Here is a 60826-nt window from a genome sequence, read left to right on the forward strand (position 1 = left end):
TTTAGAAAATGACCATGTTATTGATATTCATGTCAACACCAGTGTTGCAATCTTGTAGATCGATGAAGAAAAGACAAATCAAGGTAAAAAAACATAATATAAATGAATTCCATGAATTCGAAAAAAGAGCGGGACCATGCTCATCGACATTTAAACCGTCTCCCGACATGCAAAAATGACGCACCCTATGAATAAACTCATCATAGATACCAGGACTAAATTTTGTATAAACGCCAGACGCGCGTTTCGTCTACAAAAGACTCATCAGTGACGCTCGAATCCAAAAAAGTTAAAAAAAGCCAAATAAAGTACGAAGTTGAAGAGCAATAAGGACCAAAATTCCTAAAAGTTATGCCAAATAAAGCTAAGGTAACCTATGCCTGAGGACGAAAAGCCTTAGTTTTTCAAAAATTCAAAATTTTGTAAACAGTTAATTTATAAATATAACCATATCAATGATAATTCATGTCAGAACAAAAAGTGCTTACTACTGGGCTTGTTTAATCAATAAAAATGTCACAATTGGAAAAGCCACAGTTGGTAGATAACAGATTATAGGGTTTTCTGGTATCTAAAAAGTAAACTACACAAAAAAACCGAACTTCGAGGAAATTCAAATCGAGAAGTCACTTACAAAATGGCAAAACCAAAAGCTCAAACAATCAAATGAATGCAAAACAACTGTCATATAGCTGACACGGGACAGGCATTTCCTTATGTAGAAAACAGTGGATATAATTGGTTTTCATAGATAGCTCACTTGTATGACAGCTGCATGAAATTCCTGATCTAAGATTCTGACAACATATCACGACTTAGGTGAGACACAGATATATCGTATAGATCAACCCATTTGTTTTTGTTCATGCAATGTCAATTTCACACGTTCTTTTGACTCGAGTTATCATTGATATTTTCATAATTATAAGTTAACTGTTAACAAAACATTGAAATTTAAAAAAAAACTAATGTTTCTACCTCAGGAATATATTACCTTAGCTGTATTTGGCAAAACTTTTAGGAATTTTTTATCCTCAATGCTCTTCAACTTTGTACTTTATTTGGTCCAATAAACATTTTTTGATTCGAACGTCACTGATGAGTCTTTTGGAGACGAAACGCGCGTCTGGCGTAAATATAAAATTTTAATCCTGGTATCTATGATGAGTTTATTATTATAGACAAAGCATAACCCTGACAAATTTTTTCGATTTTTATGTACTGAGGACTTAAATTGCCAGTTTAAAGATATTTTCAAGTTTAATCTTTTGTATGTAACGAAGACCAAAAGTATAAACTAAGGTTGACATTCATATTCATAGTAAACTAAATAATAGCTTCGGTCGTCAATAAGTTAAGACTTGCTTGTATTAAAGAAAACCACTAACCAACAAAAACGTGTTTTCATGTTTATTTGTGATAATTAACACTCAACAGCAAGACACGGATTTTTCTTCAATATTTCATCATAATAAGTTTTCTTAGGAATACAGTTGACATCACTTTTAGTACCATATCTTTTGATTGCGACCTTAGTCTTTCCATTGACATCGACTGCATCAATTCGCACTGCATTTCCCACCGACATGCCAGGACTCTCATCAAAGTAATTAAACGGTATTAAGAATGTACTGTGCGATTGCCCAGGTGTATGTGTGACAGGTAAGTCCTCTTTCTGTACAACATGATGCATACCCATTGTAACCCACGCAACAAGATCCTGTAAAATAGACATTTAGGTTTTTATTAGAAACATTTGAGGAAAATACTGACGAGTGAAAGATTTTAGCTTTATCAATAAAATTAAGGCGAAGATACCACGCTAATATTCCCAAATCAAAAATTGACAACGCCTCAGAAAAAGAAAAACAACGAACACGACGAAAAACTTCCACAAAACACTAAACAGAAAAATCAAGATTTGACAATAAGTGATCACACAGGTTATATATAAGACAACATTTCAGTGGTTCTCTTTTTATGATGTCTCTTTGGTACCTCATAAAATAAACTACAAATTATATATTTGTTTTTAACATTGTCTCGGACATGTACATGAACGTTAAAAACCAAATATTTGAAAGCGATGAATGTATATAAACATTGAAATAGTGAAGCGCTGAATGAGTAAAAAGAACCACAGTATTTTAAACTTATTTACCTTGTCTACAATATTCTCATTGTCATCAATAAATTCTTGAAAAGAAAATACAGGATTATCTGAGTGGGTATATACTGAGCTGGAATATGGCTCACTGTCCTTATATTTTGTGACTGCTAGTTGGTACTGGGACCAGCTCACAGCTGGGTTATTTCCGTCTTTTGGTGGTCTCATAAACTTAGTCATCCCTTTATTTATCAATTTGTAACCAGGGGAGTTTCCAAATTTATCTTTTTTGTTATTGTTTACAAAAGTCAGTACTTTCGGATAATCGAAGTTGAACTTATAGGCCGCCTCAAGTTCCGTCTGTTTCAATCTTTTTATGAATCTATTTTGAACAATTGTAGAACCTGGTTTTTTGTGACATACGTTTTCCACAATATCCGGTTCTATGTCGACAGTTTGAAATCTGTTGCTTGTACCTTTGATATCAAGGTCAATTTTGAAATTAAACAAATGCTGGTGTAATGGCGACATCAGATTTTTATCAACTTGAAAACTGTACGGGTTGTCATGTGTATTCCATGAACTTGTCACTATTCCAGTTGGTGTTATTTTAACTTCTATGGCGCCATTTTGATAAAATATAAAATCAATGATATAGTCATAAATGTCAATCGTAGGAATGGTTCTGACGATCAAAACTACATTTGCAACTCCTTCATAAAATCGATGGATATATCGAAAGTAACCGTTATGGCGACGGAGTGGCATTCCAGTATTGTGCTCAAATATACAGAATGCACGCTCATTAGTCAAAGGTTCATCTTGTGTGTCAACCTTAAAAGATGAACTTATAAAAGTGGCATCATTTGGACAATCAACACAAGGATGTAAATATTTTGCCCTCGAACCAATCTTATACATAGAGTCTAAGTAATTAAGTACATGTTCCTGTGGCTTATCTCCGGAATAAAAATTGGCTAGTTCTTGCAGGCTTATTTCATAAGCAATACGGTCACCTTTGTAGCGAATATCATATAGCCGTGGTCCGTAGAATACAGACATCCCGATATTAAATTCCCAGTACGAATATGACACGTGTCTGTCGTTGATATTGTAACGTACACCATCTGGAGATACTTGTGATGGGTCTTTTAGAGGTATTTTAAACGATGGTTCGCCTCTAGAACTGATAGTCTTGTTGTTTTTCTCAGCGTTTGTTGGAAAGGGAATTTTATTGATATATTCCTTGTATGTATTATAGTATGGAACTATTTCCTCCAGGCTATTAAACAATAATCCATTAAACCAAATCTTGATTATAGTATTATTACCGTTATTATCTACTTCTCGGAGTACTGCAAAATCTATGGGCCGTAATAAGAAATATTCTGTGAATTGATACAACCAACTAAACCACAAACGTTTCCTGACACCAGACAATGGAGTCGTCAATTGGCTGTTGAGATTAAAAACCAAACAGCGATCACCACAGTTGACCAAACGACCACCATATAATTCATTTAGTATTTTTCCTACAACTTTATCAATTTGTTCTAGCAATGGCGTGAGATTGTAATCAAAAACGTCAATAGGACGATCAATAAATGGAATAGATTTTGGTAGGTAAGGAACATGCCGATAACCAGTCGGGTTTGGTAAAGGACTCACAATAATCTCTATAACATCTGGAGTGGAGATACCGCCTCGAAGAATCATTACACGGGCTTCACGTTTAGGCTGAACACAATGTGTATCTAAATGTTTCAATACGTCTCTTTTTGGTGGCAAAAATATTTCAGAACTGAAAATATAGTTTGAATTAATTGCTGCTTTATCTGCGGTTGTAAGGTTTAAATCTGAACGGTTATAAAGGTAATCAAGAATTCCCGCAATTTCCTTTTTCGTTAAATCACGAAATACAGATGGTTTACTACTTTCCCTCAAGTTAACATTACCATACAATCTTGATTTCCGAGTACACACTAGAATGTTTTTCTTTGCTGTTAAAAAAGAGAAAACTATGATAAAGATCAGAAACATTTACAATTTGGGGTCAAATAGTAACAGAAATGTATTTCAAAATTTCCGATTCATATGAGTTATAACCATGGAATATGTAACAACTAAGACATTTTTTCTCATATGCATTTCAATTCCATTTGCATGGAGTTTCATTCCACAAATGAAAAAAATTTGTTATATGAAAAACGATGATTGATCATGGAGTCGAGATCATAAAACATTTTTTTAATATATCGATAAGTTCAAATTGTTGTTTGAGTCCTAATCATTAGTGTTAAGGAGGATCAGATGTATCTTTCCTTTAACAAATAGCAGAACACAATCGGTTTTGATCTTTAATAAAATATACAAGTTTTGAGACAGGAGCGAAATTCATTTGCAAGTCGTTTCTTTAAGATGACGAAAATCATATATTATGTCCCATTTTTTCGACTTTTAAACAAAAAATACCTAACATTATTTTTATTCATTTTATTTTTCAACTTTGCCGTTTAGAAATGTGTTCTAGGTAATTTTCTTTTTTTTCTGTATTTACATCATAAAAATTATCTTTTCATTCAGTTTTCTGTTAATCAAATACTATTCGTTTTTCCATGTATAATATTAACAAAATTTTACACACAACCTGCAGCTAACAAAACCTCCATGATTGTTGCTATTTATCATATTTTTGAAAAAAGCAAAAATGGGTTTGAACATTAATAGCTAAATAAACTTAAGACCAGCTTTGCCTGTGAAAGTTGGAATTCAAGCTTCTTTTTTTTTTTTTTTTATACTAAAAGGCTTATGCAACAAGCGTATACTCCTTACTGAAATACTAAGTTTAAATTTAAAATTTCCATCCTAAAATGTTTGATGAGTTGTTTTTCATCTTCTTGTTATTTTTAATAAAAATTGAACTAAATTTTACTCTTCTACGTCTAAAAGTGCTCTAAATCAATTTTGGCACACTTAATAATTACGATGCAAAAGAAGATACTATAATGTTTCACAATTGTTGTGACAGAGGGTAATTTGTTGTTATTGTATTCTGTATACCATTGTATTCACAAAGGTTATCGGAATAAACTTATTTTATCTATCACTTGACGTTCGCAGGTAGGTGCATACATTTATTTGCTCTTCAAAAGTAAAGTACATTTGTACTTGCCTGACTTGGACATCCATTTGTAAAATAGATGGTTACATTTCCTTCCATTTCCCTGAAAAAAATATTTGAATCATTTATTTTATATAAATGTTTTCATTGATCATCCGAATGCTTTATCCATTTACTTAATTAATCCTCGCTTTCACTTTTGTTCTATGATCAGTGTTATAAAACAGCAGAAAAAGGATTAAAACACCAAGCATTTTGTTGTTTATGTTGTCTGATATCACACGAATAATGGTGACTTGTTTGTACTTGTTTTTAATAGAATTAAAGTGGTACCTTGCAGGTCATGGATAATTTTCGATTATTAATTTTAACAAAAATGTTAGTGGGTGTATATTGTTATCAAATGTACCAGGATTATAATTTAATACGTCAAACGCGCGTTTCGTCTACATAAGACCCATCAGTGACGCTTAGATCAAAATAGTTATAAATCCAAACAAGTACAAAGTTGAAGAGCATTGAGGACCCAAAATTCCAAAAGAAATTGTGCAAATACAGCTAAGATAATCTTTGCCTGAGATAAGACAATCCTTACTTTTTTTCGAATAATTTAAAGTTTTGTAAAAGGAAATTCATGAATTTGACCTACCGAATTAGACTATTTACCGGATTTGTAATCACATAAGCAACACGACGGGTGCCGCATGTGGAGCAGGATCTGCTTACCCTTCCGGAGCACCTGAGATCACCCCTAGTTTTTGGTGGGGTTCGTGTTGTTTATTCTTTAGTTTTCTATGTTGTGTCATGTGTACTATTGTTTTTCTGTTTGTCTTTTTCATTTTTAGCCATGGCGTTGTCAGTTTGTTTTAGATTTATGAGTTTGACTGTCCCTTTGGTATCTTTCGTCCCTCTTTTATAAAAATGACCATACAATTGATATATATGTCAACAACGAAGTGCTGACTACTGTGCTGGTGTTACCCTCGGGGATGAAACCACGAGCATCACTGAAGAGACATGTATTGTCGAAATGCGCATCTGGTGCAAGAAAATTAGTACCGTTAATTTTATTACTACCACTGGGTCGATGCCTCTGCTGGTGGACTATTAGTCCCCGAGGGTATCACCACCCCAGTAGTCAGTACTTCGGTACTGGCATGAAAATACGGATTTTTTGTGCTATTAAAATTTACTGTTACAAAATGATAGAAATTATTATAAATTAAGGAATGTATCTCCCTCATGCAAAGCTCTGATTCCTTTCACGGATTTGGCTATACTTTTTGGACCTTTTGAATTATAGCTCATCATCTTTTATATAAGCTTTGGATTTCAAATATTTTGGCCACGAGCATCACTGAAGAGACATGTATTGTCGAAATGCGCATCTGGTGCAAGAAAATTAGTACCGTTAATTTTATTACTACCACTGGGTCGATGCCTCTGCTGGTGGACTATTAGTCCCCGAGGGTATCACCACCCCAGTAGCCAGTACTTCGGTACTGGCATGAAAATACGGATTTTTTGTGCTATTAAAATTTACTGTTACAAAATGATAGAAATTATTATAAATTAAGGAATGTATCTCCCTCATGCAAAGCTCTGATTCCTTTCACGGATTTGGCTATACTTTTTGGACCTTTTGAATTATAGCTCATCATCTTTTATATAAGCTTTGGATTTCAAATATTTTGGCCACGAGCATCACTGAAGAGACATGTATTGTCGAAATGCGCATCTGGTGCAAGAAAATTAGTACCGTTAATTTCATTCCACCAGCAGTGGCATCAACCCAATGGTGTGAATAGTTATCAAAGGTACAATGATTATAATTTAATACATAAATTAACGATAAACGTAAAAGAGCGAAATTCAAATAGAAATAAAGATACAAAAAGATAGTGTTCGTGATTTGTCCGCATAGGGTAACACCTCGTATGTTGAATTTTAAGGTTTGATGACGCTCTCTCAAGTTTTTGGCAACATTTTTAAAAAGACATGCTGATTTCATCCTTTCCATATCGTTGAAAGTAAAATTTAAGCATTCTTCCTTATAATTAAACAACTTTTTTGTGAATATCCACAAAATGATGATTTATAAGACGCCTATGTTTTAGATCCAAGACTGGATTATTCGCAAGATTGATATACTTTATATTTTCCTACTTCAAATAAGGGAAGTAATTTTGTCAAAAGGGTCAAAGTCATGTGGTGCAAATCATATGAATGAAGTACCTTGGATATTTTGCCATATGTGTAACTACATGTACCTACATATTTAGTTATGTCCTTCTTACCAAAAGAAAATTAACGAAACTTCCAATCAAGAAACTTCTAATCCTGGCCAGACTAATAAATTGATTACTTTTAAGAATACGTTTATTTTAATTATCATCAGGTTCACCAGGATAATATTTAAGTTAATAGGCTCTATAAACAACATCAATATTCTAATAAAAATGATATTCCATATAAATTTTCCCTGCAATATATTTAAGCAAATCGAAGAATCTTGGAAAAGTTTTTGGTCTCATTGAACGGTTTCGATTTATTAGCGCGTTGAAAATGACATCTAATTTGCCGTATGTTCCTTTCAATTTTACGTTCATTGATATGAGTTATCTCAGGTATCTTACCATGGCGTTCTTGCAGGAGTAATAAAATTTGTGAATAAAATTTGTATTGCAAACACACAATTTATAATTAACTTACATAGTACGAATTTGAATGGTAGCTCAATATGCCATCAATCCACAATAACAACAATATTATCTTTAACATTTTTAGCAGCAAGAGGAATTTATACCAGCATTTGAAAACTATTTTCGCTATTTGTCAGAAATCTCCGTCCAGGTTAAGCGTTTGAAGGAACAACAGAATATTTGATTTTGTGACAATTAGTTTTGATTTTTATACTTATAGCCTTTATATAATTAAATAAAATATGCATAACTTATGTGAACTTTGTACAGAATTCGTGTTATTTATAGATTTGACAAGTCTGTTTGGTTCATAATATTTACAGGTATTCACAAATACACGGCTAACCGAGAGATTGGTCGGTTAATCTATATTGAGTACGCGGCTTTATGGGAGGTTGGTTTGTTAGTCATGTTTGCTAAAGTCTGTTAATCAGGTGTCATCGAGAATATCATTGCAAGATCAATCTGTTTCATTGTATAACTTTTTTTAATATATTTTTATCATAAAAACTAGTCATGTCTGGCAAAACAATTCAGTGTACTGAATCCAGCGGTTGATTTTTTTTTTCTAGCGTCGATAAACGGTCTGAAAAATGAAAAACACGGGTTACTCTTCAATAAATTTATATACAAATTACACACACAAAATGTACACGAAATGAAAGGTTGGTTGAATTAAGTTGTATGCAATATTTTAAACATCGAAAAAAGACAGGCAATATTTTTGTGACCCATATTAATATCATTATGTGAAAATTCTACAAGAAAATCTGTATTTTAGTGACATAAATCAGTTTTTATTAAAAACCTGGTCTGTTAAAAGTTTTGAAGGGCTATAAAAGTATAAATTGATTGCTGTATGGGGTGTTATCGGAACAAATGGATAGGCTCAAGGCGAGTGGCTAAAATATACAGAAACAACACACGAACAATGAAACATAAATTAAGACAATAGCAATTGAAAATTGATGAAAATGGTTTCAAAAAGTGTAATATTAACAGTAACATTAATTTCATCCAAGAATGATCGCATGTGTTTTGAACAGACACAAAAATAAGGCTGAATGAAAACGTCAATAAAAATCATTATAGCGGCCAATCCATATCACGCTACATTAAAGTGACACACCCTTCAAAAAAATGTAAAGAAAGTTAGAATAAATAAGATCTTACTAGAAGAATACTGTTGCGCCACATTGTCATCTTTACATCGTGATGAACTTTAGGGCAATCTGATGTATTATTGCAAGAGAGATTTTCATTACGCTACTTCGTGTTTGACTGGTAACCGATCTATAATCTATAAATAGGCAAAATAGTGCAAAATAACATTTTTTATCACTAAAATATTTTTTTCAGAACATGAATCAATATATGAAAATATTTTATTATTATATAAATAAGTAAAAATTCTTTATATCAATGCACACGTACAGAAAAAAAATTGTGGTAACGCATGCGGAAGAACGTTTGCAATCTCTCAAAGACCGATAACTCTGCATGTGAGATTGAACGTTTTGCGGAAACATATGAATGCCTACTCAAATAAAATCTATTAGAAAAATCGAATTATTACAGAAAATTATTATATGACGACCTATTATCGTCAACCAGTATAATCACAATATATCTACCTTTAGCGCAGTAATACAAAAAAAAAAAAAAAAAAAAAAAAAAGGCTGTTCCGCGTAACGACCAACTTTTGTATACTACCAGATATTCTCAATTTTCGACATCAAAACCCCAAGTTTACGTAGGCCAAGATTCAGATATAATATTGTAACGAAATGGGGCTCCCTTGAAATGGAACTTGTTTTCCCTCAAATTGTGCGATGATGTTGTTAAAACCTTACCGTTTATTGACTGTTTTTATCATATATTTCTTGCATAACTATGTTTGTTAACTTTTTATTATTCTTGTCTATGTTTTTACAATCGGAACAGCTGTGAATTGTTTACTTTAAATTACGTACAACACGATGACGTCGGCTTTGGATATGGTAATTTAAGTGAATGGTAAGCCGAAATGGTAAATGGTAAGCCGAAATGGTAAATGGTAAACCGAAATGGTAAATGGTAAACCAAAGCGGTAGATTGGTTTACCTAAGTATAAATTCGGCGGAGAAAACGGATAAGAGTTCAGTACGACTTTACCCTGGGCAAGTTACACACGCTAATTTCAAGCGATTTAAATGTATACATATACCGAAACCATTTACCAGACTAAGTAGTAACCAGACTACTTCCGTATAATGTGGGCTTGTTAATTCCTAAACAAGTTGCATTTAGAGAATAACTTCTCGAGAGAAACATTATCTTTTGACATTGAATTTGATTTACCATTTGCAGATAACCAAACTAAACTTTCGAGGTATTTATATTTCCGCTATCCATTTTCTTTACGATATTTTAATTAAGTAAGGTATTTATTTGTTAGACTAGAATACAGTTAAGTTACATACTATTTGTATGAATTGTAGATAGTTAACGCATCTTAAAGTTAATACAAGTTGATTTTTATTTAACGAGTCTGTTATTCTTACAAAAAACTAAACAGAACCAAACTAAGATCTACCAGAATACCACTAAGTACCACAAAACCTATACAGAACCAACCTTAGATCTACCGGAATACCGCAAAGTACCACGATACAAGAGTACCACGCTACCAAAGAAGGGTCACCAGTTATAACTTTAGTTCATATATGCTTATATAAACACATTTCTATAGCAACACACTAAGGGTTAAACATTTATAGTTAAACATCAAAGCCTGACCGCTCGGTTTTCGTTACAATATATTTGTCTCTATTTTACAGCCAAAAAAGAAAAACCAAAGTCCATTTCAATGTTTTTCATGGTAAAATTCAAAAACAAAATTCCGCGAAAAGATGTTATTGTCTTAGCATGGGAAAGAAACAAGGTGTCGTCACAAGTATGATTCAGTAAACAAAAAATCAAATGTTAATACGGGGCGTCTAAAAGCTTCTTGTACGCCTCAGAACGAATAAAATTACATGGGAAGAAAATATATAAGTGAAAAATGTAATGTAAAAAAATGATCATTGATATATATATATATTATAATAGTACAAAATTTACAAATTTTACAAAATATATAAAATTTAGTCCTGGTATCTATGATGAGTTTATATATTATCAAAATTGAGTAAAACCGCACAGCCAAACCAGTATCGTATGTACAGGGCTTTCACGGTTAACAAAGTTACCGATTTTTGTCCTATTTTAATCGGAATAATTCATGGTAGCCGTAGATTTATTTTCATTTAACCATGGGGTGGGCATTTATAACTCGTATTTTATGCCTCGCTAACGCTCAGGGCAAAATAATCGAATATAAATGCCTAACCCTGCCATGAATTAATTCTTTAGTATCCACTATGCAATTGCACTGCACTATTTATATAGTTGAATAGAATGATATTCAAATGGATGAAAATCATATATGCATGTAACTTATGTATATACAAATATTACAGCTTTTACATTAATGCTAGCAAGACAAATCTTTGTTTGGCTTGCTTGCTTTGTTTGTATCAATGTTTGCTGAAGCATGGTAGTTAAGGTAGAAGGGGCTTCAGCTTATATACATCAAACTTAAATTTTATTGGACGTTATGTTGGAGGTTAAGGACACTAAATTTTAAAACATCACATGATACATATTCTCACATGTTTCCTTAGTACCTGTAAATATACAATACAGACAGGATTCTACTTCGTCGAAATTATCTTCCTATTACGCCCGTTCATTTTCACAATCGCAGAAACGGAAGACAATTTTTTTTTCAGAGATCCAACTTAAAGACTGTCTTAAGCACTTTTAGTAAAATAGCTATTCGAACACACCTACTCTGATTTTGTGATCCATTGGATAGGTATTTCACTATTATACCCCTATATTTCATCTTTTAGTACGGTGATTTTTTTTATGTTATAAAGTCAACCTGTAGCTTTGCTATATAAAATGATAGAGTCTGAAGCGAGATGATGTATCAAATACTCTTGTTTTGTACATTTTCAAGACAAAATATTCATCTCAAACACACCCTAACATAAAAAAGGTGCAGTCGATTTTCTCTTTTCGATACAATTGTTTCCCATTTTTTGGAATATTTTCTTGAGTTGCATAATCGAAGGACAGAACTAATAGATTGATATGTTATAAAAACAATATTAGGTCAATTAATGTTGAAGGCCAGTTTCTCAGCCTCATACAAGAAAAAAGTTTATATTTTTCTTTCATTGACAAATTATTGTATTTTTACAGGTGAGAAAACATGTGAGAATATTTGTCATGTGATGTTTTAAAATTAAGTGTCCTTAACCTTAGACATAACGTCCAATACAATCTAAGTATGATGTATACAAGCTGAAGCCCCGCCTATCTTAATTACCATGCTTGAGCAAACACTGATACAAATAACGCAAGCAAGCCAAACAAAGATTTGTCTTGCTAGCATTAATGTAAAAGCTGTAAAATATAATATAACTATAATAATAAACCCTCAGATCAAACTAGACTGAGAGTATACTGCACTGTATCACTACAATATTATAGTTATTACAGTGACAGTCATTTATTTATCATCCACGCACGGACATGTCTCAGATCTTTTTTTATATTTGTACTTTAGTCTCATTTTCTGGTATAGATATGCGATTTATTTTTCTGAGACAAGTGTGCTCGAACATTCACAAGAACTTTCGGTCAATCGATTTTCAGTTCCTCATTATACTTTGATTCCTCCCAAGTAAATCTTTTTCTTAACTTTTTCAATGGGAGATAATAAAGGTAGCAAAACTATTGTCAAGGCTATGTAACTCTTAACTGACCCAATTTAAATTGTCCAACGCGTTAACAGACTTTATTCCCCCAATATTCACTAAAATGTGGTATTACTCACGTTATATTACAATTATGAAATATTTCATGATGTCAATTTATTTTTTAGAAGCAAAGTACTATTTTGTGTCCTTTAAATGACATTATAAATGTTTTTTTTTCGCCTTTTATCTAAACATTTGCTATGCGTATAAGCACAAAATACACATACTTGCGCGACGTTTTTTTAGTTTTACTGACAACTTGGCAGACTATGAAAAGATTTTACAACTGGAAACTGTTCTATGATAGATATCATTTTGCCAGATACTTTTCTTTGGTTGATTTGGTTCTTATAATATGCCAATAAAACAGAGTTTAACAGACTTTAACATTGCATTGTGCGTTTTACACTCAACAAACGTATAACCGACCCAATTAACAGACCAACCGCCCATATAGCTGCATACTCAATATAGATTAACAGACCAAAGTCTCGGTTAGCCTAGTGACGGCCTTGAAATGTCAACGACTGGGAAACTGAACACGAGGGAAGATAATTAACATATTACATCTAAATATCAATAATACATATAAAAATATAAAGAATATGCAACATATGTTTAAAATAATGACCAAATACTTATGTTTTGGAAAAGGACATTTAAGAAATGTACTGTAAATTTGAATGTGAAGGCGTTCGAATGTACTTCTGCAATCACGAGATATAGAAAGTATATTAAAAGTATAGCTTAGCTTCCCAATGTAGAGATCCGTCATTGGCATTCGTCTAAAAACAACACATACCAAAGGAAAACATTTGTAATTTGAAAATAACATGATTATAATATTTAGTAATAAGACTTTATTTCGATTATCGCATGAGTCCTTCTTGGAATGGTGTACTAGGTTTTGGATATACCGTATTAGTGACATATCATTATGTGACGTATTGCAGGCTTTCCTCATAATTTAAGACAAAGGGCTGTACAAATTGTAAATCATGTATAATCCTTATGTAACATTTAACCAGATATTTAATGACAGCACATGGCAAGCACATCCGTTTAAAAGTGTTGTTTCTGTTTTTTTTAAATGTATTTGCCCTTAAAGTTGAGTTAGATTTGTTTTCTTTTAAGTTAATTGAAATAATATTAAATTAGCATTGTCTACGATATATGAAAAATAGTTGAATATGATTTTATTTATTTTTACCTTAAGAATAATAAAATAATTAACTAGGATCGTCCTAAAACTCTACAGTTATCACAATTATATATTAATCTTACTAAAATGCCAGGTTATTTTGTATTTTCATTTATTAATATGAAATTGAAATTTTCACCTAACAAGTAAAAATAGTTCGAATCTCATGTCATGAAAAACTTTTGATAGTCAACTTTAATAATGTTTGTAACTTTTTCAAATCAACTAGGATTGTCATAAAACTCTACAGTTATCACAATTATATATTAATCTTACTAAAATGCCAGGTTATTTTGTTTTCATTTTTTTTTTTCAAAATAACAAAGAAACTTAGCTGATGAATTATTCACTTGCTAGTGAAGGATTCAACTTCATTGAATATGATCATCTCGATAGTAAATTAAATGGCGACTAGACTAAAAAACACAGAAAACGAAGACATATTTTTTCGAATATCTAAAACCTAGTACACGAATCCAATATTGACTACTGGAATTCAAGTCTCAACACTTAATATTTTTATCATGTTACTCTCAAATTACAAATGTTTCCTGATTGTATGCCTTGTTTGTAGACGAAAGGCAATGCCAGATCCATACATTGGGATTGCAGAAGTAAATACAAACGCATTTACATTCAAATTAACAGTACATTTCTTAAATGTCCTTTTTAAAAAATAATAAGTATTTGGCCATTGATTTTATGTTGCATATTCTTGATATTTTACTATATGTATTAAAACATTTCCTTTTGATACTTAGATATGATAGGTTTTCAACTTCCCAGTCGTTGACATTTGTGAATACATGAAAATATTATGAAGTAAGCATACTTGTCTTTTGACTTGAGTTATCATTGATATGTTCATAATTATAAGTTAACTGTTAACAAAACATTGAAATTTTGAAAAACACTAAGGTTTCTACCTCAGGAATAGATTACATTAGCTGTATTTGGCAAACTTTTCAGAATTTTTGATTCAACTTCATAATTTATTTGGCCCAATAAACATTTTTTGATTCGAGCATCACTGATGAGACTTTTGGAAACGAAACGCGCGTCTGGTGTAAATATAAAATTTTAATCCTGGTATCTATGATAAGTTTATTATTATAGACACTCTGATATGAAGCATAACCCTGGAATGAAATTACACGAGCATAACAAATTATTTGAGATATGTAAAAGCTATAAGACAAAGCAAGACAAAGCAGATGTTATGTTACTAATGAACCTTTTGTCCCTTATAAGTCACCATGTTTGTCAGACTCTAGTTTAAAGTTGTCCATCCGCCTTTTAAACATATCTTTTCGATTTTTTATGTACTGAGGACTTGAATTGCCAGTTTAAAGATATTTTCAAATTTTAATTTTTTGTATGTACTGAAGACCAAAAGTATAAACTAAGGTTGACATTCAAAATCATAGAAAACTAATTAATAGCTTCGGTCGTCAATAAGTTAAGACTTGCTTGTATTAAAGAATACCACTAACCAACAAAAACGTGTTTTCATGTTTATTTGTGATAATTAACACTCAACAGCAAGACATGGATTTTTCTTCAATATTTCATCATAATAAGTTTTCTTAGGAATACAGTTGACATCACTTTTAGTACCATATCGTTTGATTTCGACCTTAGTCTTTCCATTGACATCGACTGCATCAATTCGCACTGCATTTCCCACCGACATGCCAGGACTCTCATCAAAGTAATTAAACGGTACTAAGAATGTACTGTGCGATTGCCCAGGTGTATGTGTGACAGGTAAGTCCTCTTTCTGTACAACATGATGCATACCCATTGTAACCCATGCAACAAGATCCTGTAAAATAGACATTTAGGTTTTTATTAGAAACATTTGAGGAAAATACTGACGAGCGAAAGATTTTAGCTTAATTAATAAAATTAAGGCGAAGATACCACGCTGATATTCCCAAATCAGAAATTGACAATGCCTTAGCAAAAGAAAAACAACGAACACGACGAAAAAAACTTCCACAAAACACTAAATAAAAAAATCAAGATTTGACAATAAGTGACCACACAGGTTATATATAAGAAAACATTTCAGTGGTTCTTATTTTATGATGTCTCTTTGGTACCTCATAAAATAAACTACAAATTGTATATTTGTTTTAACATTGTCTCGGACGTGTACATGAACGTTGAAAGCCAAATATTTGAAAGCGATGAATGTATATAAACATTGAAATAGTGAAGCGCTAAATGACCAAAAATGACCACAGTATTTCAAACTTATTTACCTTGTCTACAATATTCTCATTGTCATCAATAAATTCTTGAAAAGAAAATACAGGATTATCTGAGTGGGTATATACTGAGCTGGAATATGGCTCACTGTCCTTATATTTTGTGACTGCTAGTTGGTACTGGGACCAGCTCACAGCTGGGTTATTTCCGTCTTTTGGTGGTCTCATAAACTTAGTCATTCCTTTATTTACCAATTTGTAACCAGGGGAGTTTCCAAATTTATCTTTTTTGTTATTGTTGACCAAAGTCAGTACTTTCGGATAATCGAAGTTGAACTTATAAGCCGCCTCAAGTTCCGTCTGTTTTAATCTTTTTATGAATCTGTTCTGAACAATTGTAGAACCTGGTTTTTTGTGACATACGTTTTTCACAACATCCGGTTCTATGTCGACAGTTTGAAATCTATTGCTTGTACCTTTGATATCAAGGTCAATTTTGAAATGAAACAAATGCTGGTGTAATGGCGACATCAGATTTTTATCAACTTGAAAACTGTACGGGTTATCATGTGTATACCATGAACTTGTCACTATTCCAGTTGGTGTTATTTTAACTTCTATGGCGCCATTTTGATAAAATATAAAATCAATGATATAGTCATAAATGCCAATCGTAGGAATGGTTCTGACAATCAAAACTACATTTGCAACTCCTTCATAAAATCGATGGATATATCGAAAGTAACCGTTATGGCGACGGAGTGGCATTCCAGTATTGTGTTCAAATATACAGAATGCACGCTCATTAGTCATAGGTTCATCTTGTGTGTCAACCTTAAAAGAAGAACTTATAAAAGTGGCATCATTTGGACAATCAACACCAGGATGTAAATATTTTGCCAACGCACCAATCTTAAACATAGAGTCTAAGAAATTCAGTACATGTTCCTGTGGCTTATCTCCGGAATAAAAATTGGCTAGTTCTTGCAGGCTTATTTCATAAGCAATACGTTCGCTTTTGTAGCGAATATCATATAGCCGTGGTCCGTAAAATACCGACATCCCAATATCAAATTCCCAGTACGAATATGACACGTGTCTGTCGTCGATATTGTAACGTACACCATCTGGAGATACGTGTGATGGGTCTTTTAGAGGTATTTTAAACGATGGTTCGCCTCTAGAACTGATAGTCTTGTCGTTTTTCTCAGCGTTTGTTGGAAAGGGAATTTTATTGATATATTCCTTGTATGTATTATAGTATGGAACAATTTCCTCCAGGCTATTAAACAATAATCCATTAAACCAAATCTTGATTATAGCATTATTACCGTTATTATCTACCTCTCGGAGTACTGCAAAATCGATGGGCCGTAATAAGAAATATTCTGTGAATTGATACAACCAACTAAACCACAAACGTTTCCTGACACCAGACAATGGAGTCGTCAATTGGCTATTGAGATTAAAAACCAAACAGCGATCACCACAGTTAACCAAACGACCACCATATAAGTCATTTAGTATTTTTCCTACAACTTTATCAATTTGTTCTAGCAATGGGGTGAGATTGAAATCAAAAACGTCAATAGGACGATCAATAAATGGAATAGATTTTGGTAGGTAAGGAACATGCCGATAACCAGTCGGGTTTGGTAAAGGACTCACAATAATCTCTATAACATCTGGAGTGGAGATACCGCCTCGAAGAATCATTACACGGGCTTCACGTTTAGGCTGAACACAATGTGTATCTAAATGTTTCAATACGTCTCTTTTTGGTGGCAAAAATATTTCAGAACTGAATATATAGTTTGAATTAATTGCTGCTTTATCTGCGGTGGTAAGGTTTAAATCTGAACGGTTATAAAGGTAATCAAGAAGTCCTGCAATTTCCTTTTTCGTTAAATCACGAAATACAGATGGTTTACTACTTTCCCTCAAGTTCACATTACCATACAATCTTGATTTCCGAGTACACACTAGAATGTTTTTCTTTGCTGTTAAAAGAGAGAAAACTATGATAAAGATCAGAAACATTTACAATTTCGGGTCAAATAGTAACAGAAATGTATTTCAAAATTTCTCCCAGTTTTAGGATTCAAACTGTCGAACCTTTTTTTTTTTTAAATAATAATATTTCCAATTCATATGAGTTATAGCCATGATATGTAACTACTAAGACATTTTTTCTCACATGCATTTCAATTCCATTTGCATGGAGTTTCATTCCGCAAATAAATAAATTTTGTAATATAAAAAACGATGATTGGTCATGGAGTCGAGATCATAATTTTTTTTTTAATATATCAATAAGTTCAAATTGTTGTTTGAGTCCTAATCATTAGTGTTAAGGTAGATTAGGTGTACATCTACTTTAACAAATAGCAGAACACAATCGGTCTTATTCTTTAATAAAATATACAAGTTTTGAGATAGGAGCGAAATTCATTTGCAAGTCTTTTCTTTAAGATGACGAAAATCATATATTATGTACTATTTTTTTCGACTTTAAAAAAAAAAGCTAACACTATTATTATTCATTTTATTTTTCAACTTTGCCGTATAGGAATGTGTTCTAGGTAATTTTCTTTTTTTCTGTATTCACATCATAAAAATTATCTTTTCATTCAGTTTTCTGTTAATCAAATACTATTCGTTTTTCCATGTATAATATTAACAAAATTTTACACACAACCTGCAGCTAACAAAACCTCCATGATCGTCGTTATTTATCATATTTTTGAAAAAAAGCAAAAAAGGGTTTGAACAATAATAGCTAAATAAACTTAAGGCCAGCTTTGCCTGTGATAGTTGGAATTCAAGCCTTTTTTTTTTATACTAAAAGGCTTATGCAACAAACATATACTCCTTACTGCAATACTAAGCTTAATTTTAAAATTTCCATCCTAAAATATTTGATGAGTTGATTTTCATTTTCTTGTTATCTTTAATAAAACTTAAACTAAATTTTCTTCTTCTACGTCTTATAGTGATCTTAATTAATACGGCCACACTTAATCTCATTGCGATGCTAAAGAAGATACTATCATGTTTCACAATTGTTGTGACAGAGAGTAACTTTGTTGTTATTTTTTTCTGTATACCATTCTATTCACAAAGGTTATCGGAATAAACTTATCTTATCTATCACTTGACGTTCGCAGGTAGGTGCATACATTTATTTGCTCTTCAAAAGTAAAGCACATTTGTACTTGCCTGACTGAGACATCCATTTGTAAAATAGATGGTTACATTTCCTTCCATTTCCCTGAAAAAAAAAATTTGTTGCATTTATTTTATATAAATGTTTTCATTGGTCATCTGAATGCTTTATCCATTTACTTATTAATCCTCGTTTTCACTTTTGTTCTATGATAAGTGTTATAAAACAGCAGAAAAATGATTAAAACACCAAGCATTTTGTTGTTTATGTTTTCTGATATCACACGAATAATGGTGATTTGTTTGTACTTGTTTTTAATAGAATTAAAATGGTACCTTGCTGGTCATGGATAATTTCCGATTATTAATTTTAACAAAAATTTTACTGGGTGTATATTGTTATCAAAGGTACCAGGATTATAATTTAATACGCCAATCGCGCGTTTCGTTTACATAAGACCCATCAGTGACGCTTAGATCAAAATAGTTATAAATTCAAACAAGTACAAAGTTGAAGAGCATTGAGGACCCAAAATTCCAAAAAGTTGTGCAAATACAGCTAAGGTTATCTATTCCTGGGATAAGAAAATCCTTACTTTTTCGAATAATTTAAAGTTTTGTAATAGGAAATTTATAAAAATGACCATAAAATTGATATTTATGTCAACACCGAAGTGCTGATTACTGGGCTGGTGATACCCTCGGGGACGAAACGTCCACCAGCAGTGGCATCGATCCAATGGTGTAAATAGTTATCAAAGGTACAAGGATTATAATTTAATACATAAATTAACGATAAACGTAAAAGAGCGAAATTCAAATAGAAATAAAGATACAAAAAGATAGTGTTCGTGATTTGTCCGCATAGGGTAACACCTCGTATGTTGAATTTTAAGGTTTGATGACGCTCTCTCAAGTTTTTGGCAACATTTTTAAAAAGACATGCTGATTTCATCCTTTCCATATCGTTGAAAGTAAAATTTAAGCATTTTTCCTTAGAACTAAACAACGTTTTTGAATATCCACAAAATGATGATTTATAAGACGCCTAAGTTTTAGATCCAAGACTGGATTATTCGAAAGATTGATATTATTTAGATTTTCCGTTCTACAACAAAGGGAAGTAATTTAGTCAAAAGGGTCAAAAGTTTTTGGTCTCATTGAACGGTTTCGATTTATTAGCGCCTTGAAAATGAAATCTAATTTTCCGTATGTTCCTTTCAATTTCACGTTCATTGATATGAGTTATCTCAGGTATCTTACCATGGCGTTCTTACAGGAGTAATTAAAATTGTGAATACAATTTGTATTGCAAACACACAATTTATAATTTACTTACATAGTACGAATTTGAATGGTCGCTCAATGTGCCATCAATCCACAATAACAACAATATTATCTTTAACATTTTCAGCAACAAGAGGAATTTATACCAGCATTTGAAATTTTTTTTTCGCTATTTTTCAGAAATCTCCGTCCAGGTTAAGCGTTTGAAGGAACAACAAAATATTGATTTTGTGACAATCATGTTATTTATAGATTTGACAAGTCTGTTTGGTTCATAATATTTACAGGTATTCACAAATACACGGCTAATCGAGAGATTGGTCGGTTAATCTATATTGAGTACGCGGCTTTATGGGATGTTGATTTGTTAATCGGGTTTGCTAAAGTCTGTTAATCAGGTGTTATCAAGAAAATCATTGGAAGATCAATATGTTTCATTGTATAACTTTTTAAATATATTTTTATCATAAAAACTATTCATTTCTGGCCAAACATTTCAGTGTACTGAATCCAGCGGTGTAATTCTTTTTTTTCTAGCGTCGATAAACGATCTATAAAATAAAAACCACGGGTTACTCATCAATAAATGTATATACAATTTACACACACAAAATGCACACGAAATGACAGGTTGGTTGAATTAACTTACATGCAATATTTTAAACATCGAAAAAAGACAAGCACTATGTTTGTTACCCATATTAATATCATTATGTGAAAATTCTACAAGAAAATCTGTATTTTAGTGACATAAATCAGTTTTTATTAAAAACCTGGTCTGTTAAAAGTTTTGAAGGGCTATACAAGTTTAATTTGATTGCTATATGGGGTGTTATCGGAACAAATGGATCAAGACGAGTGGCTAAAATATACGGAAACAACAAACGAACAATGAAACATAAATTAAAACAATGGAAATTGAAAATTGATAAAAATGGTTTCAAAAAGTGTAATATTAACAGTAACATTAGCATATTAATCTATTGCAATAAAAAATCATAATATCTAATAAAATTTGTAGATTTAGCTAACAAAGTCCTTATATTTGTATAAAGTAACATTCGTTTATAGTGGACAATTGTTTCAACGTTGAATAAGCTACAATTAAAAAAATGCTTTTCTAGTCCCTCTCTGTGATTACCATTAGATGACTCTGGTTCATTTTCCAATCAATCTATCATCAAGAGAAGATTAATAATTCGATTTTCATTCATAGTCTTTTTCAAAAATGATGAACGGTTCTTTATATTGGTATGTAATCATTTTAAACGTTTCAAATTTATGAAATTATATTCGTACATCAATGTTTTTGATACACCAATAACAAAAACTGAAATATATTGAATTGATTCATTTTGTTATTATTCAAAATTATATCAGAAACCTAAACTTAATTATAAAATAATGAACCTGTTAAGGGGAGAGAATACTCGCATAACTTTTTCGAATTGGCACATAATACAACGGAATGTCACTCTTGCATACAAATGGCATATCAATATAATTAATTAACTGTGCAATCGTCCTCCACCTTCAATGATGATTCTAAATTATAAATATAACCAAAAGTTGTTAATCTATAGATAGTGAAGACTAATGAAAGCTAACTCACTGTACAAATATTTCTTTGTAATGTTTTAAAACTTCCTAAGAAAAATGTGGTATTACTCACGTTATATTACAATTATGAAATATTTCATGATGTCAATTTATTTTTAGAAGCAAAGTACTATTTTGTGTCCTTTCAATGACATTTATAAATGTTTTTTTTCTCGCCTTTTATCTAAACATTTGCTATGCGTATAAGCACACAATCCACATACTTGCGCGACGCCTTTTAGTTTTACTGACAACCTGGAAGACTATGAAAAGATTTTACAACTGGAAACTGTTCTATGATAGATATCATTTTGCCAGATACTTTTCTTTAGTTGATTTGGTTCTTATAATATGCCAACATTTAAGAGAGTTTAACAGAGTTTAACATTACATTGTGCGTTTTACACTCAACAAACGTATAACCGACCCAATTAACAGACCAACCGCCCATATAGCTGCATACTCAATATAGATTAACAGACCAAAGTCTCGATTAGCCGAGTGACGGCCGTGAAAAGTCAACGACTGAGAAACTGAACATGAGGAAAGATTTAACATATTACATCTAAATATCAATAGGAAATGTTTTGAATACATATAAAAATATAAAGAATATGCAACATATGTTTAAAATCAATGACCAAATACTTATGTTTTGGAAAAGGACATTTAAGAAATGTACTGTGAATTTGAATGTGAAGGCGTTCGAATGTACTTCTGCAATCACGAGATATGGAAAGTATATTAAAAGTAAAGTTTAGCTTCCCAATGTATAGATCCGTCATTGGCATTCGTCTACAAACAACACATAACAAAGGAAAACATTTGTAATTTGAAAATAACATGATAATAATAGTAAGTAATAAGACTTTAATTCGATTATCGCAGGAGTCCCTCTTGGAATGGTGTACTAGGTTTTAGATATACCGTATTAGTGACATATCATTATGTGACGTATTGCAGGCTTTTCCTTATAATTTAAGACACAGGGCTGTACAAATTGTAAATCATGTATAATCCTTATGTAACATTGAACCAGATATTTATTGACAGCACATGGCAAGCACATACGTTTAAAAGTGTTGTTTCTTTTTCTTTAAATGTATTTGCCCTTAAAGTTGAGTTAGATTTGTTTATTTAAGTTAAATGAAATATTATTAAATTGGCATTGTCTACGATATGAAAAATATTTAAATATGATTTTATTTATTTTTACGTTAGGAATAGTGAAATAATTAACTAGGATCGTCCTAAAACTCTACAATTATCCCAATTATATATTAATCTTACTCAAATGCCAGGATATTTTGTATTTCCATTGATCATGTTTATTGATATGAAATTGAAATTTTCACCCAACAAGTAAAAATAGTTCGAATTTTCATGTCATTAAAAACTTTTGATAGTCAACTTTAGTAATGTTCATAACTTTTTCAAATCAACTAGGATCGTCCTAAAACTCTACAGTTATCACAATTATATATTAATCTTACTAAAATGCCAGGTTATTTTTTTTTTTTTTTAAGAAACTTAGCTGATGAATTATTCACTTGCTAGCAGGCTTGCTAGTGAAGGATTGAACTTCATTGAATATGATCATCTCGATAGTAAATTAAATGGCGACTAGACTAAAAAACACAGAAAACGGAGACATATTTTTTTCGAATATCTAAAACCTAGTACACGAATCCATTATGTACTACTGGAATTCAAATCTCAACACTTAATATGTTTATCATGTTACTCTCAAATTAATAAAAAATAATAAGTATTTGGCCATTGATTTTATGTTGCATATTTACTATATGTATTAAAACATTTCCTTTTGATACTTAGATATAATAGGTTTTCAACTTCCCAGTCGTTGACATTTGTGAATACATGAAAATATTATGAAGTAAGCATACTTGTCAAATCTATCAATTACATACAATCCGTGTCAAATTTACAGACGTTATGCACTTTTCATTTATATAAAAAATACAGGTACAAAAATCGAAACTGTTTGTCACAAAATAAAATACTCTTTTGTTATTTCAAACACTTAAACAGGACAGAGATTTCATTTTTTTTTAGCGAAAATCATTTTCAAATGCTGATTTATTTTACTCTTTACTCTTGTTGCTGAAAATGTTATGATGGCATATTGACCGACGATTTAAGTTCGTACTATTTAATTTTATTATAGACTTTGTGGTTGCAATACAGATAGTATCTACAATGTAAGATACTCCTGCAAGAATGCCATGGTTAGATAACTGAGGCAACTTACACCAATGAATGTGATATTGAAAGAAACACACAAAAAATAACATTGAATGCAAAGGCACTAATAGATCGCAACCTTTCACGGAGAACGAAAAGTATCGTTTCCGATTAAATGGAATTTTATACAACTGTCATACACATGAGAGGTTTTAAAACCAGGTTTAATTGACCATTTTGTACATGTGAAAAGCCTATGCCAAGTCAGGAATATGACAGTTGTTGTCCGTTCAATTGATGTGTTTGAACTTTTAGTTTTGCCATTTGGTTGGAGACATTCCGTATTTTTGTGATTTTTTTTTTGCAAGATTCTTCTTTTGCTTAAATATGTTGTAGGGACAATAAGAGGGAACATCTTAACTTAACAAGTATATTATTAATATGTTTATAGAGCCCATTTATTTAAATATTATTTTTATAAACCTGCTGATCATTGAAATAAACGAATTCTTAAAAGTTAACAATTTATTATTTTAGCAAGGATGAGAGGTGTCTTGATCGATAGTTTCGTAAATTTTCTTTTAATAAATGAAGGCATTACTAAATATGTATTGTCATATAGTTACACATATGGCAAAATCCTTGGTACTTCATTCATATGATTTGAAAAACCTTTAAATAAAATAACTTTTCTTAGTTTGTCAAATTCTGTATAAAAAATACATGGAAAAACGAATTTTGTTTGATATACAGAAAACTAAAACCGGATGTTGTTGATAACATATGTCACAAAAAATCCAGGTGCTACAATTGTTCAGAACAGAATCATAATAGAGACGGAATTTGAGGAACCCTGTATGCTAACATTCCCATGAAAATTTTAAAATTGTTTGTACGCACATTGAACGACAAATTTATGTGACGTATAAAATTTTCTGACGTCAGACACTCAATAAATGTGTTCGTAGATAGTAGATGTTTTTGTGTTCTGTTAAATTGTTCCTTTTAAAATTGTTAAACGATGATGACTGATGTACCCATATTTTGACTATTATATTTATTGTGTCTGTTTATTTAACGCATCAATGTAAAAATATCGGAAATTGATGAGACTGTCATTACAAAAGTGAGAGGGTTAGCGCTATAGAACCAGGTTTAATCCACCATTTTCTACATTTGAAAATGCCTGTACCAAGTCAGGAATATGACAGTTGTTGTCCATTCGTTTTTGATGCGTTTTGTTATTTGATTTTGCCATGTGATTATGGACTTTCCCAATTGATCTTCCTCTAAGTTCAGTATTTTTGTGATTTTACTTTTTACAAATTCAACTTCGATTATCCGAAGTTACTGACTTTTGCAATAACAGAAAAGACAATTTTGGAAACTTCCTTGGTTACAAGTTGGTAAAAAAGGTATGACAAAGGTTGTTAGACCACAAAATAACGGAAACAAGTTAGCCTTAAGCTGGACCAAATACCAAGTAGCAGTTACAAAATACAAGGACAGTAAGCCATTTCTGTTTGATGCAATACAAAAAACAAATGTACAATTTGTAGTTTGGACTTTCAGAAACAATGCATAGCACTGAAATAATTTTGATTTTATGACTGAATGTAAAAGATGGTCACCAGTATATAGTAGAACTGTTGCAAAATCTGTAAAATATCATAAAGATCTTTTGACATTCAAATTCGAACCAGGGGCCAAAGCTACTGGGTACGCTAGTTTAGTCTACATAGCCATGTAAGAACAAACATTACAGTGGAAATAGACCCTCGTTCAATTAAAAGATTTGAACGATGAAACGAAACAAAAAAGCGTACGAAATATTAACGAGTTTAAAGAATGACAAATATACTAGTTTTCTCGTTTGAATTGTTTTACATAGTCATATCGGGGCATTTTATAGAAGACTATGCGGTATGGGCTTTGCATTTTTGAAGGCCATACGGTGATCTATAGTTGTTAATGTCTGTGTCATTTTGGTCTTTTGTGAACAGTTGTCTAATAGGCAATCATACCACATCTTCTTTTTTAATATTCTCCTGTAATTCAAACGTCTGGTACTGTTTACTTTACGCATTTTTGTTGTCGAGAATATCTCATAGCTGTGGTTATTAACAAATACCAAATTTTAGAAAATAGAGTTTTGTAAATTTTATATATATGTTTGCAGATGATTATAGTAGAATAGGGCGCCTCAACTATACCTTTTTCACAATTCTGCAGACTAAACAACATCCGTCGTTTATTCACATTGATAAAGCTGGTTAGCTTTTAATTATGGCCTTAATGACATGGCAAGTTGAACCTTGGTTTTGGTTCATTTTGAAAAAAAAACCTGTTAGGGTGAATGTTGGCGCATGATAAAATGCCCTAATTAAGGATGTTTGCTCCTCCACTTTTTGACTTTTTGCCAGATTTTCAGAATCCTCTGGTTTTATCCATGTATTTTCATTAAAAAAATTTGCCCACTAACCCTTACTTTTCTTTTTATAATTGTATTACATAAAGTTCAAAAAGCCATGTTTCAAAATTTTACAAAATTCTTGTTATTTTTTCATAGTGTTTGAAACAAATAAGGTGCCAATGTTAAATATATGAAAAATCCAGAGAGAATAATTTCCCGCCAAATTTTCAATGGCTTATATCTCGAAAACGAGCACACGGACCCTCCATTTTTTTCTACTTTTTTAGTTTCTTTATTTATATACTATCAATTTATAATAGTCTTTTAAAAAGCTTGTTATTTTTTAACAGAGTAGCGAACATCCTTAAGATGTTTAGTGGTTGTCGACTGTTGATGAAGTTCGTTAAGTGTTTGTCGATTCTCGTATATACTAGACCGTTGGTTTTCCTGTTCGGCGAATGTCGAAAATGTGTTACATTGAGATAGTTATACAAAAATGCAGAAAGTCACAAACACTAATACAGAATGATAACATATAGAACAAACATTTTATAAATTCCTTGATTTGTGTACCAATGCTTCAAATTATCAGTAAACAGTTCGGAATTGAGATTGAAAATGTAATAAATAAAATTATCAAAAAATGCAGGTTACTATATGAGCTTTAATATGGATGGGCGTTCACGAACATGTTTAATATAAGGCAACAGCATTTTATCGTATTCAAATCTAATAAATCAATTATGACATAATTATATTACTGCATAAATACATATTTGTTAAGACGACGTTTCAGATAACATAGTATTGTTTGCCTGCAAGTGAGGTATTTTCTTCATCGAACATTGCTGCAGTCCTTAATATGACATCCCCCCCCCCCAAATAAAAAATAAAAAAAAATATAAAAATGTTTTATTAAATATAACCGGCAAGATAAGTACAAAAAAATATAAATTGTTGTTCGATATATTTTCAAATTTCGTTTGTATCTTGAAATAAATTAACCATAAAGTCATTAAGTTATCAAAAGATTATCAATTTTAAAGAAGATGTTTTAAAGTTATTATAAAGAAAACATTTTACTGTGTATTATGTTCTGACACCAACCCTTGTTTAACTTTTTTTTTTCTTTTGTTTTGGTTATATCTGGTTACTTTTGTCAATTTAAAGGAAATATTCCCCACCACACAAACACTTATTATTTATCGTGGTAAGAATGCAAGTAGGAACTATAACATTACCGCAACTTAATTGTGTAGACGAATGAAAAGCAACACAACATTCGCTGCATTCGACATTCTTCGTATGTTGTACATCACGTCGCGTACATCTACAAGGATATGATTTATAAAAATCATTCTTTTGAATTTATTAAATTTTCCTTTTAATAATGTAATTAGGCTATTAAAACAAATCATTTTTTCTATTTTACTTACATGTCATTTGTTATATTTATGTAATATGGGTTTTCCTTTCAATTATTATATATGTTTAGCAAGTATAATCTTATAGATCAATCATAATGTTAAATGTATGAATAATATGATTTATACGTTAAATCGAACAAATGAGATACATATTTTCATAAATGAAAAAATGCAACAAAATCTGTTTAAAACTGATAAAATATTTGCATTAATTTTGTTTGAAGTCTTTATTAATGTGCAAGATTTGAAAACTATCGAATTCTATTTTGAAATTTCTATATGACCTGCATTTGTTCCTGAAGATGATTAAGTTAACATTTTTGATATTATGGATTCCAAGTATATTGTGCGGCAAGCCAAAATGGAATAATGTAAGGATATTATATGTTTTCTTATTTCAAATTTTAAATAAGGAATAAAATGTAGGATGAAATAAGAAAATCGTACAATATCAATATTGTGTAAGTTTAAGTAACTTATTTAAAAGAAAATAAATCTAATTAATGACAAAAAAAAAATGAAAATTACAAATTTCAGCGATAATAAATGTCTTTCTTTTTATTATTTAAATTCTATTTGTTCGTTTATTTTGTGTATTAAAGTAACATTCAAAATACCGATAATGCGAAAAGCAAAAAAGGCACGCAAACTTTTATATTACTTCAAAAGTTTAAAATTGTTATCAATACTTTTATGGATAAGATCAATTATTATTTTCGAAAATGCTTCCTAATATCAGAATTTTATTAATTTTGAGCATCATAATCAAAAGGATGTAAAACAACTGATTGAAACGCCTGAAACTGTTGCAATATTAAAAATATTATAATTTCATAATTTGGTTACATATAACTTTGAGAAATCAATCAGAGCAACTCAATGACTATGACAAATGAAACGAAAACTTCCGGAGCAACTGATTGCATCCTCCTTATTTAGAGTAGACTTGTATTGGTCAAGCTTTTGTTGTCTGTGTAATAAACTTGTTTATGTCGTTTTTTTCCTGTTGCAAAGTGTTACCGTCATCCTTTGACTTGTAGTTTTGAATGCTTCATTGGTATCGTTCTATTTTGAGAAGTCCCTGTAATTCGATGTGATATACAGTCCCTGACCGTATAAAGCGTTCAACCACGAATAATGCCGTGACTTAAATTTCAAATTTGTAACGTAATATTAAAATTGCCTCGAGGTGGCCATAAATACTTTTCTCTTACAAAGAAGGAACTTACAACATGTACAATTTTGTTATTATTTTTATTTGTTAAAAAAAATTGTATAAATGATAAATGTCATTGCTGTATTGCCAATATTTCATATTTTGATTTGGCACACTTGTTCACTGGACTAGTTTCAAGAACATCCATATATCAAAGTAACAATTGTACTCCGCTAAGTTCGACGCCCGTCAAAAGGAACCATTCAAAAGCAATTTGGAAATATTAAAGAAAAAATAAAACGAAATGAGATCAGAAAGTTTATATCTGAATTAGTATTAAACTTTTGAGAATGTATTATAAAGACAATATTACTTGTAGTGTATTTGGACAGAACACGATTTATGAATAGGAAATAAACGAAGAAGATATATTTTCCCCATTCCGTAGCCTTATCCTGATATTTCTGTTATGTCACGTTCATACACTTTTAGTTTTTTTACTATAAAAATAGGATTAAACATAAAAAATGTGACACGTAAAAAACAATGATTTATGTTACTTTTTACTTAGACATTTCATTTTAGAACTGTTGCTAAATTCGAACACATTTGACCATGGTTTGATACTGATATTTGTATGCCAATTGCATATTGTTGTATGCCTTTCAAATAATTATGTATGCTGACAATTTCTTTGTAAACAAATATTTTTAAATTTAACATAAAAATTGACGACCAACGACGACGCCATTGTTATGAAATTAAGATAACGCACATCAACAAAAATACTATGTCTTATTGCTTTTGAACATAAGAAAGTGTTATTATGAGTATCATTTCGCGACGTACAAAGACAAATCATTATTTCAGAGAAAGGAGCATAACATATCTAGTTACAAGACATTACATTAAAGTACATTTATTGTCAAAGGTTAAATAATTCAAAGTCTTGCATGAATAAACGTTTGTAGGTTTTTGTTATTAATTTGACAGGGAATGAATGAGCACTAATTTGACTATGCATCAATACCAACAGAAAATGACACGAGACTTGGATTTGAATATATAATAATCATTAAGAAGAATGTATAAGTAAATTCATGACAAGCAAAATTTTATAGAATTCATGTAATTTACACTCGTTAATGTGTTATTAAAACCTAAATGAAAATTATATTAAAATAGATTCAGTAGAGACGTTTATGAAACGGAAAAGCCAAAAACACACATTAAGATAAAAAACTAAAGAAAAATCGTTAAAAAAACCTCCAAAAGAAACGTGCACTTCAGTGTTTCTGTTGTTTTGTTGTTTTCCTCTTAAATTTGATGTGTTTCCGTCTGTTTTAGTTAGTAACCTGAATTTGTTTCTCAAACGATTTATATCTTCTGAACAGCGGTATACAACTGTTGCCTTTATTCAAATCAGATGAATAAACAGTGGCGGATCCAGAACTTTTCCTAAGGGGGGGGGGGGGGGGGGGGGGGCGCTCCAGTCATGCTTCAATGATTCCCTATATAATCAACCAAATTTTTCCCATGAAAGGGGGGGGGCGGGCCCCCAGCCCCCCTGGATCCGCCTATGAATAAAGGATTTGGACATAAGATAAAATGAATTAGTGGAACAGGAACTGCTTATCTTGGCAGTGTACATAAGTTGATGTTAATGTCGGGTAATAGAGTCATCACTAGGCTAAATTTTGAAGGTTTTCTTGTGTTTAACCTTTGCCTTTTTATTCGGCCATAACATTTTGGTTTTGCGCCTTCTGTTTTACTTCGTAATTTTTTACATCAATAGTGATGAAGATAAAATAAAGGAAGCCTATAGTACTAAATATTGATTGATTGATTGATTGATTGATTGATTTTTTATTGATTACTTTCAACACTCTTTAATATATTGTGGCCGGAGCATCAACAGCAACTTATCCGTTTTCTTTGTGCAAAAGTATGATGACGTAATTGTTATGCCGTATTTAAAAATCGACACTACACATAAAGCTTCAATTAGAGGATATGTTCTAATTAGGATGACAAAAGCAAATGTTAATAGAAAATGTAAGATTTTGATATTATTTCAGGCATATGGCGGGATATGTGACAATCTATTCTACAAATGGTTGCCCAAGTCAGGCAAGTATAAAATATAAATTTACATAATTATGTGTACATACTTGCGATCGACAAACTTAAGCGGTTTATTATGCAATGTTTAAAGTAGGTATTTAATTCCTGCAGATACTGATATATCATTTGTTGCAAAACGAATAACATAAATCTGTGTACAGTTTTTACAGTATGATAATTACTCTGTAGATTTCTTGTCCGAAACTTACCGTGATCTTAATTTCCTTCAAAATAAATAAATAAATCATGTCCATGTGTTTTTCCTCTTAAGTTACAGGTAATATTAAAAAAATTCAACTTATTCCATTTATGATTGCATCAATTCTAAACCCTTCCGGAGCACCTGGGATCACCCCTAGTTTTTTGGTGGGGTTCGTGTTGTTTATTCTTCAGTTTTCTATGTTGTGTCGTGTGTGCTGTTGTTTGTTTGTCGATTTTCATTTTTAGCCATGGCGTTGTCAGTTTGTTTTAGATTTATGAGTTTGACTGTCCCTTTGGTATCTTTCGTCCCTCTTCTATATTCTATTATCAATATTCATTTTCTATTTCTATTGTTAATAATACTTAATTCTAAAAAATGTGTTACGGCTTATCTAACTTTCGAATGTATTCATTCTTTAAGAATACTTTGATAATACATGTAATCATGTCTTCATAGATAAAGGTAACAGTAGTATACCGTTGTCATCAATCGATTGAGAGAAGACTTATCCGGGTTACAAACTAATACAATGGGAAACACATCAACTATACAAAGAAAAACAAAGGAACAAAAACGGAAACACGATAGTGCAACAAAAACACACGTCAGTATACATAGAAACGAACTGTTAGATACCAACTGCCATATTCCCGATTTTGTACAGAATATTTTAAGAAAAAATGATGGGTTGAACCTGATTTTATGGATAGACAAACCTCCCGCTTATATTGCAGTGTAAAAATGACATTGCTACTTGACATAAATACAGTTAAACGGTAAATCAAACGCAAGAATATTCATCCCAGAGAAACGCACAAATGAATATGATAACCATTACCACATGTAAACCGCAGAATAACAACGAACATCTTCTATTGACGTCAGAAATCACAGGACAAACAGTGACGCATTTTATCGAAGAATATATAATCTTGAAATTCATGCTATTATTGTCACAACACTAGTACAAACAATTATCATGATAATGACGGTATTGAAAGGTTATTTTAAACAAACAAATGCTATGGAGACGTCATAATTATTTGTACAAACACAATAAATCAGTTCACCCCAAAATACATACCTACTTTAAAGATATGTCTTTACCAATTCAACTTTAAAATGCGAATGAAGTGGTTGCAAAAATGTAGATGCTCTTTCCAAATATGTTGACTGTCCCTCTGGTATCTCTCGTCCCTCTTTTAAGGCTGTGAGATCGTTGATATCAATTAGATAAAAATACTGAATCGGTCTATAAAAAACAGATGCTGCATCTTTAAAGCCCGTGGAAACATTTTGAAAAAAATCTTGTAAGCCAATTCTAACCCAAATTACAACCGTTAATTATCATAATCATTTTTTATTTCTTTTTACAGCTAAGAAAACTATTCCAATATGTAGTCGTAAATCAAGTTTATATGGAAATGTGAACTTAAAGGAAAGTATTAAACCATCTGTGTTTCGTGATTTAACAAAAAAGGAAATAGTGGGTCTGCTTGATTACCTTTACAACCGTTCAGATTTAAACCTAACAACTGCAGATAAAGCAGCAATCAATTCGAACTATGTTTTTATATCTGAAATATTTTTGCCACCGAAAAGAGACGTTCTGAAACATTTAGATACAGATTGTGTTCAGCCTCGACGTGAGGCCCGTGTGATGATTTTTCGAGGCGCTATCTCCATTCCAGATGTTATAGAGATTATTGTGAGTTCATTGCCTAACCCGACTGGTTATCGACATGTTCCTTACCTACCAAAGTCTATTCCATTCATCAATCGTCCTATTGACGTTTTCGATTTCAGTATCAAGCCATTGCTTGAAAAAATTGATAGAGTTGCAGGAAAAATGCTTTATGAATTATACGGTGGACGGTTAGTTAACTGTAGCGATCTGTGTTTGTCTTTCAATGTCAATAGTCAACTTACAACACCACTGTCTGGTGTCAAGAAACGTTTATGGTTTAGTTGGTTGCAACAGTTCACTGAACACTTTTTGTTACGGCCGGTAGATTTTGCAGTCCTCAGAGAAGTAGAGAATAATGGTAACGATAATATAATCAAAGTTTGGTTTGATGGATCATTATTCAATAGCTTAGAACAAACAGTTGCATATTTCAACACATACAAGGCATATATCGTTAAATTACCTTATCCCACAAGCAATGGGAAAAAAGACCGGACTGTAAATTCAAGAGGCAAACCATCGTTTAATAGGCCTTTAAAAGACCCATCACAAGTATCCCCAGATGGAATACGTTATAATATCAACGACAGACATGTTTCATATACGTACTGGGAGTTTGATGTTGGGATGTCTGTATTTTACGGACCACGACTAAATGATATTCGCTACAAAGGTGAACGTATTGCTTATGAAATAAGTCTTCAAGAACTTGCCACGTTTTATTCCGGGGATAAACCACAGGAACATATACTTAATTTCTTAGATACTACCTGGAAGATTGGTGCTTTAGCAAAATATTTACATCCTGGTGTTGATTGTCCAAATGATGCCACTTTTATAAGTTCTTCTTTTAAGGTTGACACACAAGATAAACCTCTGACTAATGAGCGTGCTTTTTGTATATTTGAGTTCAATACTGGCATGCCACTCCGTCGACATAATGGTTACTTTAAATATCTCCATCGATTTTACGAAGGAGTTGCAAATGTTGCGTTGATCCTCAGAACCATTCCTACGATTGGAATTTATGATTATGTCATAGATTTTATATTTTATCAAAATGGTGTCATGGAAGTAAAAATAACACCTACTGGAATAGTGACGAGCTCATGGCATGACCATGACAACCCGTACAGTTTTCAAGTTAATAACAATCTGATGTCGCCATTACATCAACATTTGTTTAATTTCAAAATGGACCTTGATATTAAAGGAACAAGCAACAGATTCGAAACCATCGACATAGAACCGGATGTTGTTGATAACGTATGTCACAAAAAACGAGGGGCTAAAATTGTTCAGAATAGATTCATCAAAAGATTAAAACAGACGGAACTTGAGGCGGCTTACACATTCAACTTTGAGTATCCGAAGCTGCTTACATTTGTCAACAATAACAAAAAGGACAAATTCGGAAATTCACCAGGATACAAATTGTTAAATAAAGGTATGACTAAGGTGATAAGACCGCCAAATGATGGAAACAACCCAGCCGTAAGCTGGTCCCAGTACCAACTAGCGGTCACGAAATACAAGGACAGTGAACCATACTCTAGCTCGGTATATACCCATTCAGATAATCCAGTAATTAATTTTCAAGAATTTATCGACGACAATGAGAATATTGTAGATGAGGTAAATATGTTTAATTGAATATTTTGCATTATACTGGTACATTATGATATATTATCTACTGTAATTATCAAGGATACTTGTCCTCTGTTGTCTGGCGCACAACATATTAACCCTGGTACTTATGATGAGTGTACTGACAAATAATATTTATTCGTAAAAAAAACATATGTTGGCCTCAAGTAGAATTATTTTTTGTATACCATTTGTAGTACACCAATTTCCGTCTCTTTTTCTTCTATTTCATTTACTCAATCGATTTTCAAAATATTATTATTTTATGCAAGACAGCAGAATTTCATAGCAGCTTCACGTGAAAAACACGCGGATTTTTTTAAATTTCTGATGTTAGATGTTATGCTGGAAGTCAAACACTTGTACACACACAAATACATAATGAAAAGAGGAAGAACTTTACATTGAACTGTATATAAACTCATTATAGATACCATAAATTTTGTATACGTTTTAAACCGTTCATCTTTTCTTGTGTTAGTATTCAAGTTTTATATTATATTTTTGAAAATAACAGCAGTATAATAGAATCGTTTGTAACGATATAAAAAAGAAACTTTCGAGTTATCAGAAGCAATTTTGATTTTCAAATACACAAATGACTAATTTAAAAGCAACGTGAGAGAATTAAAGAAGGATTTTCAAAATGTTATATTTTTACAGGATCTAGTTGCGTGGGTTACAATGGGTATGCATCATGTTGTACAAAAAGAGGATCTACCTGTCACACATACACCAGGTCAATCACATAGTACATTCTTGATACCATTTAATTACTTTGATGAGAGCCCTGGCATGTCGGCAGGAAATGCAGTACGCTTAGATCCAGTAGATCGTAATGAGAAAACAAAGACGGTGAAAATCGACAGACTTAGAACCAAGAGTGATATCGAGTGTATACCTAAAAGAACTTATTACGATGCAGTATTGAAGAAAAATCCGTGTCTTGCTATTGAGTGCTTATAACCTTAGAAGTTTATAAAATGAATAAATAAATAATGTTTTAGTGTCTTGTTTGTCTTATTTTTTTTTATTCAAGTTTTAGCTTATTAATTATCTACTCGTCAATTTAAAAAATATGGAGCCATCCAACGACCGTGAGACCAGACTGAAGAGTTATAGAAAATACATTGATTTGTAGAAAACAGGGTTTATATAAATATTTTGAATTCAAAGACCCTTGTTACCTCAATAAAATTTGTTGTTTTATTGAAAGCGTTATGGATGAAAATATATGAATGATTTTTCTTCCTGTGGCTTATTCAAACAAAGGAGTAGGTCCGGTAAGGGTCTATTTTGGCCTCAAAATTCAGATTCATCTATTGAAAAATGTTGTACACTTTTTAAACACTTAATTGTCTACTTCAGTCGATTCAATTAGTTTGTGTGAAAGATTTGAACTGATTAAGTCATTTCAGAAGCTCATATTTGAGCTTAAATATGAAAAATCTACCAAACATGCCATAATTTATCACTTTTCAGATAGTTTTTGTCAAAAATGAAAGTGGCCGCATCCGTTTTCATCCTCAATCTTTATATATGTTATGTATTATCATCACATACAACTAACATTTAAATATTAAGAATGAACACGAATACGGCAACTCCCATTTAAGACTAAAACCGACTAAAATGTAACTCAAATGCTTGAATTGTGAGTATTTTGTAATTTAGCAGGACTTAAATGATGTCAGTTCCCGATATATGTGCATTGTATTGTCAAAAACAGTCCATATTTTTGTAGCAGAAGTATTCTACTATCCAATAAATAGCTAAAAGTTTACACTGTATGCCGCACAGTACCCCATTATTGTTTACATCCCGCCGTACGGTTCCTGTGTGGTAGTTGTCTTATTTGCAATCTTTTGCATCTCTTTTATATTAATACGATGTCGTTGCTCAAGACATGTCGTCAAATTTCACGTGTTGCTTCTAAAATCTCCATAAAGTATTATAATCATCAGATGTATTATAAGAGACAGAAAAATATATAAAAAAATAAAATGACCTGAAACAATTTTTCAAGAAGGATTCCCAAAAACATTCTTGCTTTGAAAAATTACTATTCTCATACCTTGACTTTGGTGAAGACTTACCTCAGTGCCAATCATACAATATCATATAACATTGAAACCGTAAGCTTTAAAAGGACCTTTTATTCCTTGTTGAAGGCCGTATCTTGACCTATAATTGTTTACTTATATAAATTGTTATATGAACGGAGAGTTGTCTCATTGGCACTCATACCACATCTTCCTATACCTATGCAAAAAATGTAAATAAATCAGAATTATCAATTATAGCACACATTACCAATAGTAAGTGGTAAAACAAATTGTCAATTTGGCATCGTTGGTTCTCTTTTGTTTCATAGCGACTAGTTTATATAGTAAGTGTAAATACCTTTGTTGTAACAGTATGAACTGTACACAAGCCAACTAGATATTTTTTTTGATAAAAGAAGACAAAGTTGGAGGTCATGATTTCGACAGAAAATCATATTTCTGTTGTAATTCTACTAAATATTCATTAACAACAGCCTGTCTGGACCTTACAGATTTAAGATGTTTATATGTTTACTTTGCTCCTATTTGCACCGGCGATGACTTAGTTAAGTACAGGAACAAACTACATAGAACACAAGTTCGGAATATTTCAGATGCAGATTATTCTGTCGACAAATTAAAAACGAAAAGTGTCATTCTTTTACTTGACAAGAAATAAGACAAATATAAAAAAGAAGATGTGGTATGATTGCCAATGAGACAACTGTCCACAAGAGACCAAAATGACACAGACATTAACAGTTACAGGTCACCGTACGGTCTTCAACAATGAGCAAAGCCCATACATCATAGTCAGCGATAAAAGGCCCCGATAATACAATATAAAACAATTCAAACAAGAAAACTAACGGCCTTATTTATATATAAAAAAATGAACGAAAACAAATATGTAACACATAAACAAACGTAAACCACTGAATTACAGGCTCCTGACTTGGGACAGGCACATACATAAATAATGTGTCGGGGTTAAAAATGTTAGCGGGATCCCAACCCTCCCCTAACCTGGGACAGTGGTATAACAGTACAACATAAAAACGAACTATAAAAATCAGTTGAAAAAGGCTAAACTCATCAGATGGACAAAAATACAAGTGAACGTGACCGGATACTTATACATCTCGACACAAAAAGACACAAAGAACAGATCTGAGAGTACTCGCAGTTATCTGACAGCTAGTTCAAAGCCACTAACAACTAATAAAAAAATCTTGCATCTAAGACTAAACTATACATCCGTACACATCCAACATCCAATGGATTTAGTGTAAAGACATCATAAACAGCCAGAGAAAAACATGACCTTGTGCAATGCCAAGTTACAGGTATCGACGGATTGTAGATCCATGAGTATGTATATGTATATAACATACTATTAATATTTAGTAAGCTTTTAATTTACTGATAACAAAATCAATATTTATACCAATAACAACAATATTCAATGATCGTATTACAGTGTGGAATAGGTGACCAAAGAATATATAATAAGAAAAAAGATGAGAAGTCAGAGGTTAGACTAATGAGTGATACTATAGACACTCAATACCAAAATACGCTGCGGTCGTAAAAAGGATTCTAAGAAGCCCAGTTATCCCTTTCATGAATGTGTCCTACCGAATTAGACTATTTACCGGATGTGTTATCACATAAGCAACACGACGGGTGCCACATGTGGAGCAGGATCTGCTCACCCTTCCGGAGCACCTCAGATCACCCCTAGTGTTTTGGTTGGGTTAGTGTTGTTTATTCTTTAGTTTTCTATGTTGTGTCATGTTTGCTTTTGTTTGTTTGTCTTTTTCATTTTTAGCCATGGCGTTGTCAGTTTGTTTTAGATTTATGAGTTTGACTGTCCCTTTGGTATCTTTCGTCCCTCTTTTATACTTTATACCTGAGATAACGGTACGTATACTGTATCTCTATAATAAACATGTGTGAAGTTAACATACTCAAATAAATTACAAATTTAAGTAAGCAAAATTTGATATATGTTTTTTTGTGCTTCTTTGTTAATGTTTTTTTAATTATTTGTTCTGATTGAGATTGTGACACGGTGATGGCTGCAGTACCCTTAATTTGACAATTTAACCTTTTTAGTCTGTTTTGTTCACGCATCGTTGTCGATATAATATAAAACAGATACGACTGTCACACAAGTGAGGGGTGAAGCGCTATAAAACCAGGTTCAATACACCATTTTCTACATAAGACAATGTCTGTACCAAGTCAAGAATATGACAGATGTGTTGTATATTTTAATTTTATCATTTGACTTCCGTTTAGAATTTTCTCGGAGTTCAGTATTTTTGTGATATTACTTTTATTATTGCTCCTGTCATACTTATAGAAAGTTGTAGAGTTAACTTTTTACATTTATAGTATATGAAATGTCTATATTCATGAAATGTTTTACACATGAATACCTACTACTCTCAAAATTTGCACATTCTATTAAAGATATATACCGATAAATCTGGTATTTCAAAATCCAAGATGGAGGAAGACACCCTATCTACTTTAAGATAAACATAGTTTATTCTTATGATGATAATGATCATGAGTGTATATGTTTTTTACTAGGCACAAGTTTGAAATTAGCCTTCTAGCTTTATTTTATCACTTAGCCTGAAGTTTGTGTGGAAACGTCTAGTCTTGTGACCGAAAAGTCTTTATATTTTCGAAGAAACTATGAATGATAGGAACAATTTATGTTCTAACGTGTGGAACTTGCAAAATACAATATGTTGGTGAAACAGAAACACCATTTAACATCCGACTAAATAACCATCGGTCATTTTATACAAAAGAAAGGAACTGCCCAATTACAAGACACCTTTTAAGAGCAGGACATGATTTTGAAAACGTCACATTTCAAATCATTGAGAAAAATCAAAATTGGGATACACAAGGATAATAAAAAAGAGAGAGATTTTGGATGCACCAGTTACGAACTCTTGAACCTGATGGACTCAATGAGAGAGACGAAAAAAGATTTAAAAACAAATCAAAACCATAATTATCTTGAAATCATACAAATTAATTTATAGAAATTCATACAATTAATCGAACATCTATAAATGTGTTAAACTTTTATTCCAAGTTCATGTAGTTGTAGCTACGAACATATTTTATGCCAAAGCATTGAGTTGTCACGTCGTAGATGTACAATTTGCCGTCAGTGTATTTAGAGACGAACTTCATTTCATGTAATCTTTCCGAAATATAAGGAACTTAGTTCAAATTTTGCTTTCAATTGTTTGAAAATAACGGCAATATCGTAAATTTAGTTTGGCACGATATAAAACAGAAAATGACAGGAAGATTTTCACGATACGATAAAAATGTTCATTTGAGATACTTCTTTTGACATTAAAAGAAGCTAGATCCTGGAATCACACAAAAGTGAATAAATTAAGGATCTTCGAATTTATTTTCAGTATATACATGTTTTATGTAAGTATCCTTATGTTCTATTGTAACCTCATACATAAATTACTAAAGGGTCAGGGTCTATTTGGTGTGTTATCAAGTTTCAGCTAATTAACTATTTCTTGTGTTATTATATAGAGATGGAGATGTCTAATGAATATTAATGACACAGCAACCCAGCAAGTCAGAGAACGTACTGAGGAGAATTAGAACATAAACGAATTTGTAGAAAGTGGTGTTTTATCCAACATTCAGAAATTAAAAAAACCCAACCTAGACCAGCACAAACACGTTCGAAGCATAACTAACCTCATGATATGTTCAAACACATATCTGCTGTCATAACCTCGGGTTTCCATCAAATTTTGGAGTCAGTATCTCATGTATCTATGATATCAAATATGTGTACTAGATAGGGATATACAATTTGCTTTTCGAAAGCTGCTCATCATATATTTTTGACATTTAATTAGCAACGTCATCATTTATATATAAAAAAAAGATAAGCAGATGTGGTATAAATGCAAAAATGGCAAATGAATAAACTATCATTCAGAGACAAAATGACGACTATGGGATAACGTACGGCCTTCAAAAAAGAAACCAAACTGATACCGTATAGTACTCTTTATAAGTCCATGGCATGCCATATAAATTTCAAAATGGTCAAATGAAGGATATAACACAATTAGTCGTTAAAGATGTGTAAGGTCAATAAGGCAACATTGGTTCCCTTCCCCCTCCTTAAATGACCAAAAGCTAACAAAGTGCACATGCTTGTAATAATAATTATTCTTATTTCAACTTATTCGTGTAAACTTATTTCGAAAAGGAAAGTTGCATAGCATTCACATTAGATCGTGAAAGCAAAGCAATATTCCTACATAATTTTAAATAATATTTGCTTTTAATTTAAACAATTGTGAGAATAAGTGGGCATTATAATTCCATTCTCAATTTTATAAGTATTTTGTCAACCTATGATGATTGTATACAAAAAGCGTACCTCAAAATGAAAACATACCTTATCAAACAACAACATTAAGAACCCTCTTCCAAACCGGGAAAACAAAATAAATAACCAGTAGAAATAGAAAAAAATATATAATGTGAAAACATTAATAATCTAACTTTTCGTATTTTATTTCATATATTACATTCAAAAGCTAATGATGACAACAAATTACATAAAAGATTCTTAAATTCGATATACCTATATTTATAAATTGAATCACTTACAATTTTCCGTAATTGTAAATCATATCTGTATCCAACATTGGTCTCGAGTCTTGTTAGCTCAATAGACCATACTACCTTGGTAACTATGTAAATAATCTAGAGAAAACGAAAGTAGAAAAATATTGATGCAAAATGTAGCTAGCTATAAGTATTTAAGATATATTATACCTAAGAACGCACGTCTTGGTAACTCAAAAAACTAGTTCAAATTACACAAGTAAAATACTTACTCTTTTTTTTGGTGAAAAAAATGACACAAAAACAACGAGAAAACTTTTACAGAACATCAACAGTCATCGTTGAGCATGGGAAGGAAGTACTTGTGTTATTACTAGAGAATGATTTATCCAAGCGAAACCTGACTTTAATCGATTTCATTAATATAAACCAGCATGCAATTTATCATCTTTGCTATAACAAATACCCCTGCTGTCAATGCACTGGAGGAGCACCCCCCAGAAATACTCCTTCCCAAAGAGTTCTTTACCCAAGCCAATTAGATATTTTATTTGACAAAACAGGACCGAAAACAACAGGTCATAATTTGAACAGCAGGTCTCAATTCTGTTGTAATTCTGCAAAACTATCATTAACAACAACATGTATGGACCTAACACTTTTGAGATGTTTGTTAATTAACTTTGTTCCGTCTTGTACCGGTGTTGTTAGACAAGACGTCGAAGACTTAATCAAGCACAGGAACAACCTGCATGGTCATTCTCAAGAGGGGAAAATTTCAGATGTAGATTATTCTCGCTACAAAACACAAATTGAAAGTGTCATACTTTCAATTGCCAAGAAATGCAACAAAGAAATAACAATAAGACAAAAGCTGAAAGATGCAGCAGTCAGAGCAATGGATGATACTATATGCACACAATATCAAAATACGCTGTTAGATGAGATTCGTCGTGAAAAGGATACAAAGGAGGTATTTCTATTTTTATTTAGATCCTGGTATTTAGAATTTAACCTTTATCAACACAAATCTGTTCATGCATTCACTGTAAATACAATTACGTGGTTATGATCTTTAATAGTGAAAATCTGGTGTGACTGGTGAGATATTATGTTTGAAAGTTTAATATTCTCATTCAGTACGTTAAATCACAATATGTTTGATGTTGGAACTTCTCAAATATACGCAATTGTCAAGTACTTAAAATCCATAGCCAAATAAAAAAAAGATGAAAACAAAATTAAAAATATAAAAAAACATTTTATTTCTATCATAGGTTAATATTATATAACAAAAAAAAAAAAAGAAAAACTGTTTTCTTTTGTTTGAGTTGTTCAAAATAAGAAACCTATAATTTTTTGGAAGGTTAGTGTGAGTGATAAAAAAAAACCGTTATCAATCATATCTTGATTATTCAAATGCTACTGATATTTTTCAGATAATCGGCAATATGCAAGGTGTGATTGAACAATTTGGAGATAAACTAAAGCATGTAGAGGCGATGGCGAAGGACATTCGTAAGTTTTTTGTTTGTTTGTTGCTTTTATTTATTTAGTCGTTTTTATTCATGACACAGATTCCCAAAACTCTTTCCCCCCTCTCTTATCTAAACCCTCATTTTTTTGCGTAGAGTGTAACCACGTCTCAATACCTCCTCCCCCCAAAAAATCCTTTCCAGTAATTAAACACCTTCAACTGTAATTAAAATCGTAATCAGCAGTGAAAGCGATTTTGAATGCAATTTTTATATTCGAATAAGTGTTCTACTTGTGTTAATCAACACTCTCCTTTTTGGTCACCAGTTCCTTTCGATTAATGGTTTCATTGACAAAATTGTACTAACCATGGTTATTCACCTATTAAAAAAACAAGACTAAGAAAAGCTATCATTTACAACTTCAGGCAAATCGCGATTGCAATCTAGGCGGCGTTTTGCATTTGCGCCGATCTGCATTTCATTTGCGCCGATTTTTGTTTTCATTTGCGCCGATTTTATTACAGGTAAATTACAGGTGAATAGATGTGAGTGTCAATGAGAGAACTCTCCATCTAAGTCATGTTATTTTTCATTTATCATTATAGACCTCTTCCATTTGCCACTTGTACAAAGTAATGAATTGTCAATCACAACATGTATATAACTGTTGTCCCCTGCTAACCACTGGGAGGTGGAAGAAGGCCTAAAAGAAACATCTCCAGACTTTTTTCCTTTTTGACCGTATCCGTAGTTCTTTAGCATCTGTTTTTCGGACATTTACCACATGGTTATGCTCGATCTGTGTTTTGACAATAGAATCCGTGGTAACTCTGACTTTTGAGAACACAGACCTTCCGATATGTATGGCCCTCGATGATTAAAGAATTTACTTCTCGGTCCGTTTCAATGTGCAATATGACCATCATGTTACAACGAAGTTCCAGAACAATATGAATCAAAATTAACTTAAACATGGATGAAAAACAATTATAACCAGATTTTACCAATGGTATAGCACAGTACATGTACAAGTTTTAACTTACCTGTAAATCTAATTAGGAGCAAATATAAAATCGGCGCAAATGAAAAAATGAAATCGGCGCCAATGAAAGAATGAAAATTTTCAAAATCGGCGCAAATGTCATACGCCCAATCTAGGGTGTCAAACTGACCTTTAAAGTTTACCTCATTTTCTTGGTTTGGATACGTTCATTGCTAATTAAAACCAACGTCTCTTTTTTTCATGAGATGTGCATTTTATATAGTTTTTGTTAGAACTATAAAACATCAAAATTTATTTTAACTAAATAAAATTGAGAATGGAAATGGGGAATGTGTCAAAGAGACAACAACCCGACCAAATAAAAAACAACAGCAGAAGGTCACCAACAGGTCTTCAATGTAGCGAGAAATTCCCGCACCCGGAGGCGTCCTTCAGATGGCCCCTAAACAAATATATATACTAGTTCAGTGATAATGAACGCCATACTAATTTCCAAATTGTACACAAGAAACTAAAATTAAAATAATACAAGACTAACAAAGGCCAGAGGCTCCTGACTTGGGACAGGCGCAAAAATGCGGCGGGGTTAAACATGTTTGTGAGATCTCAACCCTCCCCCTATACCTCTAACCAATGTAGAAAAGTAAACGCATAACAATATGCACATTAAAATTCAGTTCAAGAGAAGTCCGAGTCTGATGTCAGAAGATGTAACCAAAGAAAATAAACAAAATGACAATAATACATAAATAACAACAGACTACTAGCAGTTAACTGACATGCCAGCTCCAGACTTCAATTAAACTGACTGAAAGATTATGATTTCATCATATGTACATCAGGCACAATCCTTCCCGTTAGGGGTTTAGTATCATACCATCATAACATATATGAGAAGAACATAACCCGTGTCATGCCAACAACTGTTTTTAGAATAAATGTGTTTAGTTCCGACGCAAAGACCTTATCAGTGACTCAATATTAACGCCAAAATATGCAATCTTTAATGACTTGACAACCGTATCGTAATTATATCCCTTCTTAATAAGTCTATTCAAAGGTTTTTTAAGTTTCTGAGGTGAATACTGACACCTTTGTGCTTTATAAAGAATATTTCCATAAAAAATTGGATGTGAAATACCTGAACGTATAAGATGTCTGCATGTTGAGCTATATTTACGAATGATGTCTTTATACCGATGATAAAATTTAGTAAATGTTTTGACTAGTTTGTGATATCGAAAACCCTGGTGTAATAATTTTTCAGTAATACATAAATTTCTCTCGTTAAAATCTAAAACATTGTTACATACACGAGCGAATCGTACAAGTTGAGATATATAAACACCGTAAGATGGTGACAAGGGAACGTCACCATCTAAAAACGGATAATTAACGATAGGAAATGAAAAATCATCCCTTTTATCATAAATTTTAGTATTCAGCTTTCCGTTAGTGATATAGATATCAAGATCGAGGAAAGGGCAGTGGTCATTGTTAGTATTAGCTTTATTTAAAGTAAGTTCAGCAGGATAAATTTCATTAATATACATACTGAAGTCGTCATTATTGAGAGCCAAAATATCATCCAAATATCTAAAAGTATTATTAAATTTGTTTATCAGATGTTGTTTTGATGGGTCTTTGCTTATTTTTGTCATAAATTGTAACTCATAACAATACAAAAAGAGGTCCGCAATAAGTGGTGCACAGTTAGTCCCCATTGGAATTCCGATAATCTGACGATATACGGAATCCCCAAAGCGAACAAAAATGTTATCTAGTAAAAATTCAAGGGCATATATAGTATCAAAGCATGTCCAATTAACATAGTTTTTTTGTTTATTGCTACTAAAAAATGACCTAAAAGAGTTTGAACATATATATTCACATTCTGATTTTTTGAATGCCCATTTAATTAGGTGTGTGAATTTTTTCTTAATGAGAATGTGAGGCAATGTGGTATACAGGGTAGAAAAATCAAAACTTTGAATAGATTCAAAATCACCAATATAAGCATGCAATTTATCAAGTACTTCCAACGAGTTCTTGACACTCCAAAAGTAATTTATTCCACTATTTTCGAAGGCCTTATTTGAACAATTTATTATAAGGTTTTTAATTGTACCAAGTGTGCTGGTAAGAAAAATAGACAATTTAGTAGTGGAACAATGGCTTGAAGACGAAATAAATCTATATTTGTAAGGGGTTTTGTGTAGCTTCGGAAGCCAATACATTGTTGGGATTTTCATTGTATTTGGCTCTGCTTGTAAAGCGGTGGCTAAAAGTTTATGTTTGTTACAGATTTCGTTTTCTGAAAATGGAGTCAGTTGGAATGTTGGTGAATTGGTGATTTCCAAATGTATTCATTGTTTATCATGCTGAAATATAAACAGTTTGGTAAAAACCTATCACTATTTCTTTTCCTTTATGTAGCTGCCTTGCAAGAACGTTGAACAAATAACAAAAAAAATAGAATACTACAACATTGTTGTATGTAATAATTTCTTTTCTTTTTAATAGCGGGCTTTATAATGTTGGAATCAGAAAATTAGGAGAAATTCTTTTTATTACCTTGTGAAGAATACGTATTAGATACAATACAAAGTTAACAAAGAAACAGGTCGGTAACAACCGTTGCCGGATAATGTTTCTGCACGAGTAGTCAGGTCAAGATCCGAGGCGATAGCCGAGGACCTTGACCTGACTACAAGTGCAGAAAATTGTACGGAAGGTTGTTTCCGGGTTGTTTTTTTTTGTTACTTTTGTTTTGTATTTGACTTGTATGACGTTTCAATAGAGAAATAGTACAATTTGCAAAACTGAACATTTTTTTTTAAATAAACAGGCTTGATCTCTAATTTGATGAAAAAATGCAGGATGTGCCATATCATCCCCCCATTCCCTCTTTTTATAAAATCGTAAAAATCGCACGTTTGCTGCCAAATACATGACTTTAATAATCAGTGGCGGAATTGGGGAGAGGTTCCAGGGGTTGGACCAACCTTTTTGGGGACGATTAATGCATTTGAATGGAGGCATATAGTTGGACCCCCCTTTTTGTCCTAGGTACCAAACCCCTTTTTTAAAATGGTTGGATCCGCCCCTGATGTACATGAATTCAACTTATATAGAAATTCAATAACAATATAAAAATATCAAAAGACCGGGTTTCCTACTTCATTAGTGAATGAAATGTTTTGAAAAAAATGGATTTTGTCTTGTTATTAGATATATTTAGGCATATACTTTGATTATTTTTAAATTCACGATCGTCTCTGCAACTGTTGATCTGGATTAAACACGTGTTACTATATGATCCAATCGCAGCTCTTACCATCCAAAATTGATCACTATTTGCAAATGTATTACACGGACATTTTTTATTTATTTAATCTTAAATCTTTAAAATTTAATTTGATAGGGATTTTATCTTTTGATAAGATTTGATTTTTATTTACATATTTTCTGTCTTTTTTTTTATTGAAATATAAACGTCGGTATCATCATATTTTTATTTTTGGCCTTGTCCAAAATACTATGCATGTCCATATATTGAAGAAAATGCATTTATTGGCCGATTATTTTGATTCAGATGCGGTATGTTCTTGTCTGAGTATGAAAATTACTTCGTTTTTTTAACGCCATCACTCAAATATATACATTTTTTTGAAATTAGCACTAATTATATATACTGTATTCGGAAAATCAGGAATCATGCAGAACATTAATTTGTAATTTGCTTGACCACAGTAAATTTTTCTCATAATTTTTTTTATCAAAACATCTTTTTTAGGAGAATACCACCCTCCTTTTTTTAAAAAGTTAAATGGCTAACCCCTTCGTGTACTGATATAAATAATATTTTATTGGATTAAAAAAAAATGATGCTAAAGTACATATTTTATTTTAAAAAAGACAGGAAATATGTCAGTGAACCAAGAAAATCAAATCTAATTGAAATTTAAAGTGTCCATTAACTCACTGATCATGCACGAGTAATTCTATTTATAAAAAGTGTCCGTGTAACAACAAAAAAGAGTCCGTGTATAATCTAAAAAGAGTCCGTGTAACACCCGTTAATTTACTGTTTTTCTAAAGCTCTGCTGGGGACAAAGTCGTACAAGGAAAATATAGTGAATGAACATTTGACTGGACACACTTGTTATTTTGATAATTAAACTGTTATGTGTTCACCTTAACGAAGTTGAGAATTAGTACTATTTGAGTATTCTAATAGGTTTGTGTTGTCCTCAAGATTATAATACACAAACATATTGTTATTGATCACCAAGAACGTTGTAATAAACTCATCATAGGTACTAGGATATATTTTTTTTATTTGCACCCGACGCACGTTTCGTTTACAAAAGACTCATAAGTGACAATGGAATCACAAAAGAAGAGCATTGAGGATGAAACATTCCTGAAAGTTTTGCCAAATACAGCTAAGGACATCTATTCGTGCAGTAGAAAAGCCTTAGTAGTTCAAAAATTCAAAGCTCTGTAAACAGATAATTTCTAATTATGACCATATCAAAGATAAATCATGTCAACACAGAAACGCTGACTTCTGGGCTAGTGATACCCTCTGGGAATTAAAACTCCACCAGCGGCATCGACACAGTGGTTGTAAAAAAACCTCATCATAGATACCGGGATAGAAATTTTGTACATGTATTTGCGCGCGTTTCGACTACAAAAGACTCATCAGTGATGCTCGAATAAAAGATAAAAAGGCCAAATAGAGTACGAAGTTGAAGAGCATTGAGGATCATAGATAAAGGCAACAGTAGTATACCACTTTTCAATAGTAACAAATTATGTAAATCGATTGAGCGAAAACAAATCCGGTACAGGAACTAAAACAGAAGGAAACAAAACTGTAATTATATAGGAGATAGTATAAGCAGTTTCAAAAATATGCTACTCTAACCTAATATTTTTACTTCAACAACACCCTTTTAGTTGGCAGCATTCATAATGAAATAAAAATTGACTTATAGATTGATAATGTTTCAAAGTTTTGATATGCATAACAATTAAAAACTCTTCATGGACAGTCACAGAAATACTTTTAATGTTTTTTTTTCATAGTAGTTCAAAAAAGAAACTTTCAAATTAAACCTCATAGTTATCAAAGGTATCAGATTTGTAATTCAGTACGCCAGACGCGCGTTTCGTCTACATGAGACTCATCAGTGACGCTCATATCAAAATATTTATAAAACCAAACAAGTACAAAGTTGAAGAGCATTGAGAATCCAAAATTCCCAAAAGTTGTGCCAAATACGGCTAAGGTAATCTATGCCTGGGATAAGAAACTCCTTAGTTTTTCGAAAAATTTAAAGTTTTGTAAACAGAACATTTATAAAAATGACCACATTATTGATATTCATATCAACACCGAAGTGTTGACTACTGGGCTTGTGATAAGTCTACGTGTCATCGTAAGTCCATCGTAAATAAATCGTAGGATTTACAGCCGTTTCACAAAGCCGTCGTAAGTTAAGATGATCGTAAATAAAGCGTAAATCCTGGCGTAACTTACTACAGCTATACCCAGTCGTAACTCCATCGTAGTTTTTCTACGAAAATAAATTAATCCATCTAACATGGCTGCAGCGTTCTTTATTCTTTGTCAAGATGCCTCAAATGTTAGAAGACGAAGAAGAATCTTCAATATATAAAGTAATATTATAGAACTACACTTAAAGTCTTTCTTCGTTTGTTTATTTGTATATTCAAGCAACTAACTTAATGCAAATCTAAGGTATTAATCATTGTTTACTTATCTTATTTCCCATCGGCGTACGTCTTCACAATTTAATAAATAGGCTTTCTATCACGTCCGCGTTCTGAAATCTATTTATAATTATATCACTACAGGCACAGTGGTAATCGATAAAACGTTTAAAGAAGGATGTTTTATTCCCATTTTTAAAGTTATGTGTACAACATCAATCTGAAATCAGTGTTTCACAGTCAAACCAGATAATAATTATTTTTTTGTAATTTCGGCCAAAAAAGAAATGTATTTTATAAGTGGTTAATGGAACTTATTGCAACTATTTAGATATATATGCCTTTCAAGTGACTATTTTTGAATCGAATTTAATGTAGATTATATATATCAAAACTAATAGGGGTAAGCTGCAGATCAATAAGACTGTGTAGATGCGACATGTCTTCAAAAATTAATACAGTAGAAAACAAATTTGGAAGCGGGAGGGGAAGTTAAAGATTGAAAAGTATATATATTGCTTGACTCACGGTAAAGTTTGCTATGTATTCTAACCAAATTAAAATCGTAAAAAAAATCATTTGTGTTTAACCCATTCAATAATGAAAAAGAACCTCACTAAAAATATGGCCAAATAAACAATTAAACTTCGGACATTTCTGCATCTTATGGTATCTATTTTATAAAAATCCCTCATAGACTTACTTGGTAATATTTTTTTGAAAAGTACCGATTTTAGGTGAAATGATCGGACATTTTTTGAGTGGAAACTCACTTTTGTCCTATGACTGTAAGCGTCATATATCTTGAATTAATATTGAAAACAGACTAAAATTCTTTAGTTGTATTAATATTGATATAAAAATATCTCCATAATTCGCCATCCATAATAATTATTTTTAAAAATGTTTATTTGGCATGCCATACTCGATAAAAGTGCGGACGTGAAAGAAAGCACTCTTCTCGGTTTACGATACACTTACGATGACACACAGGACGTAACTTGCGATCAACTTAGTAGTCCTTTACGATGCCTTTGTGAAACACACGTAACGGGAACGTAGAACCACACGTAAACAGATCGTAAACTGATACGATCATCGTTAGTTAAGAAGGCTTTGTAGAACGGTGGCCAGGATTATAATTTAGTACGCCAGACGCGCGTTTCGTCTACATAAGACTCATCAGTGACGCTCATATCAAAATATTTATAAAGCCAAACAAGTACAAAGTTGAAGAGCATTGAGGATCCAAATTCAAAAAGTTGTGCCAAATACGGCTAAGGTAATCTATTCCTGGGATAAGAAAATCCTTAGGTTTTTCGAAGAATTAAAAGCTTTGTTAACAGGAAATTTATAAAAACAACCACATAATTGATATTCATGTCAACACCGAAATGTTGATTACTGGGCTGGTAATACCCTCGGGACGAAACGTCCACCAGCAGTGGCATCGACCCAGTGGTGTAAATAGTTTTCAAAGGTACCAGGATTATAGTTTTGTACGCCAGACGCGCGTTTCGTCTACATAAGACTCATCCGTGACGCTCATATCAAAATATGTATAAAGCCAAACAAGTACAAAGTTGAAGAGCATTGAGGATCCAAAATTCCAAAAAGTTGTGCCAAATACGGCTAAGGTAATCTAAAAACAGGAATACAAATGAAAGTAGGTTATAGTCTCTTTTTCCGAAAGGATTCCTAGTTTTCCCATATTAGACTGCAGCCAAGCTGGTCAATTATAGATCTGTGAAGCGTTAAAAAATGGTAACTTAGTTATATCTCTTAAATTTATACAGCACATTATTATTAAATTGTATAGGAAATCATGAGAAAGCAGTAGCATATGTTGTCTCTAATAATTCTATGGTTAAAATCTACTAATCGCTTTATAGTTCCCAAGGGTATCATCAATAAAAGTCAATGCTTCGGTACTTAATTGATTTTTACAGAACTTTTCAAATTTTTTCGTTGATTATTGTTATTTGTGTTTAAAAAAAATAGGTTTCAGGTGCATTGGGAAAGTCAATTGACATAAAATGAATATGACTGTTTTTGTTAAGGACTTTTTTTTATAAGGTCTTATAATGTCTTATACATCATTGGCGCACAAATGTTTTGTTACAGAGGAACGCTATCAAATAAATGTGATTTGAATTTCATATATTATATTTTCTATTACTCTTTTTTCAGATTGGAGAGGCAGAAATATTTTGGAGAAGTTGCTGTTTTCCATATGTTTTCTTGGGTGTTGTTTGACCTTTTATTATGTCGAATTTGGTGAATTTATTGTTATGATGATCATTACTTTTATACTGTACTGTTTTCTATCGCACTATGTGAGCAAAAATTGTGCTATATTTATATCATCAGGTCCTCTTATATTTGTAGTTAATAGTTATAACCCCAAAATATATGAAACATTGAGTACGTTTACAGTTTTGTGTTTCAATTTTTTGTACTCAGTATATTCATTTCTAGTCACGCGTTATGAAGCATTACCAGTGTTATTTCTAATTATTATGTTATTCTCTTTCAAGCCTGGTTCAAAATAAGGAAATTTTCCATACCAGTTAGGGTAACAATTTGTGTATTTCCATTTTGTTTTGGCATTTTGACTTACTTTTGGCCACATATTTCATTGGCAATATTCAACAACTGTAAAGCTGTGATTGCCTTCACAATAGGATTAGTCGGTTTGAAATATTTTATCTGGTAAAATGATTATTCATTCAACACATTCCTGCTAAACGTAATAAATAGTAAACTATAAGATTTTGTAAAGACCTTTAAAACATTTGAATGTTTGTACATGTATTTATATATTTGATATTTTGATTGACGATCGCTAAACGTCCAAAGAAAGGTGTGTTCACTTGACTTATTTTTGCGATTTCACTTTTGAATAAAAATAAAAATTATCCTTTAATTTTGCATTGTTATCTATGTTCCCTTGCGCATGAGCATCATGCGTTATTATCTGTTAGTAATGGACTCACAGCTGTAACAAACAAACAAAAGTAAAGGAATAGAACACAATTTTAAATGTTTTATGAGTTCAATTGTATGTGGCAACATTCAAGCAGCAACTGCATACGGAGTATATATCACCCAATTGATACGATGTTCCCGGGCTTGTATTTCCTATCATGATTTCATTGAAAAAGGGTTGCTGCTCACTAGAAAGCATATTAAACCAAGAGTTTAAATGGTAAAGCTGAAATCATCCCTGTGTAATTTTACAGACGCAATGACGAGTTGGTTGAATGTTATGGAATATTCGTTTCACAGATGATATCGGATATGTTTCTTATGTCGAAACTATAATCCCGTTCCGTTTTCAGTAATGTGACCTAACGAATTATACTATTTACCAGGTATCATGAGCAACACGACGGGTGCCACATGAACAGCAGGATCTGCTTACTCTTCCCGAGCACGTGAGATCCCCCAGATTTTGGTTTAGTATGTTGTGTCGTATGTACTATAATTTGTCTGTTTGTCTTTTTCTATTTTAGCCATGACGTTGTCAGTTTATTTTCGATCTATGAGTTAGATGTTCCTCTTGTATCTTTAGTCTCTCTTGTTGTGTATTACATATTTAATTCCCCAATTTTTGCATAAAAAACAAAGGAATATTTTTCAAAATTATTAAGTTAAAGGCACCGAATATTATACAGATCATGGTTTGACTGCAATAATATTTGTGTTACAAATGACCTTGGTTTTAATCTATTTGCTGTTCCCAAATCCCGTCATTTTTTACAGGTTTGTGACAGATAAGTGCCATTTTAACAAACAGATAGCGTAATTTTAACTTGCCATGCACAAAAAGACTGGTTCTCCTTTTGAAGCAGGATTTGCTTATAATTTTAAAGAGCACGAGGCATTTCTATTTTCTTAAAGGGGTCAGGTTGCTTAAAAATTTCATTAGTTTTCAGTTTTTATATCCAAGGGCTAGTACAGAAAGGAGAAAAGAAATTAGCCCAGTCTTTTAATTTCACCTTTCGGTATATTGATGATGTACTGTCTTTAAATAATAATAGATTCAGTGATCACTTACATTTAATATATCCAAGTGAACTTGAAATTAAAGATACTACCGACACAGATAAATCTGCTTCATATTTAGACCTTTTTCTCGAAATGACTACTGATGGTAATTCAAATACCAAAAGTTATGACAAACGCGATGATTTTAATTTTCCTATAGTCAACTTTCCATTTCTGTGTAGCAACATCCCAGCGGCACCAGCATATGGACTTATATGTGTCTCAATTGATACGTTACTCTAGAGCTAGATCAAAGTACGTTGATTTTGTTGAACGAGGAATACTACTTTCTCAAAAGTTGCTAAGACAGGGCTATGAATCAATTAAATTAAATCATCACTCAAGAAATGTTACGGTCGCCATCATGAGCTGATTGGCCATTATGACAAAAGTGTGTCAGAAATCATACCTGATATTCTTCCTCAGTCATAATTACCTTCCATCATTACCGAACTGAACAAAGAAATAACACGACTGGTGCCGTATACGGTGCAGGAAATGCTTACCCTTCCGGGGCACCTGATTTCACTCCCGGTTTTTAGTGGAGTACGTGTTGTTCCTTAACTATTATTTATATCTGTTGATGTAAATGTCCTTTGGTTTTGTGAGTCTTTGTTTACTCCTTGGTTTTGATTGTTATTGTCTTTGTAATGTCTCTGTTACTTTTCCCTGCATAGATCGTTTATAAAATCCTTGGTTCTATTAAAACAGTGTTTCATAAGTTCTTAAAGGAGTAGGTCCGGTAAAGGCTGATTTGGCCTCAAATTGCAGGTTCATCTGACGAAAGATTTTGGACACTTTTCAAACACTTAAGTGTATATTTCAGTTGATCTAATTAGTATATGTGAAAGATTTTAACTGATTTAGTCATTAAAAACGCTCCGATGCAAGCTAAAATATGAAAAATCCATCAGATATGCCAATAAAATAAACTTTTTAGATGTTTTTTGTAAAAAATAAAAGTGGCCACATCCGTGTTCATCCTCAACCTTTAAAAATAGTATGTTTTACCATCAAATACAACTTACAATGAACACAAATGCAGCCACTTTCATTTAGGACGGAAACCGTCTAAAATTAAACTAAAATGCTTAAATTGTGAAGATTTCAGTAATTTAACATGACTCAATGATGCTAGTACCCAATATATGTGCATTGTATGGTAAAAAAACAGTCCATGTTTATGTAGCAGAAGCATTCTACTTGCAAATAAATAACTTAAAGTTAACATTGTAACAATTTAGGAAAACTGCTATTTTTGGGGCCAAAAAGGGGTCTTACTGGACCTACTCCTTTGTTAAAATTCGCTCAATAGTCACGGCTTAAAGAATTTACTTAACAGGTTTGTTGATGAATGTTTTAAGGTTAAAAGAGGCACTTACTAATTCGCTTTTGTGTGATAATTTATCGCCGGATATGACCAGCGTAAGTAATAGTTATCCCCCAAGGACGCGGTGTGGCAGTGTAATATCACCCCGATGGCCGGAGGTCAGAGGGTGATCTAACACTGACACATCAAGTCCGAGTGGGATAACTATTTTACATCCCAGCTGTTTTAGATTAGACGAATAACCGTTTACAATTCATAAAATCAAGATTGAACGCCACACAACCATTATAATATACTTTATATATTACTATATGATTATACCATTTATAACCCCCGCACACGATGAGTAGATATAAAAAAATGTCAACTCGCCCCTATTACCAATCGGCCCACACTATATCGTCACTTTATAAAAAAAATCGCCCCACTCTTGTTTACCGACTCGCCCCACTTTTCAAAAAGTGTAAAATCAAATTGAACAATCAGTCTGACAACTCACTTATTAACGAAAAAGGTTTAAACCCCACTGAATAAAGGTCTGCCAACTCGCCCATTTATAAAAATATTTTGCTATCTTTAAGCATGTTAAATTACTGTCAGTTTGAATCCAGTCGTCCTGGTGTAGTGGTATATATCGTGGCTTGATATTATATCCTGGTACCTTTGATAACTATTTACACCACTGGGTCGATGCCTCTGCTGGTGGACGTTTCAACCCCGAGGGTATCACCAGCCCATTAGTCAACACTTCGGTGTTGACATGAATATCAATAATGTGGTCATTTTTATAAATTTCCTGTTTACAAAACTATGAATTTTTGAAAAACTAAGGATTTTCTCATCCCAGGCATAAATTACCTTAGCTGTATTTGGCATAACTTTTTGGAATTTTGGATCCTCAATGCTCTTCAACTTTGTACTTGTTTGGCTTTATAAATATTTGGATTTGAGCGTCACTGATGAATCTTATGTAGACGAAACGCGCGTCTGGCGTACTAAATTATAATCCTGCTACCTTTGATAACTATTTACACCACTGTGTCGATGCCACTGCTGGTGGACGTTTCGTCCCCGATGGTATCACCAGCCCAGTAGTCAACACTTTGGTGTTGACATGAAAATCAATAATGTGGTCATTTTTAGCTCACCTAGCCAAAACGTTTTTGGCTTATAACTCAAAAACCAAAGCATTTAAAGCAAATCTGACAAATTAAAGTTGTTTATTAAGTCAAGATCTATCTGCCCTGACATTTTCAGACGAATCGGACAACCCGTTATTGAGTTGCTGCCCCTGAATTGGTAATTTTAAGGAAATTTTGCTGTTTTTGGTTATCATCTTGAATATTATTATAGATAGAGATAAACTGTTAACTGCAATAATGTTCAGCAAAGTAAGATTTACAAATAAGTCAACATGACCGAAATGGTCAGTTGACCCCTTTAGGAGTTATTGCCCTTTATAGTCAATTTTTAACCATTTTTTTCGTAAATCTTAGTTAGCTTTTACAAAAATCTTCTCCTCTGAAACAACCTGGCAAAATTAATCTAAACTTGGCCACAATCATCTTTGGGGTACATAGTTTATAAAATGTGTCTGGTGACCCGGCCATTCAACCAAAACGGCTGCCACGGCTGAAAATAGAACAAAGGCGTAAAATGCAGTTTTTGGTTTATAACTCAATAACCAAAGCATTTAGAGCATATCTGACGGGGTAAAATTGTTTACCATGTCAAGATCTATCTGCCCTGAAATTTTCAGATGGATTGGACAACCGGTTGTTGGGTTGCTGCCCCTGAATTGGTAATTTAAAGGAAATTTTGCCGTTTTTTGTTATTATCTTGAATATTTTTATAGATGAGGTAAACTGAAAACAGCAATAATGTACAGCAAAGTAAGACCTAAAAATAAGTCAACTGACCAAAATGGTCAAAACGATAATCAGTCAGCCTGGTTGTTCTTCTGTAAAACTTCAGCTAGTTTACAATTTTATATGTACATTCTTAATTCAAAAAGCTCTGATGGGTTCTTTCAACATTTAAATTTTCACCTTATAATCTTGATTGCTGTTCCACTCATCAAATTAACAATCTTTTTATCAGGTAGTCACTTTTCAGACCAAATTTTCCTTTTATGGTTTCAAGCAAGAAAAATGCTTTCTCTAAATAAATCGATTGTTTCAGTTTCGACTCTATAATAATTTCAAACATGTTTCAATGTTATTGATAGAGTGTAGTTTATCAAGCAAGTAGTATTGCTGCAAACATTTGGTTCTGGTTTTTATATATTTAGGTTCAACAGGAAAAGTCTTCACGGAGGGTGCTACTTATGACTGTGTCAAAATATTGTTTCAACTTTCTCCGATTACAGGTTTTAGAATAACTTGTATCTTACACCCGTTGATTTAAAACAAATTGTGAATATTGATGAATGGTCTTACTTGCGGTAATTTTCAATTTGATAAATTTTCAATTCTGGATTCCTTTTGCTAAATATTGTCAATCATTCAATACAACTAAAACGTATTATCGTTCATTAAACTATTTACAAATGTTCAAGAAAGGCGTCAACAGACCCGTTCTATACATTTGCTATGTTGGAGTTCTCTAAAGATAGTACATGTAACAATAAGCAAATTCGTTTTGATTGTCAATACTTTATGTATTACTATGAGCACCAGTTTTATCCTTTTAATACCAGCATTATTGCTGGATTGTTTTGAATCTCTTGTCTTGTCTGTATAGCCAAAATCAGTAAATTACCTTCCAAATTCCATTTGATTGATTAATTTATTTACACTTACGTTATCTAAATGATATTTTTGCTATAATTGATCAAGAATTAAACACTGCAGACAAATACCCAAAAAAACTTTTAGAAGTTGCTAATGGCTTTGAACTAGCTGTCATTAGCTGCGAGTACTCTCAAATCTAAAATAAGTGTTTGTTATTGTTGTTGGGATGTACTAGTACTCTGCCACGTCCACTCTGTGTTTTCTTTATGTGTATTTCTGCTTTGTTTCCACCGGATGAGTAAATTCCTTTTCGACTGATTTTTATAGTTTGTTCTTATGTTGTACGGTTTCATCATTATCTCAGGTTTATAGAGGATTGACGCCTTCAAACATGTTTAACCCGCCACATTCTGTATGTGCCTGTCTCAAGTCAGAAACCTGTAATGCAGTGGTTTTATAAGTTTGATGCATACAATTGTTTAATATTTGTGAATGCAGGGCCTTTTATAGCTGACTATGCAGTATGGATTTTGCTCATTGTTGAAGTTATAGTTGTTGATTTCTGTGTCATTTGGTCACTTATTGAAGGTTGTTTCATTGGTAATCATACCTCATCTTCTATTCTTAATATTTATTTATAACTAAATGTAACATTAATAGTATGAGTTGTTTTTTTTTCTTGATTTTGTAATTTCAGGTGAACACGGGAAAACAAATACGTACGACAAATGAGGCGATTTTCTTTCTTTTGTAATTTTTTTCATATTTCTTTTACGTTTTTTTTTTCTTTTGGCTCCTTCTTACGATTGCATATTTCTCGACTGGATTGTTGTGCCTGTTGATGTAGTCGGTTGAGAATTAATTGAAGTTGATCCATACATAACTGTCGCGTTATTAGGTCAGATTTTTCTTTATACTCATTGGTCCTTCGCATAAACTATTTTTTTAAAGAATTTTATTTTGATCTATGGATATTGTACTTTTGTACTACAATTACTAGCATTGGTTTTATTTTTGATACATGAAAACTCAACTACATATGTAATGCTTTTTTCCATATTAAATACAAAAAATGTACTTATATTTTGGTATTGAACCAAAGTCATACTTTTCTCAGTCTTTTTATGACACTTGAACATTATATCTTTTGAATGTGTACAGACTGAAAAACACAATACATTTTATTTTTAGTTGCTATCCACTAAAGCACAACATGACGTAGGTGTTAGCTTCTATAGCTTACCGGTACACGCTTCTAGCTGAAGCTAGTAATGAGTTGTGTTTATTGTCGAATAGAAGGCCATACTTACATTGTATACGATTGGACTCTGTTGGACACTGTTGGAATCTGATGAAAGGTTGTCGTAAAGGCAAGTCCTTCTAATCTAGTATTTTATATGATAGAAAATTCTTTATAAGATTTCCCTAGCCTGATATTCACCACATCTGTTGTCAAAGTATTTGTTTGACCCGTCAAACAAGAGTACTGTTTGTTTGAGTGGGAATGTTGAGGTTATCGCTAGGCTATGATAACACTTGGCGGATCAAAGTTCAAGCATATTTGCGGTGATTTAAAGGTCAGAAAACTGGACGAAAATGACGACAAAGATTTGACAAAGAGAGAGAAAAGAATGCTCTCATGTTCGTATGATCCAATAACAAAAGGCATGAGAAGTAAGTAGTCTTTTGTAATACTGAGTATATTGGACTCCAACTCCTTTTAACATGTTTTAAAAATAAATCTAAGAACTAGTGTCACTTTAGCGCAGAACTGTAATACTGCCATTGGACGAAACCAAATGTCACGTTTAATCCACAAGAGTCCTCCAAGTAAAGTAAAGCCACAATAAACACATAATAGTACTTGACGTGTGTTGTCAGGACAAATGAGAATGTTCATATAGATATCTTTATGGGATTAGATCTTAACTGTTTTCAATATATTAAACAGCTCATAAAATTATATGAGGGGTGTGACATGACAGAACCTCATCTTTGACAAATTATTTGGTTCACTAAATAGATTTTGTTATGGTCATTTCGAGAGAAAAAAAAAACGATAAGTTAGCTGTGTCCGCGCCATAGACCACTTAGATTACATACAAATACAGCTCTTTTTTTTGGACCTTTTTGAAAATTGTAAGACGAATAACAGTCCAGAATCGTTTCATTCGCATTATGTTCGCACGCCCCTTACATATATTTTAGCAGTGTCATCAAGAAAGGCCGTTTCTCATGTTAAAATAAGAACTCTTGAAATGGACCCGCCTCCAAACTCAACAAGTATATAGAAGCAGGAACATATTTATACATATATAAACTGTTCCCAGATAGAAGTGATGTAATGACAAGGAAGGAATGCATCTGATGTGTAGTAGTATATATAAATATTCCGCATATACAGATTTATAATTATTGTATTCTATTTCTATGGATTTTAATGCTTTCAGGCTAACAAATGATGTTAATAATTATAAATAAGAAATGATATTCAGCTGTAATCTATCGGTACACAATCGGCGCAAACGAAAGAAAAATCGGCGGAGGTTTATATTCTTTTTGGTGAAATTTAAAAGTATCAACCAACAGTCATAAAAATATGAATGTAGCTTTGTATGATATTTAACAATGAATTCTGCTGAAACCGATGCGAAGTGTCAACTTGAACTTACTACCAGTTATGAGAAATA

The 60826-nt window shown here is 32.1% G+C and overlaps 4 protein-coding genes across 4 annotated transcripts; 2 read left to right on the forward strand and 2 right to left on the reverse strand.

The window, feature by feature from the left end:
- Nucleotides 1-1395: 1395 nt before the first annotated feature.
- LOC139515968 (putative amine oxidase [copper-containing]) lies at nt 1396-8144 on the reverse strand. Its single transcript, XM_071305758.1, has 4 exons — nt 7941-8144; nt 5280-5331; nt 2162-4107; nt 1396-1720 (listed from the first exon to the last, which is right to left on the reverse strand). The coding sequence occupies exons 1-4, from the start codon at nt 8007-8009 to the stop codon at nt 1424-1426; spliced, it is 2364 nt and encodes a 787-aa protein (XP_071161859.1). The 5' UTR covers nt 8010-8144; the 3' UTR covers nt 1396-1423.
- A 7337-nt stretch (nt 8145-15481) lies between these two features.
- On the reverse strand, nt 15482-20873 carry LOC139515969 (putative amine oxidase [copper-containing]). Its single transcript, XM_071305759.1, has 4 exons — nt 20699-20873; nt 19414-19465; nt 16249-18194; nt 15482-15806 (listed from the first exon to the last, which is right to left on the reverse strand). The coding sequence occupies exons 1-4, from the start codon at nt 20765-20767 to the stop codon at nt 15510-15512; spliced, it is 2364 nt and encodes a 787-aa protein (XP_071161860.1). The 5' UTR covers nt 20768-20873; the 3' UTR covers nt 15482-15509.
- Nucleotides 20874-32301: 11428 nt separating this feature from the next.
- Nucleotides 32302-36099, forward strand: LOC139515088 (putative amine oxidase [copper-containing]). Its single transcript, XM_071304648.1, has 3 exons — nt 32302-32380; nt 33149-35094; nt 35770-36099. Exons 1-3 carry the CDS (start codon nt 32302-32304, stop codon nt 36070-36072), a joined length of 2328 nt encoding a protein of 775 aa, XP_071160749.1. The 3' UTR covers nt 36073-36099.
- Nucleotides 36100-41951: 5852 nt separating this feature from the next.
- LOC139514807 (uncharacterized) lies at nt 41952-52796 on the forward strand. The gene is made up of 3 exons (XM_071304424.1): nt 41952-42771; nt 43238-43316; nt 52215-52796. The coding sequence occupies exons 1-3, from the start codon at nt 42091-42093 to the stop codon at nt 52574-52576; spliced, it is 1122 nt and encodes a 373-aa protein (XP_071160525.1). The 5' UTR covers nt 41952-42090; the 3' UTR covers nt 52577-52796.
- Nucleotides 52797-60826: the final 8030 nt, after the last annotated feature.

Source organism: Mytilus edulis, chromosome 3, assembly GCF_963676685.1.
Source record: "Mytilus edulis chromosome 3, xbMytEdul2.2, whole genome shotgun sequence".
Lineage (NCBI taxonomy): Eukaryota > Metazoa > Mollusca > Bivalvia > Mytilida > Mytilidae > Mytilus > Mytilus edulis.

Coding starts and splice junctions, on each gene's coding strand:
- LOC139515968 (XM_071305758.1), bottom strand. CDS start 8,009: ATGTTAAAGATAATATTGTTGTTATTGTGGATTGATGGCATATTGAGC. Junction 5,332..7,940: donor ACCATTCAAATTCGTACTAT/GTAAGTTAATTA, acceptor TATTTTTTTCAG/GGAAATGGAAGGAAATGTAA. Junction 4,108..5,279: donor CAAATGGATGTCCAAGTCAG/GCAAGTACAAAT, acceptor CTTTTTTAACAG/CAAAGAAAAACATTCTAGTG.
- LOC139515969 (XM_071305759.1), bottom strand. CDS start 20,767: ATGTTAAAGATAATATTGTTGTTATTGTGGATTGATGGCACATTGAGC. Junction 18,195..19,413: donor CAAATGGATGTCTCAGTCAG/GCAAGTACAAAT, acceptor CTCTTTTAACAG/CAAAGAAAAACATTCTAGTG. Junction 15,807..16,248: donor ATGAGAATATTGTAGACAAG/GTAAATAAGTTT, acceptor TCTATTTTACAG/GATCTTGTTGCATGGGTTAC.
- LOC139515088 (XM_071304648.1), top strand. CDS start 32,302: ATGGGAAACACATCAACTATACAAAGAAAAACAAAGGAACAAAAACGG. Junction 32,381..33,148: donor TGCAACAAAAACACACGTCA/GTATACATAGAA, acceptor TTCTTTTTACAG/CTAAGAAAACTATTCCAATA. Junction 35,095..35,769: donor ATGAGAATATTGTAGATGAG/GTAAATATGTTT, acceptor ATATTTTTACAG/GATCTAGTTGCGTGGGTTAC.
- LOC139514807 (XM_071304424.1), top strand. CDS start 42,091: ATGACACAAAAACAACGAGAAAACTTTTACAGAACATCAACAGTCATC. Junction 42,772..43,237: donor GTGAAAAGGATACAAAGGAG/GTATTTCTATTT, acceptor GATATTTTTCAG/ATAATCGGCAATATGCAAGG. Junction 43,317..52,214: donor GGCGATGGCGAAGGACATTC/GTAAGTTTTTTG, acceptor CTCTTTTTTCAG/ATTGGAGAGGCAGAAATATT.